Genomic DNA, 72,089 nt, shown 5'->3' on the forward strand with positions numbered 1-72,089 from the left:
CGATGTTGGTGCAGGCAGAGGGACCTGGTTAAGGGGACCCGGCACCTTCATCACTTCGGACAGAGGCGGAATCTGGCTTTTCATGTATCCTCCTAGTATCGGAAGCATTGCTACTGTCAGGGGGAGCTCTGAACAGTAGGTCAAGAGAACCTTGCTTGCAGTGGACTTCATGGATCCTCTGCATGAAATGCTGCAATACTGCCTGAGCTGCCACTGTCACACCGTCACTTAAGTGTTTGCAGTGTAATTGACCTCCCCGCCCCTCCCCCTCCACCCACCAGCCACTGTTTAGCCAGCTCTGTTCTCGAACCCGTGTTTTTTTTTTTTTTGCAATTAAATGGAAAGATTTGCTGTATTTTTAGCAGCGGTGAACACCTCTCACCTTCTGTTTCTCTCATCTACATACACATGCTTTTAACACCTCCCTTCCCTCTCTCTGTTTCCCTCTCTCTGTTTCCCTCTCTCTCTCTCACACACACACATACACATAAGCACAGTCCCTTGCCACCCTCACCTGTCAACTTTTGGTGTAATTTATACAGGCCGGCATAAGCAGGTATTGTGTGGGCGTCAGCCCGGCTGCGTAAGGCCTCCATAATGACATACATCAAGGCCTGTGTTTTAGGGGCTCCCTCAGCAGGGAGCTGTTTGGCTGCGTCTCTCTCTCTCTCTCTCTCTCTCTCTCTCTCTCTTGCTCTCTCTCTCCCCCATCTCTTTCTCTCTTCCAGCCGAGGAGGACAACCTGAAACTGTGTTTTAGCCCAAATCCATCTCAATATGGACAGAAGAAAAGGTAGTGGAAGGTCACATGACCCCACAGATCTTGAGGTGTTTCATATTAAACATGACTGAGTAATGTTTGTAGGGAAGTACTGCCAATAGAATAGGACTCCCTGGAGTGATCAACATGAACCTATTGGTAATGAGCCTGTAAGGTAAAATGCTGATTATCCTGAACATCTTGACCTCGCTAATACTCTTGCAAAATGCAATCAAATCCTCACAGCTCCTCCAAAATCTAGTAGAAAGCCTTCTTCCCTGGACAGTAGAGACAGTTACTCCAACAAAAGCAGGATCAACTCTTTTAATGCCCTTGATTTCAGAAGAAACCGTGAATGTGTAGGTGTCCCAATACTTTTGCACAGGCTTTCTTTTTTAGGGGTTTTCTGAAACCAGCATGTCCTTTAGCATCCTAACTAGCTGATAGCTTCTGTGTGCCCACGCTGTTTGACCACACTCATTGGACTGACCAACACACAGTACAATAGGGGAGTGTGATGAGCTCAGAACATCTGAGAAGTCTGAGAAAGAATGTCTGCTGAACTGCAGATTCCAGGATCACCAGTTCAAACAGTTATATGGAAATCTTGCCATGCTCTGAAAATAGACCCAAGCTGTCACCCTCTGCTGAGAGGAAATTGGTTCAGATGGTCAGGAACAACCCAAGAACCCTCAAGGCACAGGCCTGCCATGAACTAGAAGCTGCTGGAACACCAGTGTCCCCGTCTACAGGCAAGCAAGTTTTACAAAGAAAGAAGCTCACCGAAGCAACACCGTCAGGCTCAACTAAAGTTTGCAGCTCAACACATGGACGAAGAAAAAGACGCCTGGAGGAGAGGTTTATGGTGAGATGAGACAGTAAGGCAGTTAAAAGCTGTGGCATTTGACTCCAAGAACACTGTACCAGCTGTTAAGCATGGTGGTGGTAGTATCGTGCTCTGGGGCTGTCTTGCTGCCAGCGGAACTTGTACATTGTAGAAGTGGATGGGATAATGCAGAGGAAGGAGGACTACCTCCGAATTCGTCAGCGTAACCTCAAGCTGCCAGCTAAACCAACAGGATTCTGCCAGATGCTTGTTAATGGCTTCCAAAAGTATCTGGTCCAGGTGCAACTTGCTAAGCGACATTCAGCCACATTGTATAATTATGACCCTGTATGTAGGAATTGTGAATAATTGAAAACCCAATGTTGCCATGACAGTCCTGTCCTGTCGAGAAGTGTGTGGAAACTTCCGAGTGTGTATGGTTCTTTGCAGATGAGTGTACAAGAGTGGGTGCGGGAGCTGTATATCTGCAAAATGTGTGTGTGCGCATCCGTATGGTTGTGTGTATGTGTGTGACGGACTGCAGCAGCTGTGCAAAGCATGAGAAAGCAGTTAGGGGCCGCTGTTAATGCGCCTGTATCAGGGGATGGGATTTGACTTTGACTTTAGACGGCAGCCCCACAAAAGGCTCTCTCAGCTCACCACTGCAGCACAGCCTTCCCAGCCCACGCTCGCGCTCCACTCCAGCACACTCACTCTGCATAATCAGCACACGTTTCAGCCCGAGCGCCTGCTGCCTCGCTTTTAGACACGCTGCTCACCCACACTGAGCAGGGGCTCCAGGTTCGCTTGGACGACGGACGTGCTTATGATACATCTGCGTCGCTGCATGTTACACTGTGTTCTGAGCCCTACGCTTTGTGGGGACCTTTAAAAAGGGACAGTCCTGCATAGAAATTCACCCCCCCCCTCCAACCCACAGTTGTCCCCTCAACCATATCCATCGTTTGTGTTGAACACATATGAAATTTAGCCCCATCTGTGCAGTGAAGACCTACATACACACAGTGGACAGTGAGCACATGTGCCCGGAGCGGTGGGCAGTCATCGCTGTGGTGCCGGGGAAGCAGAGATGGTTAGTAGCCTCACTCAGGGGCTCAACAGTGGCAGCTTGTCGAACCCACAACCCTGTCATCAATAGCTTGGTGCTCTAACCACTAAGCCACAAGGTTCTATTACCTTAGTAATAGTATGTGTGTGTTTGCTGACTCTGCAGTAATCTCTAGGGTGAGATTTCCCAGTGTAAAGACTAGGGAAGTGGTGGCTGAGTGGCTGAGTGGTGGCTCAGCGGTTAGAGCGCCGGGATATTGATAACAGGGTTGTGGGTTCAATTCCCGGGCTCGGCAAGCTGCCACTGTTGGGCCCTTGAGCAAGGCCCTTTACCCTCTCTGCTCCCCGGGCGCTGGAGTTGGCTGCCCACCGCTCTGGGTGTGTGTGTGTACTCACTGCCCCTATCACATGTGTGTGTGTGAGTGTGTGTTCACTACCAGATGGGTTAAATGCGGAGGACACATTTCGCTGTACAGTGACAAATACGTGCACCTTTACCTTTTCTGATGATGCCTAGGAGGTAAGGGGGACCCTTGACTGTTTCGGGGGGTAGCTAATGCTAACCTGCTTGCATTTATTAGCTTACAGAGTGGCACCTGGGCTAGCAGTCAAGGCTGTTGGAGCCTTGCAGGGATTTCCCATGATTGTGAGACCTATTTGAGCAATGCATGCTGGGTAGTGTAGTGCGAGTATAGTGGCTTCTGATGCTGTTTGAACCCACTGTTATCTCTACAAATGGGGGAATGTACATCACATCACACCGCTGCTTCCATTGCTTGTTTGCTACATTAGTCTTAGAGCTCCAAAGCAGAACTCATGGTCATATTTCACTGTAATGTTTTACAGCCATTTTCCCAGGTTGGAAAAGTGATTGGACTAACTAACAGAAGTAGTATTTTTCATGTGTGGATGCAAATCCTCTGCAGTTGAAGTCTGTAGACCATGGACAGTCTCCACATGCTGAGCTTCCTCCTTTCAGATTCTTTGCCAGGCGTTTACCGCAGATGCCTACCGTTGCTGCTCGTTTGTGGGTCTTTCTGCTTCAGTTTGATCTTCAGTAAGTGAAAAACCTGCTCAGTTGGCATGAGGTGAGGCGATTTTAAGGGTGATCCGTTTTACTGTCTTCGGTTGCTTCCGTTGTATGTTTTGGGTAGTTATCCATGTGTACTACAGAATGCTGTCCTGTCATTTTTACTGAATTTGGCTGAATCTGAGTCAATGACTGTAGAAAACCATGGGTAGTGCATCGTCTCTCACAGGCAAAGCCATCGCAGGTCTAGCGCCTTTGCTTTACTCTAAATTCATGAAGGTGTCTCTAGATTGTAGGCTTTGACAGTGACACGCCTGCCTCCTCGAGAGTTCTTGACTCGACTAGATGTCCTACTTTTTACAGTTTACAAAATGGTTGATTTGGCCACTCCTGAAGTTTTCAGCTCCCTCTAATGGGGTTGTTTTGGTATTTGTCCAGCCAAATATTGGCCTCCTAGCACTCGCAGCAACACCTCTTTGGACCACATATTTAAAGATTTCCCATGAGCAGTTAGCAAATGCAAATTCAGCATTTTGTTATCATCTAGTTTTTGAGCCTGTAAAATATTTAAGGTCTCAATGTTCAGTGCTCAGTTATTTTGAAATCTGGTTGACTCTGGCTCTATGAACTTGGGGTCCAGGCTTTTCACACACTTTGGTCATCTTGTGCCAGTAGTCCTCTGAAACGCCAGCGAAAGGGCTGATCAGATATCCCATGATTCGGGCCAGGCTATAAAGCACAGCTCCAATAACTCAGCTTAGGATTTGTGGACTGGAACGGTGAGCAGCTCTTTGAGTTTTACTGTGAGAGTCTGCCATTGTGTGATTGTGTGTTATTCCTAGTTATTCATGGCCACCAGGGGTGCTGTAACTGTTCATTAAATGTTATACACGGTCATATCAGAGTATTCTAACCAGCCCTGGTTTGGAGTAAACTCTGCCTGAGGTGTCACAGATGCCACGTGACCGGGTTTGCCCAAGGTTGTTCAAAAGGTCATGGCAATAGGGTACCGGGAGAAGGGTGGTAGCATCTCTGAAATCGCTAACTTAGTGGGATGTGCCAGAACAGCCATAGGGAAGGTGTACTGAGAACGGACATTGAGGTTCTCTGAACGGCATAACATTGGTTCCCCACAGACAACTGATACCAGATCGAAAGACGACTGGTACAGAGCAATCAACGCTCCACTGTGGAGCAGCTAACCTCTATATTAACCACCTTCCAACACCACCTTCCAACACAGTCCATTGCTCGTGTCATTCAAGCCAAGAGAGGTTATTTCCACTATTAGGTTGGTGGTCATAATATTTTGATATGACTGTGTAGAGTAGATGTAGATGAGTATTACTCTGTGTCCACTCTCTGACCATGTAGGACTGTAGATCTGCACAATCTGTCCATTACCTTCCTCCACAGACATCGCCAGTCAGTTTCTGGCCACAGGATCGCTGCTGTGTGTGTGGTGGTCCACCACAGCCAAAAATAGCTTTGTGGTCAGAAAATGACCACTGATGATGGACCTGGAGGATTGCGAACACAAACAGATGTGCACCAACAGCTGGACCACTGTCTCGACCAGCATGGTGGACCACCAAGGCAGGGGTTTCTGATAAAGTGGCCAGCGAGTATCAGAATGTTTTCTCAACATTTATCCTAGCTAAGGAAAGCACTGTGTGTATGGGTGAGTGTACATGTGCAAGAGCCCCTCACACCCCCTCGTCAGAGAGTGTTTGGGAGTGGTGTTTGCCTGAAAGCAGAAGTGTGTGTCCTGCAGCGATGGGCGACACATGCCAGCCGTCAGCGTCTGCTTTGAATTAAAACAATCCAACACAGAGGGAGGAATTCCACCCGTCAGAGAGCTGTCAGTGCATCACAGGGGCCTGCCCACTCCCCCCACCCCCACCTCCACCCCCTTTCTGTGGTCAGTCCAGCCCTTTCCCTTTTTTTCCCCCCGTCGCTCCATCCCTCCAGTCCCTCCCTCGTTCTCTTCCCTTGCTTTCTGTTTATCATTCACCAGACTCCCATTACCTGTTGTCCCTTATTGGCCCAACCCAGGGGACATAGCCTCAGACTTTGTAGGCCTACACTGCTATTGTTTGAGCCTACACCCTTCAAAAAAAGGAGGGTTCTTCAAGGGTTCTTTAGGAAAGGCCTCTCAGAGATTCACTTGAATGCATAAATGGTTCCTTGGCTGGTTTAATGGCCCTTTAGCAACAGGAGAAACCTCTTGTAGAAGGTTCATTGGTTCATTTTTCAGAACCAGTGGCAAACCGTGGCCTAGAGAGGCTGAGGAGAAGCTAGAAGAGGCTACAAAAGGCTTCTGGTTATATGAGGTTCTTGGGCCGCCGTCTTGATGCGCTGCTTTTTCCACCAGCTTATCCTCAGATCAACGATGAGCTTCAGATTGGTGTACTGTGAAGGCCATGGCAAAACCTTTTAGCTAGTGCGTCCTGAGGTGTGGAGGCCAGTTGTGAAATTTTCAGGTTCTTGTCATCCTTATTTCTCCAAACATCCCTTCACTCATTGTGGCCAGGAAGTTCTAATTCATCTGGTTTACTGGTTCACAGGACTTGGCTGTTCCTAAACAGCCTCTGAAGCTTGGTCTCCTGCTCTACAGGACATGTCTGTTGAACCTGCATGAGCTTTCACATTAACACTGAGCATGTGTCCCACACTCACTCACGTTCTCATAACTCATGGCTCGCTGTCCCATTAGCCATAGCCCTTCATTATCTCACTCCTTCTGTCCAGTCTAGTTCTGTTATTTGTTGTTCTGTTATCTGATGTTGACCGGAGGAGTTGGGTTCCCCTTTTGAGCCTCGGTTCCTCTCAAGCTTCCTCTCAGTGTGAGGGAGCTTGTCTTTGCCATGGTCGCCTTTGGCTTTGGATCTGAGGAAGGATCTGAGCCACTTTCACTAGAGCCAAACAGTGAAATGGCTAGACGACCTGGTCAGAAAATCTCCAAAACATCAGGCAGGTCAGTACCTACTGACCTATGTAGTATGCAGTGGTCAGTACCTACTGGTGAACCGGTGGCAGGGCCATGAGCACCTAAGCCTCATTGATGCCATCAATGGAGCCCCCACTTCACAACTTACAGGGCTTAGAGGATCTGCTGCTAACGTATTGGTGGCAGATATCTCAGGCCTTGTGGAGTACATGCTTTAATTGGTCCGATCTGTTGAAGCGAGAAAGGGTGACCTACTCAATACTTGGCAGGTGGTGCTAATATTATGGCTGACCTGTGTATATATCGTGCTGTCTGTTCTAATGAAGTGAAAATAGAAACAGCAATCAATCAATCAATCAGTCAAGTAACATTCTATTATAAAGTAGTTAAATTTAATTATTTATTTATTGATTGATTTAATTTCACCACATTGCAACAGAAATTACGACCACATGTTGCATACTTGCAGACCACTGACCTGCGACCATGTGCCATGCCATGCTTTGTGACCCGGAGAGCCAATCCAGGAGAGTCCCCTCCTCCTGCCCAGGCCGTCATCTTCAGCAGTCAGTGAGAGGTGAAAACTGATCCTAGGTCCACACACTAACTCTCAGCTCTCAGTGATGGATAGGGCTCCGTGGGCAGCGTGCTGTTGGGTCATCAAAGAGGACCCATGAGGTCTCTCAGTCTCAAACTCTGCAGCTGTCCAAACCAGCCTGAGGAAAAAGACTACCGTTGTTGGTCAGCAGAGAGAGAGAGAGGGAGTGCGGTGTACACGTCAAGTTGCTTATTTTGACTTCATGAACGTAGTTTGTGTGCCGTAGCGCGGGTTGTGCTGAGCTTTATGGATGCGGCATAAATCAAAGTGTAAAGGTGGGGTTTTCGTCACTTCCGAAGGAATCATAAAGTAATTTTAACGGAGGAAGGGTCATGTTTTTGCACATGTTGCTACACGGTAGAACAGTGCACCACCACTCCAGGACATTTAGTTGTGAATTATTATTATTATTTTTTTTTTACATTCATAAACACATATGGACATTTGATCTTCATTTGAATAATTTTGAGAAACACAGAACAGGGGGTTCCACACACCATTCAGATTTGGCTATTTCAGTATTAAAGAGCTTATCCTGCTTTTGTGGGGGTAACTGTCTCTACTGTCCAGGGAAGAAGGCTTTCTACTAGATTTTGAAGTAGCATTGCTGTGAGGATTTGATTGCATTCAGTGCCAAGAGCAGCATTAGTGAGGTCAGGATGTTAGATGATGATCACCATCCCACTTCATTCTCCCCAACTCCCCAACTCATCCCAAAAGTACTGGATGGAGCACCACCATCATTCCTAGAGAACACAGTACCTCCACTGCTCCACAGCTCAATGCTGGGGGGCTGTATACCCCTCTAGCCCACGCCTGGCTTTAGGCAGCATGGTGCCAATAAGTCCATGTTTATCTGCTGCAGAGAGTCCTATTCTATTGGCAGTACTTTTCTACAGGGACTTTTAACATTATTTTTTCCTTCGTTTAATCATCACCGGGGGGTGCAGGCTCTCTCTCATCACCAGCTCGGGGGTCGAATTGGATCGCCGTAGGTTCGGTTCGGGGGATCCAGTTGACAAATTCTACTGCTTTACTTCTGGTCCCACGGCTGCAGTGTAATCCCAATGAAGGAAGTCTGAGGCTAGGATAAGGCTTGGTCTGGGATTAGGGGGGAGGCCTATAAAATTAGTGACAAAAAGTCTGGCTCGGGTTGCAAATTTGACAACATGGCGGACAGTTCTGGCTTCATTTCTATAAAATGGTAGGGAATGAAGCCATGGCGTCCATGTTTTCCACATCATTGGGTTGGAACAATAGCTAGCACTTCTACTGGGTCAGTCTTTTATTGGCTGAGCAAGACCAGTGTGGTCTTCCCATCTAATATGCTGCTTATAGGCTACTCTACTCGTACAAGAAAAAACTGCAGCACTGCAGTACAGCTTTTCTTCTGTACCTGTCAGCACACACACACTCCTTTTTTTCTCATTAGCATCTCTGTGTGTGTGTGTGTGTGTGTAGTAACAGCAGTACATTAATAGCTGCCATCATATAAATTCATATTTGACCTCCTCATTCCTCAAGAACAAATGTTTGTGAGTCAGAGGACCCGGCGTGATTTATGAGTTCAGTTATTTGCATTGAGCCGCTGTAATCATGTCACCAGTCGAGCCGAGACGAATAAAGCCCGTTTGTTTGGTCGCGTAAAGTTCACTCTGCAGGCTTGCTTTTGAAAGTGCCATGCTTCATCCTCGTGCCAATACACGGCCTATATTTCTTCCTTTTACTCTCGTCCCACCCTTCGCTCTCTCTCTCGCTTGCTCTACGCTCTCTCGCTCTGCTTTCCACCTCTGACATATGTTTATGTAGTGAGTATTTATTGTGCGTTTTCTTTTGTAAAGTGCCGGTATATATCACTGGCTCCGGGTTCGAGCAGAGGGGAGGGAAAGGGGGGAAGCAATCAACGCGATTGTGATTTGTGTTGTTTCTGTACTCCGGTGGGCTCGCCTGTACGAAAACACACGCACACACTCCGGACAGGATTCCAAAGGGGGTGCGAAAACCAGCGGAAACTCCACAGCTTTGTTGGACGCCGCCGTGTCCGAGTGCAAATACGCTAATCCTTAAGTGCTTTCCCCGACAGCTTCATTTCTCACCTCTGCGGTTCCGCTCAAGAGCCCGTTCAGCCTCGCACGGGACACGTCCAGTCCAAAAACATTGACCAGAGCTTGAGGAAACTAGGGACAGCTTCAAAAGGCGGCTTCAAACTGGAGCGGATTAGGATATTACGCTCAGCGGCCACTTTATCCAAAACGTCTCCCTGGTGAACAGGCCGTGAACAGTCCAGCTGAAGCTAATTTGGTCTGGAAGTGCGCACGCATGATCATGCGTACCTGTGGGAGGTGATCAGATTGAATTATTAATATATTAGTTCATATTTGCAGCGAAAATGAACGCAATACTGTAACATACCATGGAGAAAAGAGGCTCCCAGGTGGCGCAACTGTCTAAGCGTTGGCCATATCGTTGTGAACAGGAACCCAAAACTTTGCCGACTTGAGCTACACCTAAAGGTCACCATCGTTCATTGAAACAATGCTGTTCACTCTAGTTAATATAGCTCAATTAAATAAATTCACCTCACCTCAAATTATTAAAAAATTATTAAATTATGCTAATTAATTCAGTAATCAAACAAGTTTTTACAGTGTTTTCAACTGCTGTCGTCCAGTCCCCTCTTATATACAGTCTTATGCTTCCAACACATCGACCTCACGACCGTTGACGGTTCACCTACTGCCTAATTTGTAGATCCCACCTCTTTCAACCGGATAATCCACGGCATTTACTTCATCTTAATGTTATGGCTGATCGGTAGTCTAAAAAACACTGTATGGTTGGAGAATAAAGGTCCGGGGTGTTTCTAATATAGTGGACTGTGAGCATAAAGCACTGCACAATTGCATCTCAGCAAGCCTGCCGTGCTTTCCGTCGAGAGGCGCCTCTGCTCAATCTGGGTCACTGTTTATTTACAGTCGCATAGTAGAAAACGTACTCTTGCGGAACGAAGTGCCCCATGCTGTGATGAAACGGCCGATAGAGGCGGAGAGCGATTACGACAGCCTGTTGCGAAGATCTCGTAAAAGCCGAAATTCCATTCTTCTAACCCACTGCATTCCTTTGCCATTCCCCTTATTGCTTGAGAAAACAGCTGACAATTACTGGAGCTAATTGGCCCAGGTTACGTCATACGGTGCCGCTATGTGGAATCTTCCACTGCAGTGTATCATTAGAGGCGCTTTTGCTTCTTTAAGTAAAGGTAGAAGTGTTTAAAAAAACAGATGTTCACCCAAACCCAGCGGGATCCCCCGAATTGGACCCGGCCTTTGCCCTGTTTGCCTGTTCGCCTGTTTGCCTGTTCATCGTCAAGCAGGATGAGCAAAGTGGGTGAAAGTAATTCGGCCTCCCTCGCCTGCCCTGGAAGACATTTGAGAGTGAACAGTCTCCCTGTTGCCTTACAGTATGGAAAACCCCACTGAACAGAGGCTTTTTTCTGTCTTGCACGTTACACATGAGATCTGCGCTGGCCTGAGGTCAGTCTGTTTGACCCAAGCCTTGACTGTAGCCCATTACACGTCCCACGCGGACCTGATTCTGGGCTTGTTCCTACCTATGTCAGCTTCAACGGCTCAGCTGCAGAGTTTGTCACTGTTCTGCACTTTGTCTTTTGCAACATCTGATTCCAGTATGTGCTGCATGTGTCAAGCTGTGCAGATAAGAGTGGGCCAAATGGACGTCTAGTTAGAGCTCTGTAGGCCAAGCCTGGTTCGGTTCAATTTGATATGTGGCTAGTGACAGCATAAAATATAGGCACAATTCAAGCAAGCAGCCCCTAGCCAGATTTCTTATCTCACATCTGCCAAAGAAACACCTTTGTTGACGCCTGTGGACTGAGTCAAAGGTGGGACTTTTTGGAAGGAAGCTGATGCTGTAATTCCACAGCAGTCAAGCATGGTGGTGGTAGTGTGATGGTGTAGGGATGTATTGCTGCTTGAAGAGGTCTTGGCAGAACCATGAATCCTACAGGAGAATGTCTGGCTATGAGTTTGTGATCTGCAGCTCCAGCGCAATTGGGTTATGCATAAAGACGATGATCTACAGCAAAAGAGCAGGTCCACCGCTGAGTGACTGTTCCCAATACAAGACGTATGTCAAAGGAACATTGTGCCAGCGGTCTAATCATGGCGCCATTCATTCATTCATTCATTCATCCTCTTATCCACTTATTCCTGACCAGGGCAACAGTGCGTACGGAGCATACCTGGAATCATTAGGTGCAAGGCAGGAACATCCAGCCCATCGCAGGGTACCACTTACATCCATTCACTCACACACACACACCTAGGGGCAAATTAGCATGGCAAACTCACCTACCATGTGTGTTTTTGGGGCTGGGAGGAAGCTGGAAACCAGAGTGCCCATTGGAAACCCAGCATTGTCTCTTAGAGACTGGAATGAGGAACGAGCCCCAAGCCCCTGCGGCACCACTGTCCCAGTATGAACATGCTGGCTTAATGTAGGCCTACAGATATAAGCAATGTAGGTTCAGGTTCAACCATTAGCAAATATCTGCAGCAGACCCTGGAGACCCAGCCTGTTACCACAGCAGCACCATGTTGAGCTGGTGTCCGGTCCTAACGATATTGTGCAGACCACTGCTCCAGCCTGATAGCTTTACCTGTGAGCGGTGTACCTCAGGCTTCATGATACATATTGCACGTGTAAGACATGGCTGTGTTTTGAATTACCTTTCCACAGACTTGGTTACGCTGGAGAGCGGCCTCTGGAAGGCCTCTGCTGTTTACACTGGATCCGGCACGGTAATAGACAGCAGATATGTTATGGAAAATGAAAAACGGCAACAAACAGCATTCGCCTGGGAGCAAATACAGTGCTGGTTTCATATTACTGGGCTCGAGAAGGGGCTTGGGAGCGTACGTACGTACGCATACACACACCCACACATCCACAGTCCGCACGGGCCGGTTCATGCCAGCACTTCCCACAGGAAAAGGAGAGGAGGTGGGACAGCATGCGTCAATCAAACGTACCCCAGGGATGATCTGATTAGGACAGGAACAGCAAGGGATGGGCACTCGCACACATGCACACACCGCCCCACAGAGCTGTCATATGCACAGCCGTGTTCACAATGCTCTCCTGCTGGCTGGCAGCCCAATCCCCTGGCGCCTAAATCCAGTGTCCCGTCGGGGGCCTGTCCACATTGGAGACTGGCTATGTGGGTATGGTTTTGTACGTGCATGCTTGCATGTGAATGCATGCTTGAGTACGTGCGAGACGGACAGAAGGGGCGTGTACTGGTCACTGCATGCGTATAGAGCTGACATGGAGAGACGGTGCTAAGCTAACTTGCAGCTTGGTTTACTATTATGGAGATAATATGATAGACAGTTGCTAACTATGGACGTTTAATTAAACACTTAAGGGGCTTATTAGCACCGGTCGCACCCATTTTTGCGTAATGTTACGATCTAGGTTCGTCCGCTTACCGTTTTACCCTTATTTTCCTTGGGTGCAAACGCTCAAGCAGTGAAGAACGTAGCTTTCTGGGGTCAGGGAGGATTTTTAGCCAAGTCAAAGCTTTGTCATGGGACAAAATGAACCAATCACGCTGTTTACTAGAAGCGAACCCCGGACCATCTATTTCAGGAGGATCTGAGAGATCGGTGTTATGGACCACTTCCAGGCTCGAATACAGCTTTCACACTTGACCAAACGGACCAAACTCCCAGAGCAAGCGCTCCAAAGCTGTAGTGTTAAAACACCCTATGACTGAGGGTACCACCCTAGTGACAGACCCTTGTTCTGAGCCTGTGAAGTTAGCCGTTAGCCTTCTTAAAATGCCGTCCTTAATGAGCAAATATGGCAAAGCTGAGCAAGCTAAGGTTTTTAGTTGTATTCAAGTAAATACAATGCAGTGCCATGCAAAAAATTAGGGACCCCTGGGCAAAATATCAGTTACTGGGAATAGCCCATTTCTAACTTGCAAAAGGTTTACATTTTTGTAAGCTTCTTGGATTGTCTTGCTGCTAGGTTGGATTACTGCAAGGGTCATGGCAAACCTCTCAGCTTGTGCCTTTGGAGGTAGAACATTTGGATTCCCATTGGTATCCCACTGTAGAAGCTCATCCTCTTTTGATCTTCAGCGTTTTTACGGATGGTGTGATGTTTGCTTCCAGGATTTGCTGGTATTTCAATGAGTCCATTCTGCCCTCTTCCAGGGAAATGTTCCCCGTGCCACTGGCTGCAACACAATCCAATCTTAACAGTTGGATAGTTGTTCTTTCCTCCCAAACGAATGTCATTTAGTCTGCACAACCCTCCACCACCCTTTGAACTCCATTGTAGATATGCCTTGCACGACCAGCAAATCATTATAAAGGGAATTAAGGTGTTTGTGTGTGTGTGAACATTTAGCATTCCGTTGGTAGAGGATGTAGGAACAGTTTGCAGGTGGGTGAATGGGGGAACACCCAGTCAGGTTTTGCTCAGGACCCCGGGAAGGCTAATATCAGCACTGATTACATGAGTAAGAAACCTTTTCGGAGTGCACACAGCTCCTCTGTATTGTAAAAAGACCCAGTGGTAGACCTCATACAACCCCATAATCCTTACAGCTAGACAGTCTCGGACTTTTAGGAAATGCCAATTACTCCCATTTAGACCATATCTCATCTCAACCCGAGCAGAGAAACTCAGATAGCAGTTATCAGTAACTACAGTTTAACAAGAGCAAAGTAGTCCCTCATAGATGGCAGCGATAATGGACTATTTTCACAGTCTGACTATTTCCCACAAGCACACACACACACACACACTGACACAATCACACTCCACCATCATTTCCTTAATGGGGCATGATGCCAGTGTGTAGTTAATGCCCCATATCGGGGGCTCGCTATGTCACATGCGTAAGTGGCTCGCACTCTACATCACTTTAAATTGCCGTTCACATGGAAAATTTCACTGGTGACTGAGCGGCTCTAAATGGATCCAGATTGAGACCGCAGGAAGTTCTAAAGATAAAACGGAAAAAAAGAGGGAGGACAAAAACATGTCTTACCAACCATTGCACATAATGTCCAGCATCCAGACCAGCATAAACCAGCAGTCGTTGTGTTTTGACCACTAGTATGTTGGTCAACCAGCACCAGACCAGCATAAAATCAGCATTTGCTGCATTTTGAACACTGGCATTCTGGTCAACCAGCTTTAGACCAGCATAAAACCAGCAGTTATTGTGTTTTGACCACTGGTATGCTGGTCAGTTATCTCCAGATCAGCATAAACCAGCAGTTATTGTGTTTTGACCACTGGAATACTGGTCAACCAGTACCAGACCAGCATAAAACCAGCATTTGTTGTATTTTGAACACTGGTATGCTGGTCAACCAGTACCAGACCAGCATAAACCAGCAGTTATTATGTTTTGACCACTGGTGTTTTGGTCAGTCATCTCCAGACCAGCATAAACCAGCAGTTATTATGTTTTGACCACTGGTGTTTTGGTCAGTCATCTCCAGACCAGCATAAATCAGCATTTGCTGCATTTTGAACACTGGTATATTGGTCATCCAGATTTTGACCAGCATAAAACCAGCAGTTATTATGTTTTGACCACTGGTATATTGGTCAACCAACTTAAGACCATCATAAACCAGCAGTTATTATGTTTTGACCACTGGTTTATTGGTCAGTTAATCTCCAGACCACCATAAACCAGCATTTGCTGCATTTTGAACACTGGTATGCTGGTCATCCACCTTTAGACCAGCATAAAACCAGCAGTTATTGTGTTTTGACCACTGGTATGCTGGTCAGTCATCTCCAGACCAGCATAAACGAGCATTTGTTGTTTTGACCACTGATCATTTGCCGTTGATGTTCTCTCGCGCCGCTTGCCGTTAGAACGGTGCTGTTAGGAAGGTGTCAGGGACGGTGTCACCAAAGACGCAGAGCGGATGGCGTATCAGCGGGCAATCAATTCACACCCGTCATGTACCACACTACCCGCAGCCCCGTGACCTGTGGGTGGACTGTCAGTCACGTTGCCTTGACGATGGTTGCCAGGAGGCAGGCGACGGCGGCCAGCTCCGGCCCAGGGGACAGTTTCACACTTCGTCTGCTGAGCGAACACACTCCTTCACACCACTCTTCTCACCAACCAAACAGAGGCAGAGAGAGGATGAATGCCTTTTGTGGAGCTTTGCTGATCCCCGCGATTCCTGCAGCTGCAATCAAGATTATTAGCCTATTAAGGTACAGTAAAGCACAACTGACCAGGCGTCATCAATTACCAGCCGGCCTTGTTTTGCCGCGGGCGATCGTTAATGAGTCAAACGGCTCGGCGTTAAAGGGGGGGAGACAAGGCCACACATGGATTCCATCCCAGTCCTCGTAATCACGACAATCAGTCTGCAACAACACGCGCATGCTCCTCCTTTAAGCACTTCGGCCTACGGTGACCGCTGCTCGGCATGACAGAGAGCCTTTGTCGGGGCTCAAATCCGAACTAAATGATCCGAAAGGGATGATAAATACAGGGAGGGGGCCGTGGGACGCAGCGGATGAGGAATGAGGGAGCGCTCCGACACGCAAACGTGGTGTTAATATATGAGGAAGGCCCCTCCGAGTGTTTTTTCTCCGTGTCTTTATACACACACCCGGCCGCTGCGGGTTCACCTCGCTTGTTAGGAGGGCACTTCTCATTAAAAAGTGCTTAACCTTCCGTGTACTCTCTCTCTCTCTTTCTCTCTCTCTCTCTCTTTTTCTCATTCTCCCCCTCTCTATCTTTCTGTCTCCCACCCACTAAAACGCCATACCTAGCCTGAGGTCACCTGCTCTGGTAAGCCCACAGCCCAGACACAAATAGGGGGTCTGGGAGGGGGATGTGTTCTATTTCCTGGCAGCCCGATACCGAAGTGTGGTGGAGCTAGGTCTGCTTGTTTTGAATGAGAGCAGCACCAGCGTGATGTCTTGTATGGCAAATTAGTCGGCTGCCTAAATAAATAAACAGAAATAATTCAAGTGGACACAGCTTTAGCTTTTTCAAGCTAACCGCTACTCACCAGTAGCCAATTGTAGCCTGCTCTGCTGACCGCAGTGAGCTTGTTGAAGTTGATGACCCCGGATTTTTATTTATCTGATTTTTATCTGTTCTTGTAGCGACAACGCCAATACAGTCCAAGCCATGGGCGGTCATTTCTACTAGCAGGTAGGTGGTCTTAGTATTCTAACATGACTATAGGCCAGGTGGTCTTGAACAAACTTAAGACTTATGGACAAGGTACACCTATACACAGTGACCCCCCCCTATATTCTGTATGAAGCATATAGAAGCCACAGGTTTTGCCTTTTCAAGCTAACCGCTAGTCACCAGTCAGCCTGCTCTGCTGACCACCATAAGCCTGTTGAAGTTGAGCCGCCACTTTGTGCACACGTTTGTTGCAGTACACTCTTGAAAATAAAAATTCAACCCCAAAGTACACTATTTGACAAAAGTATTGGGACACCTGCTCTTTCATCATTTTGTCCGAAATACCATGCTGGGGGGCTTTACACCCCTCTAGCCCACAGCTGGCATTGGACAGGATCAACTCTTTTTCTTCTCTCTCTTTTTTTTTTTTTTTTTTTTTTTAATAACCTTGATTTCGGACAAAATGATGAAAGAGTAGGTGTCGCAATACTTTTGTCAATATAGTGTACTTTGGGATTGAATTTTGCTACACTCTGAAAACAATTTTTACAAATTAAAATGTGCTACAAAGGGTACTTTGAGCAGTGCCATAGAAGAGCCATGTTTGGTTCTAAAAAGAACAGGCAGTGGCTTGTCCTTCCTAATCCTCATAGTCTTCCTCAGGCAGAAACTGGTGTACAAATCTGGAAGGTCTGGAAGCTGGGCCCTGGTGATTCTCATTGCACAATGCTAGGTTTGGAGAAAAAAAAGGAATACCTGCACACAAACTGTGAAGCATGGTGGAGGCAGCACTGTGGTTTGGGGCTGCTTTGCTACTTTGCTACCTCAGGGCCTGTATGCGTGTAAGCCATCATTGAGGAAACAATACATTTCACAGGAGACTGTCAGGGCAGCATTTCATGACCTCAGACTTTTGCTCTGCTTTCTGTTTCCAAATGTTTGTGGACACCCCTTCTAATTAATGCATTCAGCCACTTTCGGCTGCACCCATTGCTGACGCACACAGCTTGTCTAGTCGCTGTAGATAAGCCCTGCTCATAGAAAAGGCCCCTCTGGAGCAGATAAACATGAACCTGTTGGGACCAGGGCCCAGCTTCTAAACCTTCTGGACTGTCTGAGGAAGACTACGCAGACTATAAAGGACTCCACCTAAGCAAGCCACTGCCTGTTCTCACAGCTGCTGAGCGGCAGGAGGTACAGAAGCATGAAGTCCAGAAGCAGTCGGTTCTGAGACAGCTTCTTCCCCCGGGCCATCAGACTGCTGAACAGCCAGTAGCAGTGTATCATTCCATGGCCCATCACACACACACACACACACACACACACACATTTTACCTCAGTCAGCACCACTGTGGGCAAACCATACCCATACACCTTCAACCACAAATAGTATGTGTAGTGTATGTTCATGCATATTCACAGTCTTACCAGACTATTATGACCACCTACCTAATAACCGCCTTTGGCTTGGATGACACTGCCATGGAATTGTGGCATGGGCTGACTGTATTAGGTGAGGGGTGGTGTTCATTATAGAGGTTAGCTGCTCCACACTGGCCCATCGATTGCTCTGTACCACTTGCCGGAGTCATCGTTCCCCTCTGGCATCCCCCTCTGCCGTCAATGTGCAAGTAATCCATTAAGTGGCTCTAGAAAATACCACAAAGTAAGCAGTGTCCGAACTGTTTCCGAGATCAGAATATTATGACCAACCCTGTTTTGGAATGGACACCTTCCAGGACGTCCCAGATGCCACGTGACCGGGTTTGCTGCTTGTATAAATAAGCGAGCACACCAGTCAGTTGTAGCAGAGTGCAAAACGATCGACACAGGCAAAGGACGCAATTTGACTGATGTCCAAAAGGGGGATAATAATAATACAGTACTGAAGATATATATATATATGCTCTTAATATTCTAATGTGGCCATATGCCAGAGACAAGGTACACCTGTACACAGCGCCCCCTATATTCTGTATGAAGCGTCAAGTCCTCGGCTGCTTCTTCACAGAGAAAACTATCCTTCACTACAGACCCACCCATCTCTTCTCTTATTCTGTTTTCCTTTCAAAAAGTCTCTTCCTCTGTCTGCCGAACAGAAGAAGCTTGGCTGAGACTGTCTGTGATATTCACAAAGCCCTTCAGACGGGCGCTTCTGATCTAGAATTCACCCTCATCACTACAGTCTGTCTGCCTGCTTTCACATTCCTGTACTGCAACAGGCCCAGCCGTCTCTGTCTGTCTGTTCCTGCATACAGTACATTTTTATTTAACCTACACCTTAATCTACACCTGAACCTACACCTTAATCTACTCCTTAATCTACACCTAAACCTACACCTGAATCTACTCCTTAATCTACACCTGAATCTACTCCTTAATCTACACTTTAATCTATACCTAAACCTAACCTTAATCTACTCCTTAATCTACACCTTAATCTACTCCTTAATCTACACCTAAACCTACACCTGAATCTACTCCTTAATCTACACCTGAATCTACTCCTTAATCTACACTTTAATCTATACCTAAACCCAACCTTAATCTACTCCTTATTCTACTCCTTAATCTACATCTAAACCTACACCTTAATCTACTCCTTAATCTACACCTGAACCTACACCTGAATCTACTCCTTAATCTACACCTGAACCTACACCTTAATCTACACTTTAATCTATACCTAAACCTACACCTGAATCTACTCCTTAATCTACACCTAAACCTACACCTGAATCTACTCCTTAATCTACACCTAAACCCAACCTTAATCTACACCTTAATATACACCTAAACCTACACCTGAATCTACTCCTTAATCTACACCTAAACCCAACCTTAATCTACACCTTAATATACACCTAAACCTACACCTGAATCTACTCCTTAATCTACACCTGAACCTACACCTTAATCTACACTTTAATCTATACCTAAACCCAACCTTAATATACTCCTTAATCTACACCTAATCCCAACCTTAATATACTCCTTAATCTACACCTAAACCCAACCTTTACTTATTCCTTAATCTACACCTAAGCCCAACCTTTACCTACACCTTAATCTACACCTCAAGCCAACCTTAATCTACACCTAAACCCAACCTTAATCTACACCTAAACCTAATCTTAACCTACATCTTTAATCTACACCTTAATCTATACCTAAACCCAACCGTAACCTACACCTTTATCTACACCTATATCCAACCTTCATCTACACTTTAATCTAACACCTAAACCCAACCTTATTCCACGCCTTAATCTACACCTAAACCCAACCTTAATTTACACCTAAACTTAACCTACATCTTTAATCCACACCTTAATCTACACCTAAACCCAACCTTAACCTACTTCTTAATCTACACCTCAACCCAAACTTTACCTACACCTTAATCTACACCTAAACCTAACCTTAACCTTAAATTCCTTCCTACTAGTTGGCTAATTAGGGAACTTGCCAGATAAATAGTGTTGTGTTAAGAATAATGCTAAACAGCCCACCCTCCACCTTCACATTTCATTCCACCTTCAAGATGCATCATCAGAAGGTAGTATTCAAGTATGAAATGGGACAGTCTCACCCTGGAAACTACTGCAGAACTACTGTCAGACACGAGGAGCATGCTCACGACAGACGTAGTCATTATTACATTGTTCGGTTTGTCTGGAGTGCCCCTTTAACTGTGCCCTGCCCCATTCAGTACGCCATGGCAGTTCCTTATTGCACCTTACTGAACCCTTATCTGTCCAGCACGGTTGACACTCGCTACCTCCTGTACTGAAGAGGAGCTTTGTCTCTCAGGTTCGACTTTTTAGCAGCTTTTATCCTAATGCTTTTCAAGTTCTGACACTCCTCCTCGTCGACACTTCCTTTTCCAAACACACAGAATATGTCCGAGGGGTTGGGGGCGGGGGGAAAAGTCAGGTCAGCACCTTTGCCCCCAAGGCTCAAACTTTCTCCCATTTTCCTGCCACTTGATCCTTCACAAGTCAGCCTTTCTGCTTTTGCGAATTTACCCTGTGGAAGTTCTGCGGCCAAGCAGGGAAGCCAGTAAAGCTTAAGTATTTAATTACGACAAGCCCTAGCAAACGCTCGACTGGAAATTGTGGCTTCTCGGACGGATTGGGTTGGATTGGGTTGGATTGGGGAGAGGGCAGACGGGACCGGTCATAAAACGCAAAGCAGATGGCCACCGCGCCCTCCCTTCTTCAGGCCGATGAAGACATTGCAGATTTTTTTCCCTGTGTCCCCTCGCCTGCCGAACGTTCGCGGAGCTCATATTTGTCGGGCGGTAGTTCTGGACCGGTCTCCACATCTCCTACAGTTGTGGTGCTGAAACCAATTTGCTGACAGTTTCTCTCGCCCCCTCGTCCAAGCAATAGCCTTGTCATGTGGCGAGGGTTCGCAGACATAGCGCTGCCTTTTTTTACACAAAGAGTCCCTTATAACGAATCCCCTTCCCAGGCCGATCCTCTTCCAAAAACAGATGCGCTTGAATTTTGAGCTTTTTCCACTGCAATTCAAAGTCACTGTCATGGACTTTGGCCCACTTTAGTCTTAATGAATCATAGTTATGGATCAGATTTGCTAGGATAGTCCCTGTCAGCAGTGGTTCTCGAACTGGTCCTCGGGAACCCCTTGGTGGTATATATAATTGCACAGTTTTGCTCTATCCTTAAGTGTTGCAAGTTGGGTTGGAGCAAAAATCTGGACCATCTGCCAGTCCCTGAGGAACTATTTGAGAACCACTGAACGAGTTTCATAGGTAGGGTCAGCCGACTCCTCACACCCTGAGCTCATCATTCAGAATGAACAGATATCAGTGTGTAGGTCCTAGTGTTTGATTGCTGTGACACAGCCTTGGGGTTAGTCCTGCTGGACGTGACCTCCAGAACCACTAGGAACAAAGCTCACTCTGGCGTTCAAATATCTTGCCGGAACTACTTTACCACTACTAAGTTGGCAGTATGTGTAAAATGCTAGCTCGCTAAGTGGTAATTGTTCAGAAGACCTTTGAGCCAGAGATTTTCTGTTCTTTAGTTGTGCCTGACTGACTACCACTTAGCAAGCTAGCATTTTGTTCTACCAAAAACTATGATTGGTAGAACACAACTTGTTTCAAAGGACCTCTGGAATCAATGCGTAGGTCCTAGAATGACCTCCAGATCACTGTGACCTCTGCTTGGGGCCTTCCAGTACTTTTCTGAAACTTCTGTTGTAACTACCTTACCACTGCTAAGCAGGCAGTGCTTCTAAAATGCTAGCTCGCTGAGTGGCAGTCAGTCAGGGACAACATAAGACCAAAAATCTGCCCTCTCTGATTGGTTCAAGGGACCTCATGGAAGTCCCACCCAATTCAAATCCAACAGTGGAAACAAAAAAGGGCAAAAGTCCAAAGACCATCACGAACACTGCTCTTTATCTGAGTCAATGGTACCTTTAGTAAAAGCTTTTAGGTCCTTCCACCCTCAAGATACATACAGTGTTAAATGCCACACTCACCCTAGAGACTACTGTGGCACCACTGCAGGCGGTTTGCCATCAGCAGCCGGAGCCTGAGGGAGCACAACTGGCCATTCTCTCTCATCTAGGAGGGTAGATGGCGCTCTCTCTTCCCTCATCACTCCTCTTGTGATGATGCTGGCTGGCACCGGCGTTTGTTGGCTGATGCATCCGAGCTGGGAATCAGGTGCTTCCCTCCGAGCTCCTTGGCTGAATAGTGACGCCGCATTGGAGGTGTGGCTGACTTCACATGTATGGGAGGAGGCATGTGCTTGTCCTCACCCTTCTAGTGTTGGGCAGGAGCATTGCAGGTGAGTGGGTGGATTAACTGGCTCTGGGCAGAAAATTGGGTAAAACCTTAAGTTGACGGCATCTTCAACAGCAGCCTGGTTAGGATTAAGGTTGTTGTTAGGTTTAGAATTTGGGGAGGGGGTGTTGGAGAGTGGTTCTTTTATGGCAACCCTGTGTAGCACCTTTATTTTTAAGAGCTAGGTCAAATTAAGCACATATTCAGGTAAAGACGAGCTGAGCATCTGCAAAGCATCATGTAGTAGACCCTCAAAATGCAAGGTTGCCTAATTATCTGCTGTTCTGCAGCACTGTGTCATGCCTGGACTCGAGCGTGGTTTCATGTTGCTTTACAGTGATGACTAAAACATATTGCCGGTGGATGTTGTTAAAAATATCCCCCGGCATGGATGCGAGTGGGCGCGCTTTGAAAGCGAGTATTTTCACAGCGGCCTTTGCGCCGGCTTTTACGAGCCAGTTAAGGTGTTTTAGAGGCCTTGGCCGCCTCCTTCGCCGCTCGCGCTTTCTTCCGCGATTAGACGCAGGCCGAGCGGGTCCCAGTCAATAAAGCCTGGGGAATGCGCGCTGACCTCATCGCTCAGTCTGTAAAAGCGAATAAGCAAACAAGGGTCGCCGTAAAAGCGTGACTCCTCTCTGTAAAGAGGGAGGGAGGGAGGGAAGGAAGGAGGCCACACCACGGCTGGGCTGGAAGGAAACCATCCAGCGAGACGCATGTCAGCGCTAACGGCCCTCCTGGGCAGTTGCTCTCTCTCCTCCTGGTCTCCCGTTTGCCCTCATCCCTCGCTCCTCTGGTTTGGGAGCTCAGGCTCATGAAGGCCAGAGGAGGTCCTCAGAGAGAGTGAAGGTATAAGATGGAAAGGTGAGAGCAAGCAAGAAAGGATGCAGACTCTCGACAAGGAAAGTGAACAAACTTTAAGCTGGCTTGAAAAAGCTAATGATGCTTGAGATGTTAAAAAGTTAAAGTTATTAAATATTTGGACGCTAACTTTACAGAAAATGTTAAGCCGGACCGGTTCAAAAAGCATTCAACTACTCTACTGGTTCTACATGTGTGCCAAATTTGGAGGTAGCTCAAAATATAGTGACACAGCCAAAGTGGATTCCCCTTCCAGGCAGTTGCTGTGGTTTTGCTCAGTGGTTGCTAGGTGGTTGCTATGGTGTTCCTAGGTGGCAGCTATAGTGTCTAATGAATGCACTTAACTGTTTTAAGGCCAGGCGTGGGCTAGAGGTTTATAAAGCCCCCCAGGATTGATTGCTTTGTGGGATGAGTTGAAGAGTTGGGGATGATGAGGTGGGATGGTGATAAAAGGATAAAGGATAAAAGGATAAAGGTGCACGTATTCGTCACTGTACAGTGTGGACTGTACAGCGAAATGTGTCCTCCGCATTTAACCCATCTGGTAGTGAACACACACTCACACACACACACACACACGTGTTAGGGGCAGTGAGTACACACACACACCCAGAGCGGTGGGCAGCCAACTCCAGCGCCCGGGGAGCAGAGAGGGTAAAGGGCCTTGCTCAGGGGCCCAACAGTGGCAGCTTGCCGAGCCCGGGAATCGAACCCACAACCCTGTTATCGATATCCCGGTGCTCTAACCGCTGAGCCACCACTGCCCCTATCCCTCATCTAACCATCTAACCATCTAACCATCTAACCATCCCTCACTAACACTCTTGTGGCTGAATGCAATCAAATCCTCAAAGCAATGCTCCTCCAAAATGTAGTAGAAAAAAAAGCCTTGTTCCCTGGACAGTAGGAACACTTACTCCAACAAAAGCAGGATATGTAGAAACAGTGAATGAGCAGGTGTCCCAATACTTTTGTCCGTTTATTGTAGTTGTTCACACTTTCCAAATACCCGTTCCAGCAGGGCGTCCTGGTAAGGCAGGTCCTCTGTTGGCAGGTCAGGTACTCTGAGAGAGAGTGTGAGAGTCCAATGGAGGGAAAGAGCGTGAGTGCGCGAGAGAGAGAGAGAGGGAGGATGTTGTAGACCTCTGGGTGTGCTGAGAGAAACCTGACCACCGACCACAGCCACCACAAATCAAAGGCTGTTCTGCCACACTCTGATCCGCAGGCCGTTCTGGCTCTTCCACTCCGAAAGCATTCCCATGAACAAAGCGGCATCAAAGAATCACACACAGCGCGCTGGGCCAAACCAGTCGTTTGTCAAAAGATCAAGTCTGATTTGTTCACAGAACAACATGCCAAGTCTGATTTAACACCAGTGCGAGATTACGCACTGTAGATTAACGGCCCTTACGTCAGAGTAAACAGCGTCCTGTTAGCATGCTAGTCATGTCTACAGCTCCCTACCACACTCACCATCCACCTGGCTGTCAGTGTTCTAACTGCCGTGTATTTACATTCGCTGGCCACTTTAATAGAAACACCAGCCTTGTGCTTCCACTCACTGGCCACTTTATTAGAAACACTGACCTTGTGCTTCCACTCACTGGCCACTTTATTAGAAACACTGACCTTGTGCTTCCACTCACTGGCCACTTTATTAGAAACACCAGCCTTGTGCTTCTACTCACTGGCCACTTTATTAGAAACACTGACCTTGTGCTTCCACTCACGGGCCACTTTATTAGAAACACCGACCTTGTGCTTCCACTCACTGGCCACTTTATTAGAAACACTGACCTTGTGCTTCTACTCGCTGGCCACTTTAATAGAAACACCAGCCTTGTGCTTCCACTCACTGGCCACTTAATTAGAAACACTGACCTTGTGCTTCCACTCACTGGCCACTTTATTAGAAACACTGACCTTGTGCTTCCACTCACTGGCCACTTTATTAGAAACACCAGCCTTGTGCTTCCTCTCACTGGCCACTTTATTAGAAACACAGACCTTGTGCTTCCACTCACTGGCCACTTTATTAGAAACACCAGCTTTGTGCTTCCTCTCACTGGCCATTTTATTAGAAACACTGATCTTGTGCTTCCTCTCACTGGCCACTTTATTAGAAACACAGATCTTGTGCTTCCACTCACTGGCCACTTTATTAGAAACACCTACCTTGTGCTTCCTCTCACTGGCCACTTTATTAGAAACACAGACCTTGTGCTTCCACTCACTGGCCACTTTATTAGAAACACCAGCCTTGTGCTTCCACTCACTGGCCACTTTATTAGAAACACCAGCCTTGTGCTTCCACTCACTGGCCACTTTATTAGAAACACTGACCTTGTGCTTCCACTCACTGGCCACTTTATTAGAAACACCAACCTTGTACTTCTACTCGCTGGCCACTTTAATAGAAACACCAGCCTTGTGCTTCCACTCACTGGCCACTTTATTAGAAACACCAGCCTTGTGCTTTCACTCACTGGCCACTTTATTAGAAACACCAGCCTTGTGCTTTCACTCACTGGCCACTTTATTAGAAACACCAACCTTGTACTTCTACTCGCTGGCCACTTTATTAGAAACACCAGCCTTGTGCTTCCACTCGCTGGCCACTTTATTAGAAACACTGACCTTGTGCTTTCACTCACTGGCCACTTTAATAGAAACACAGATCTTGTGCTTCTACTCACTGGCCACTTTATTAGAAACACAGATCTTGTGCTTCCACTCACTGGCCACTTTATTAGAAACACCAGCTTTGTGCTTCCTCTCACTGGCCACTTTATTAGAAACACCGACCTTGTGCTTCCACTCACTGGCCACTTTATTAGAAACACCTACCTTGTGCTTCCTCTCACTGGCCACTTTATTAGAAACACCGACCTTGTGCTTCTACTCGCTGGCCACTTTATTAGAAACACCAGCCTTGTACTTCCACTCACTGGCCACTTTATTAGAAACACTGACCTTGTGCTTTCACTCACTGGCCACTTTATTAGAAACACAGACCTTGTGCTTCCACTCACTGGCCACTTTATTAGAAACACAGATCTTGTACTTCCACTCGCTGGCCACTTTATTAGAAACACTGACCTTGTGCTTCCACTCGCTGGCCACTTTATTAGAAACACCAGCCTTGTGCTTCCACTCGCTGGCCACTTTATTAGAAACACCAGCCTTGTGCTTCTACTCGCTGGCCACTTTAATAGAAACACCAGCCTTGTGCTTCCACTCACTGGCCACTTCATTAGAAACACAGATCTTGTGCTTCTACTCACTGGCCACTTTATTAGAAACACAGATCTTGTGCTTCTACTCACTGGCCACTTTATTAGAAACACAGACCCAGTGAAGACCAGGAGGGGTTAAACAAGGGCCCCGACTGTGTTGTACCCTGAGATTAAGGTAGGCTGTAAGAATGAGGCCCATTAGGGAAGCCCAACTGGGTCCCAGTAACAACAAATGTACGAACCTGCTTCGAGTCCATGCCCTACCTGAAACCCACCTAGCCTATGCTGCCCCCCATGTTGGTGTAAAAGTGACTGGGCGTACACTGGTGTTGTGCTGTATGTGAATTGTATTGCTGGCCTAACTGCTCTGACTTAGTGGAATTGTTTACTTGGTGCTGGTCATTAGAGCCTGTTGTTATGGGATGACCTCATCATCATTACATCATCACTCGTACTCCAAAGCACTTGATCCATGTAAGCCTGCATATGCTAAAACAATACAGTCCACACACCCGTCCCTTAAGCTGCTTCACTCATTGACTTTGACATCACACCCCATTCATTTGCCAACAGACAAGAAAGCCCTTGTCCTCCAAAAAAAAAGGAAAATCATTGCGGTATCTATTACAGATATTTTCCCCAAGGCATCGCTGGCACGCGGCGAGTTTCACGGACAATCTTATCGAGCCCCTGTCACCTGCTGGAAGGAGGCCGCCGCTCCTCCAATGTCAGCGTGAAAAAGGCGGCAGTCGGCCCTGCTTTACCCGCTCATTTATTCCCCAGTCAAAACATTGACAAATGGGACGGATGAGTGAGATGAAATCCCCGGAGAGCTTTCCCAAAGTTCAAAGCCAACTTCGCATTCCCGGACAGGCCGTCACGCAGGGCCGCTCCGCTCGCCGAAGAGCCGGACCTCAAAGTGACTTTGGTCGCTTGCGCCGGAGGTGGTTCGAGCCAAGCCAGCAGTGATAAGGCTGCAATTAGAGCAGCTGGGAGTGTGCGAGGCTGCATAAGGGCGTGTGTCAGCAGAGGGTTTTGTGGCGAGTACTGATGATATGGCTAGGTCAAGTCATGGTGGGGGCTCACCTTCAGGCCCTTTTTTTTTGCACACACACTTAGCTGAGGGTTGCACCAGTCTTGGCCATAAAATTTGGTTGGCGTGGAATCATACGAGACGTTTTACGCAATCGATGAGTGTGTACATGGTTGGGGGGGGGGGGGGGGGTTGTTGCCCTCATGCTGACTAAACAGTTCTGATTAATGGAGGCTTAGACTCCACCAGGACTCTGAAGGTGCCCTGTGATATCTGGCACTGAATTCAACTCAGTGAGCTTTGGACACCCATGACCCTGTCGCTGGTTCACCGGCTGTCCTTCTTTCTTGGAGCACCTTTTTGGTAGGTGCTGACCACTGCATACCGGGAACACCCCACATCCCCTCCGTCATAAGCATGCTTGCAGTTTTATATTGTTTATATTCAGAAGGTGAACAATGCAGCTCACACAGCTGGCACAGGTGTCTATTACCTGATGCGGTGGAGCTGGGGACCAGGCATACTTCGGCGGCAGTTGGAAAACAGGCGGTGGCTGACCTTGCATGTGTCAGAGGAGACGTGGGTTAAGTCCTTTCCCTTAATTTTGAAAGAGAGGAGCTGGGGGATTTTGGTTTTGGCCTTTAAGATCATTTTTAGATTCATTGCTTATGATTGTTGTTTTAATGGTTCTACTATTACCCCTAGTAGACCTCTCCAGTTTCCACCGACTAGTTAGGACCACCCCCCTCCAATCACACAAAGTGCTGAGAAGGCTAGCAGTGGGCTTCCTCCAAGAATGCTAACTGTGAGTTATGGGTAAGGGAGGGTTGTCCCATTCACCAGGAGAAAGTGAGGCCCAGTTGTGTTCTGTGGTATCACTGGGGATCAAACCTGCCTATCCAGCACCAGACATCATATGGACGTTTTGGTTTGGGCTGTATTTGGGTGGCCTGTCATGGACTTTATTCAGTCCTAAAACAAAAGACATTGAAAATTGTCCAAATATGTTCAAAGTGGACGTCTTAATTGAATCTATTATAGCCATGAAAACAAAGTCTTGTCAGCAAATTTTTGCTGGGTGGGTAAGAACTCCTCCCTAATAGGACCAACGCTTAGACGGTTGCGACACTCAGGAGCCCCCCACTGGTGGATTTCCCTCCTCGTTCTGTGCGATCTGTGGTTCCTTGTAGCACCACTGTACTGGAATCAGTGCTGGAACGTTTCTGTGTCTGATGTTCTTTAAAAGTTCCCTTTTAACGAACGCCAACATTCATTCAGTGAGCAACCTTCTCAAAGTATGAGCACTAAATATCATGAGTTCGTGTGGAAACTAGCCGTTAGCCCATGACTGCCACCGACTGTTTGAAAAATATGTAACGGTTCAAGAAAGGTCCAACATATCGCTAAGGTAACAGGCCATTGAAGCCTACATGAAAATATGGTTTTCACGTGAAATGAGCCTTTAATATCTCAACTCTACGAAGTTCCAGATGAAAGGGAAGTGCTCGCTCTCTTATCTGCGCATCTGACCTACAGCACTGTGTTTTTTCTTGTGGCCTGTGTTTCCACAATGGCCTCCTGACAGGGCGCGATTAAAGGGGTTACGTGCTGCCCGGTGCTTCCTGTTGCGTCTGGGCAAGCTGCTCAGCGGCCCGGGAGACAACTCTCAAAATCACAGGCTGTGGTTTACAAGCCAACACACGACTATAGTCTAAACATGATAATCATCTGTTTGTTCGTATGACGGCTGCTGCGCTGGGTTTCCCTTAAGAGAGAAAGGAGGGGGGCGGATATGGTGAAAGGGAATTGAAGGAGAAACATCTGTGGTGTGTGTGCACCTTGATGAGTTGTGTGTCGAAATTTGATTGTCTGGCTCTTTGGTCTGTCTGTCTGTCTGCCTTTCTCTTTCTAGAGTGATGAGGCAAAGGCTGGGCCGGGCTGCTTTTAGCGTTGCCCTCAGACACGGCGGCATTTCATCAGCTGTGCAACGGGAGGCAAGGCAGAGCTTTGCTGGGAATGGAAGGAAAGGGAGGGGAGGGGGGCAGATTTGCGGTGCGATCCAGCCGGAGCATACTAATGGGATGGTGATCAGACTGAGCCTATAGCCGCTAATCACAGCATGGGACCCATGGGCTCAGGCTCCTTCTCGACTTCTCTCTCTCTAGCTGTCGCTCAGGCTGATTTGACGTCAGGCGCCGAGTTAGCTCAGAGGTCTGAGGGTTCAATGTGTAGACTTGATGTTCATCACAGGAGACGTTTTTTAGAAATCTGTGCTAATCTATGCTAATTCTGGCAACGCCCCCAAGCAGTTATTTAATAACAAGAACAGGATCCAATCTACACTACTGCTCAAAGGTCTGGACTCCTCTAGTCTTACCTATTGTCTGAGAATCTGGTGCTCAATGTGGCCAAGAACCGTCTACTCCGTGTGACCTGAGCAACAGGTAGCCATAGGTCAAACGAGGCCTTTGAATCGAATTGTTTTATTAAATATACATATATATCATTTTTATTACATCATTTTGACATAAATCATTCAGACTGCCACTGCTGTGAGGAGCGGAGTGTCTGCATAGGTTTCTATTAGGTTCTATATAGGTCCTCACAGCTCCCAACAACACATCGTAGGTGAATTACCAATGCTAAATTGTCCCCCTGCTGTGCGAGTGTATGTGCGGTACCCTGCAATAGACTGGAGCCCTGTCCAGGGAGTATTCCTGCCTTGCGCCCCCCCTCCAAGCAGTTATTCAATAACAAGACCAGAATCCTAGTTACACTACTGCTCAAAGGTCTGGACGCATCAAGCCTCACCTACTGTCAGAGAATCTGGTGCTCAGTGTGGCAAAAAGACGCCTACTTTGACAAGGATGTTGAGGACGCTTGACTTACATGGAAAATGACCAATTGCAGAGTGCAGAGTGAAATTGTGAGTGTGTGAGTGTGTATGTGGTACCCTGCAATGGACTGGAGCCCTGTCCATGGGGGATTTCGGGTAGGCTAAAAAAAAAAACGCACCTTGGTCCTGACCAGGATGAAGCAGATGAGAAGGTGGATGGAATCAAAAAAGGGGAAGGCAGATTTCTGTTGGATCTGGTGGTAGATGACTAAAATTTAGGTGGAAAACAAATCTTGATAGGACAGGAATGCACAAACACAGATGTATAGATAGTAAAATTCCAATAGCCAGTTTCACACACATGAGGGCATGGGTCTGAAACTGAGACTAATACACTCCCAGTCCAACTCCCAGACCTAGTGTTTACAGAAACAGGTTAGCCCAAATTTCTAACAAATGTCTAGAGACCTGCTAACATAATCCTTAGCTCATTAGCAACAGTACCATTTTGACGCTACTATACAAACTACTTCTTCTCTACTAAGGAATGTCAAAGAATACATGTTTTTTCCAAGAAAAAAAAATGAAGAAAAAAAGAAAGGTACTTATCAGCCCTCTGGCCTCATCAGACCCCTGGGCTCAGGCTAGTTCCTTTCTCAGCCTAGCCATCAGCTCTGGCTGCTTTAAAATCAGACGTATGGCTAGCTAAAATATGGCCTTGTAGAGTGTTCAGTATGGTGTCTCGATGTTCCTTACAGAGGAAATACTCAGTAGAACGTGCTGCTGCACTGTAATAAGATGTGTAAAAGTGTGTTTGCTCAAACAATTTAGCTCGAAATGCTACAAAAAGCTGTTAACTAGCTAAGTTCAGTATTTGTGACACTAGCCTTTCAAATCACAGCATACATTTAAGTCAAACCAGCCTAAAAGTACGAAAGGCACCGAGATACTGAACCCAATTTCTTGAATTCCTCAGTGAATATCAAAGCTAGTGGTCTAAAATTGCAGACGGCAGAATCACTCCAAGCTGTTTCGCTTCACCCAGATGCCATCCAGTCGCAGAGAGAGTGAGTTTCTGAGTGGCCAGCCTAATTGCTTATCTCGATGTCCGTTCACGGCCGTGCGTTCCGGGACGTTCCGCGGAGACTGCAGCCTCCCAGCCAGGTCGTTTAAGGAGTCCTGTCATTCAGCGGCCGGCGGAAGCAGGCCAGCTGGGGTCAAGAGCGGCAAACCGCAGTTTGGGTTTGTCAGGCAGCACTTACTGAAAAAGTCATTAGGACCATATGTGACACCGCTTCCTGGACAACAAATAGCTCCGTCCAGCTCGGCGTAAGAGCCAGATCCTCGAAGGACGTTTGAAGTAGCTGTAATTGCAGCGAATGCCGCGCGGCCTCTGGCGGCTCGATGATTGAAATATAGACCTCGTGTTGGACGCGCACCAGGTCTTAAACCCTCTCGGTGGAGGGAAAAAAGGCTTTAGAATATTCCACATGTTTGAGACAATGACCCCCAAGTTCGCTCTGAACGGGAAAGATGAGATTTGGGGTCTGATCATGTTTGCAGTTGGGTTCCCTCAGTCCAGAGCAGAGCTGAAAATGATACATTGTTATATTACAGCTCTGTCCCGCTTAGCATTCGCACGGATACGTTAGACATGGAGTCAGGAGTCCCTGGGGTACAAACTGGGTCTGACTGGGCAGATTTGATGTATTTTATGATGTATATTTGGCGGCCATAACTGGGATGATATCCACTGGACACTCCGGCTTGATGTCTTATTGATGCCTTGTGATATTATAGAGCAGTGCTTTTCAGGCCTGATCTTGGAGTGCCTCTTCCCTGCACATTTTAGAGTTTCCCCAGCTCCCAACACACCTGATGCAACTAACGAACTCATTAACAAGCTTTTCCTGAGCAGGACAAAAACACCGCAATATGCAAGGCAGTGGTACCTCAGGAGCAGGGTTGAAAACCACTTTTCTAAAGCAATAAGTAATGAGGCTCTGTGAATTAGCATGGTTTTTCCCTTGACACAACTAACCGCTCACTCCAGCTCCTCCATACTTGAGAAAACTAGCGTGAAGCTCCTTTTCTACGGGATGGGATGGAATATTTACCAATTTGACATTTTGCTCTGCATTAACACAACCTAGGACGGGCCGTTTTATAGAAGGCCCCCGAAATCTTTGCTGATTCGGGTGGCTTTTAGTCCATATTGCATCCATAGTTTGGTTTGTTTGGTACTAGACCAAGACCGACCTTCTCAGACAGGCCAAGTCTGCCTATTCGGCCTAAACCACAGTTTTTAATCAAGCCAAACCTGCCAAGTCAGAACACACCCATAGAAAGCTATATAAGACTGGGCTAAGTCATTTTTCCCCCTCTTGTTCCTTTTCTTTTGCTCTCTTTTCATTCACCCAAGCCCAAGGCTCCACCCTGCGTTTGTAGAACCACAGGACGACCCACTGACGAGCACACACCCCTGCCAACAGGCAACCCCGCAGACATTTTCCAAATCCTTATATTTTGTCTGCGCTGTGACTCCATCTCCTCACCCACTGGCTACCCCCGGCTAAAGGCGGTTTTAAGGGTGGGGGGTGAAGGGGGGGTTCTGAGACCAAACACCAACAAACATCTCCACACATCACAGGAACATTCAAAGAGCCATCTTCAAGGAAGTGACCCAATGTTTACGAACCTCTGATGGCAGCCCGGCGACGTTCGGGTTGCTCCCAGCAACGCAGCACCAGGCCGCCTCCTCCCGAAAATAGACGGCTTGCCTCTGACAGTTGAGGCAGAAAGAAGCCTTGAATATGTATTTAGCACTCTTGCGTGAAGTGACCTGGAACCAGATGGTCAGTGAGCTCGGGGAACAACAAATAAACACTCTGGCCGGCCGACCCACGTCGGCTGGAATGCGCCAAACAATGACTGGAGGAGGCGCTGGGCAAACAGAGATGTCACGGCCGACAGCCGAGCAGAGTAAACTCTCACGGGTGAGCGAGAGGAGCGTTCCATCTCACCCTCTTCGACCCGGCCCTCGCTCTGTCCACATCTTCTCACATCTGCGCCTCAGTTTGCTCCTCTTGCCGCTCCGTCCCCGTTTTCTGTATTCGTGGAGGTACTTCTGCTGCTGACGTACTTAAGCGGAGGCTTGCAGCTTAGAGGTCCATACCAAGTGCGTCATGTGGTCTGCTGGCACTGCTCGAACAGGGGAATCTTGCAGCAGTTGTAGCTTTGAAGGCCATGAATGTTTATTTTTCTGGTGGTTTGGTGTGGAAACATCTGTCGCTATGACTATAACAGAAATAAAGCCCTTTTGTTTCCAAAACCACCAGTGAAACTACCACCACCATGTGTTTTCTGAGGTTTATATGCTATGTTGATGATGGTAAATAGCGTCCCTTCAGACATCTGCTTCCCTTCACCACCATGAATGATTCTGACGGGTGACTTTCTCCGGAAAGCAGCGTTTCACACCAGATTACTCTAAATGTCTTTGGCTCTCAGCTCTGGTGGTGGCATTGTGTGATGGGGGAGCTTGTGGGAGGGAATTGTTGATAAACTGGAGACAAAAGTGGGGACCCTGTACCAATCTACCAGCTACGTTAACACTGAAGGCCTTTAGCAGACGCTCTTCTCCAGAGCGACTTACAAAAGTGCTTCACTGTTACGCACTGGAATCCAGAAGATCCCTCCAAACTTAGATGCTACTTAATACAGAAGTCAGTATGGAGGCCTACAATACTCGACACTACAAGTATTCTTGGAAGAGGCGGGTCGTCAATCATGCGATTCGGATGCCCAGGGGAAGCTAGTTGCACTACTTCAGTGGCAGGACAGAGAAAAGCCTGGACGCTTGTCTTTCGTGGATCTTGGATAGCGAGGATAGTGAGTCAAGCCAAGCCGTACTTGAAGGTCGAAGGGCTCTTTGTACAGACCTGCAGCTAAACCCAGCAAGTTGAAGCTTTGCAGGTGTGCTCGGGCAGGAAAGCACAAAACTGTGCAGGAATCCAGCCCTCCAGGACCAGAATTGGCCACCATTGCTCTAAAACAGACGTGGGGAACCCCAGTCCAGGAAGGCCCGATTCCTGCACAGTTCCTGCACGGTTTGGTTGGTCTGTTAGAGCAGGGAAATCAGAAAACTGTGCTGAGATCTGGCACCTGTTACCCACCCCTGTTCCATTACACCAAACCTCTCTGAAGGACTTTGTTTACGTCTTAACCGTTTAATCATACTCACATTTTTAAAAATCTGTGGAATTCCTCCTTAGCCAAGAAATGCTCATTTTATGGGTGAACTATTGTAAACTTTCGTACCTGGAGAAGAACAGTCATTTCATGTCATGGAGAATGTGTGAGCAGTTGCAGTGGAGATGACTGTCTTCATTTTAAAAAGGCTGAGGAGGAGAAGCGCCATTTTTATATCAGGCATTTCCATCATTTGTGGAATTTTTCCTGAACAAAAAAGGGGAAAACGTTTTGAAGAGATTGAAGAGCTTTCTCATTCTTGTGTTCCAGACTAACCAATATGAGATTATGATGCTAGTTTGCTTAGCTAGGTTGCTTATAGTTTGTTTACCTGAGAAAACGGCACACTGTACTCCTGTATACCATTTCTCACAACCCATTTCTGACAGGAGTGTAAATTATTTTGAAAACCAATGGAAATGTGATATGATGTACAGCCTGGTACGCAACAGTGTGACAACTTCGTGCTAGCTAGACATCTCCGCTCACTGAGCGCAGCTCGTCCCACCACTTGTTTATAATTCACCATTTTTTTACCCACTTAAAAGCGAACTGTTTGTTATTACACATGTTTCTTGTCCAGAAACCAGTGGAAACCCATGACTAGGTCTTCAATTTGGGCCATAAATGTCAACAAATGAGCAAACTTCAGCTAGCATACCTTTCGGAACTTGTGACACACTGGCCACCTCAGGAGGGAGGAGGACGCTGCAGGCAGGGTTGGAGATGGCACCAGGTACTACTTTACTTTCCCTGAAAAACAAACACAGCTCAAATCTCAAAGCGTAACCCACACCTTTCCAGTCCCTCTGGTTTCTCCTCTCAAGTTTTCCTGGCTCACTTCAGTCCTCAGACGTTCCCATCCTCCTGTAGGTTCGTCTGCTGCCGTGTCTCTCCTCCATCTCTGCTCTGTTTTTAAGGAGCCTGTGCTGCAGCTGGCTGATCTTAATCACCCGAAGGAGCGAGAAAGAAAGTCCGAGTTTGCTTTTGCCCGCTGTCTGCTGCACAAGCAGCCGGTCAGGAAGTGACACGAATGGCCCCACCTGCTCTCCACTGAAAGAACAAAAAAAAACGTAGGAGGACTGGGCCCATTTTATATACTGCCAGTGTTCAGAACTCAGGGGACAGTTCCTCAGGGACGTGACGGTGGCTTTCCGGTTCTCTCATCCCCATCCTGATTCCACTCCCCAAGGAGCCTCGGCCAGAGTACTCAGCAACACTGATGAGGGTTACACTGTGAGCTAAAGTTCCCCCTGCATTCGTCTGCATTAGCCGCAAAGCTGTGAGCTAAGGTCAGCCCGGGTTAGCCCAAACCCTGTTAGTTAAGGTCAGCCCGGGTTAGCCCAAACCCTGTTAGTTAAGGTTAGCCTGAGTTAGCCCGAGTGTAAACCCTGTTAGTTAAGGTTAGCCTGAGTTAGCCCGAGTGTAAACCCTGTTAGTTAAGGTCAGCCCGGGTTAGCCCAAACCCTGTTAGTTAAGGTCAGCCCGGGTTAGCCCAAACCCTGTTAGTTAAGGTTAGCCTGAGTTAGCCCGAGTGTAAACCCTGTTAGTTAAGGTTAGCCTGGGTTAGCCAGAGTTAAACCCTGTTAGTTAAGGTTACCCTGGGTTAGCCCAAGTCTAAACCCTGTTAGTTAAGGTTACCCTGGGTTAGCCCGCATTTAAACCCTTTTAGTTGAGGTTAGGCTGGGTTAGCCCAAACCCTGTTAGTTAAGGTTACCCTGGGTTAGCCCAAGTTTAAACCCTGCTAGTGAAGGTTAGCCTGGGTTAGCCCGCATTTAAACCCTTTTAGTTGAGGTTAGCCTGGGTTAGCCCGAGTTTAAACCCTGTTAGTTAGATTTTACCTGCATTAGCCTGAGCTAAACCCTGTTAGTTAGAGTTAGCCTGGGTTAGCCCAAACCCTGTTAGCTAAGGTTACCCTGGGTTAGCCCGAGTTTAAACCCTGTTATTTAAGGTTAGCCTGAGTTTAAACCCTGTTAGTTAAGGTTAGCCTGGGTTAGCCCGAGTTTAAACCCTGTTAGTTGAGGTTAGCCTGGGTTAGCCTGAGCTAAAGGGTGAGCTAAAGGGTCTGGCAGTTTTTCATGATGAATGGACCAATAGAAATGCTCCTAAATGACTTCCATTGAAGATTTTTTTTTCTTTCTCCTGTAAAGTTATAGTGGACATACATGTTTTTTGCACTTTATTGATATCTCCTATGTTTTATGTATCAGTTGAGAATTCTCCACTGCACAGTGTGGAAAAAACACGCAGCTTTGCTGGACAAACCAACGAAACCAGTTTGGTATGGATACGTGCGAGTCCAGACTGGTCAAACAAAGCGAGGTAGCGGACCCCGTCCATGTGCTTCACTGACTCTCATAAATAAAAGGAAGCAGGGGGCGGGATGACACAAGCTGTCGTTGCACCCGCACCCCTCCCTCTTTTCCTCGTTTCACTCGGCCCTGGGTGCCCCCCCTGACCCAGCAACAGGGAGGCCCTCTCCCCCCTTGTCCGGAGGCCCGGAAAACATCCATCCATCTGCAGCCCCCCATCTTACCTGAGCGTGTGTCCTGCATCTCAACACCTTCCCCTGCTCCGAGTCCCCCGCCTGCTTTTAATGTGGAAAGCAGAAAACAGAAGCGCCATTTGTTTTTCATTTGAATGCTACCCAAATGTGCCGCGCCGAGGTCGCCGTGTTCCTCGCAGAGAGGGGTGGGGGGGTCTAGCCGGCCTTATTCACTCGTCTGTATGAGGGGTGTTCGGAATTCCCGAAAGCCGGACAGAGCGATGGACGTGGCTATTGACGGATTCCTCCCTTGACTGGTCGTTTCGGTAGTCAGCGGTTAGGGCTTGACATTATGATGAGAGCTACTGTGTGTGTGTGTGTGTGTGTGTGTGTGTGTGTGTGTGTGTGTGTTTGTGTGACGACACAGGGTCCAATCAATCACTCCGCAGCAGGATTTAGCTGCTACTGGTGTCATAGCACCAGTAAGGTTAATGTCAGTGGCATGCGAGACCAGACTCTCTGCAAGGTGATCAATGCGAGCTCCGAGCACCCTGCCATGTGCCCCCCCCCTCTCTCTCTCTGTATATCTCTCTCTACACCCATTCCATTCCAGCGTTTTCCCTTTCTAATCCCTCTTTTCACTCATGTGTGTCATGTGACCCGCTACTGTCGTTCACCCATCACACTCCTTATCTCTGTTTAAGCCTCTGCAAACATTCAGATGCACAATCCTCCTAATACCTTCAAGTGCGCTGGCATCACATCTTAGCAAGCAGCCTCCAGCATTTACCTAAATAACATTTCCCCCACCACCACCCCTCCCTTTCCCAGCGCGCTACGCCACAGCTGAGGTCCTAACATAGCACTACGACGAGGAGATCTGTTAAGAAGAGGAGATAGAAGTAGATCTTAGATAATGCTCCTTTCTTCTACCCTGTTAAAACTAGAAGATCCTTGAGGAACCTTTGAAGGTTCATCGGTTTAGCTTCTTCTTCTAAACACTGTGTCTTGAAGGTTCCTCCACAGTTCCAAATTGAAGAACCTCCAGAAGGTCCTCAAGGATCTTATACCTTTAACAGTGTCGCTACACAGTAGGAATTTGAGCACTAAGCTAATGCTAGTCCACGTGAGTGGAAGACTATTCATTAGACTGGTGATATTTACGTCAATTTATTGGATTTTAGCTGACGATCTTATCTGGAGACTCTTACAGGCCTATAATCCCTGTATTTTGACTTTTTTCACTTTTTGACAAAGAAAGAGATCTTGAATTATGCTAATTACCTCAACACTGTTAAAAGTATAAGATCCTTGAGGAACTTTTGGAGGTTCTTCAGCTTGAAACTGTGGCAAAAGCTCTTAAGGTGCTTTGAGGAACCTTCAAGAAAAGTTTTTAGAAGAAAAAGAGGTTCCTCCACAGTTCCAAATTGAAGAACCTCCAAAAGGTCCTCAAGGATCTTATACCTTTAACAGTGTAGCAACACAGTAGGAATTTGAGCACTAAGCTAATGCTAGTCCACGTGAGTAAGACTATTCATTAGACTGGTGATATTTACGTCAACTTCTTGGATTTCAGCTGACGATCTTATCTGGAGCCTCTTACAGGTCTATGTCCCTACTGTCATCCTTGTAACATTGCATCTGCATTTTGACTGTTTTCACTTTTTGACAAAGAAAGAGATCTTGGATTATGCTAATTTCCTTAACACTGTTAAACATATAAGATCCTTGAGGAACATTTGGAGGTTCTTCAGCTTGAAACTGTGGCAAAAGCTCTTTGTGGAACCTTCAAGAAAAGTTTTTAGAAGAAAACGAGGTTCCTCCACAGTGTCGAACTGAAGAATCTTCAAAAGGATCTAATACTTTTAACAGTGTAGCAACACAGAAGGAATGTTAGTGCTAAGCTAATGCTAGTTCACATGAGTATTTTATTGGAGGTTGTAGAATAATGGACACATGGACATTTGTAGCTTCTAAAGGACAGTTTATTGTCCAGCCACACCGATGCTGGATAAGGCCTCCTTTTCCTCTCAGAACATCTCGGCTCTTAATGACATGAATTTCACAAGATGTTGAAAGCTTTTGGCACCAAATTCCAACTCGTCCAACCATCAGCGTGAGCCTCAGCAGAAATCCAGCTTCATCAGACCAGGCTACGTTTCCCCAGCCGCCAACTGTCTAGTTTTAGTGAGCCTGTGCTGAGCCACTGCAGCCTCAGCTTTCTGGTCTTGGCTGACAGAAGTGACCCGACTGACCCGACGTGGTCTTCTGCTGCTGTTGTAGCTGAACAGCTCCGTCTTATTATCGGAGTTACTGTAGCCTTTCTGTCAGCTCCAGCCAGTCTGGCCATTCTCTCTGGCCATTGAGTCCTCTCTCATCAACAAGGCGTCTCTATCTGCAGAACCTTTTTAAGTGAACTCTGGAGTTGTAGAAATATTCAAACCAGCCCAGCTGGCACCAGCGATCATGGAACAAGACTGTTATCTAGAACAACTTACTAGTCTGGATCTCTGCTTTCACGCAAAGACCTTGTATCTACATTTTGGCTGTTTTTTTTCACTTTTTGACTTAAAAAGATCTTGTTAGTAGAAGTAGAAAATTTTTGAGGTTCTTCAGTTTGAGCCTCTTCCAGAAGGTTCCTACAACAGTTTCTCATGGATCTTCTTCCTTTTACATTGTGTCAACCGGACCAATGAAAATGCTCCACAAATGGCTGGAATTGGTCTTTTTACATTGACGATATATTAAATATGAGTATGGTAGACAGCGTGCTGCCATCTACCATACTCCCCGCTCAGCACCGACAATGTGACTTCTAGGTCTCAGCTTAGTTAGCGGCTAGCGTGTATACGTCAGTCCTTCCCTTACAGCTTATGAATGAGCGCACAAATGCACAAATCCTACGCTTTCAATAAACGTCACGCCGACGTCTCAGTCGTTTGGGTCCGTGTGACGGAGCTGATGCGAGAGGGACGGCTGTATTCGGGAGGCGATGCGGTGGTTTCTGCTTATAACGAAGCGTTCCTGCCGCTGCAGCGAGTAAGGACGCAGCGCAGTGCTCGTCTGGGTTGTAAGCATGTCTGTTCCAGACGCATGGGGCGAGGCGATTGTGCTGCAGCGCTCACAGCAGCCAGACGCGGGTTATATAAGAAGACTGGTGCAGAGAGAGCGAGAGAGACAGAGAGAGAGAGGGAGACCCAATATTAACACTCTGCTCAGCAACCACATGGCTGCTGATAACCCCACACCACTACATCAAAGACATGGGGGTGGGGGTGGTGAGGAGGGGAGAGAAAGTTGGAAGGGCGGTTGGTGGTGGGGGGGAGCGGGTGGTGGTGGTGGTGGGGGGAGGGGGGGGTGAAGTGAGGAGAGAAGGAAGGTTGAAGAGTAAAAGCAAAGTGCCGGGATGAGGCAGGGAGGGGGAGTAAAGAGAGAGAGAGAGAGAGATGGTGAGGACGAGAGGTAGAGAAGGCTCCAGAAAAAGTTCAGAAATTGAGACGTCACGGCAGAAAGAGAGAGAGAGAGAGAGAGAGAGAGACACTCCTCCTGTTCACCCAGGGGCGAACAATGGAATTTTTTTCTACACTGTATCCTCCATCGCTGTGTCAGATTATTCTCCCTCTCTCTCTCTCTCTGTCTCTCTCTCTCTCTCTCTCTCTCTCTCTCTCTTCCCTCCTCTCCTCTCCTTGGAGGCCCGACTGGCTTGGGAGCGTATGTCTTCATTAAGACAGCTGTCAGGTCTGGCATGTGGAAGGGTAAGAAAAAACAGAGCGAGAGAAAGAGCGTGCGAGAGAGAGAGAGAGAGAGAGAGAGAGAGAGAGAGAAAACTTCAAAGGCTTCGAGTGAGAGTGGGAGAGACAGAGAGAAGAGAGAGAGAGAGAGAGAGAGAGGTCCCCGGAGGAGCAGGCAGTCGGAGCAGGAGTTGGGTGAGCACAATTCCGACTCCTGCTGAAATCCAGGCTCCGCTGCGGCCCTGACAGAGACGTCTCCAAACAGAAGAGCGTAAAGCGTGTCTCCCAGGACAGTGTGGCAGAGGCGATCAAACAAATCGGACACGTTCAGCTGATCATTAGGCCTGGGCTTGGAAAGACGCAGCGGATAATTAGGCGTCAGGAGAAGCAGGCACACTCTGCAGCCAGTGTCTTCTGTCTGTAGTCTACAGTGGGCATTTTCCCTGCCGAACGGGCTGATCTCTTTATATTACAGCAGCGAAGACGACTCTGGGAGAGAGGGTTGGCTCTAGCCAGGGATGTCTTCATCAAAGCGATTCCTTCTGAATCTCTGAATCATTTCTTGGGGGGTGGATTTTTGGAGTTCCGCCTGGCATTCTGCCTAGGTTTCCAGGCTTAAGCAGTGCAGTATAGTACGAAAGGCAGAATACCTGCTAAATGTACGATCTGGGCCAATAAACGTCTCAAAAAACGGCTTTTTTGAGGCTGCTGGAGCCTAAAGAAAGTAATAATTGTGGATAACTCTTTAAGTAGGTGAACGAATATGGGCCTAGGTTATTAATTCTATCTCTGGTCTCATAAGCTGGCGACACGGCCCAGGGGTCACAAGGTCGAATCCTGAGCTTGTGCTACTTTGCCATCGGCAGCCGGATTCCTAGAGAGCACAATTGGCTGTAGGTAGCACCATTGCTCTCCGGGCGGATAGAGGACTCATCCCTTATCATGATGTTGGCTTGCACAGGCCTCTGTTAGCTGGGGATATGGAGCTTAACCGGGGTTTTCCTTAGAGCGAGTCGGCTGTCCAGCGATGTTCGAAAAGAGATGCTAGCTGGCTTTACATGTATCGAAAAAGTCATTACCCTCCTCATGTCTGGAGCATCGTTATTTCCCCAATTCAAAGGGAAAAAATTGCTAAAGCCAAAATGCGAATGATGGAAAAAGATTTTTTAAATATACGATGATGTACCAAAGTCCTAAGTCACATGAATCTCATCTTATCAGTTGATTCAGAATCCAAAGCTAGTCTGAAAAATGTCTCAAGAACTGCCTGGTGCTCCCGTATGTATGCCAGGCATAGTCAGGATGGCATGGAGATTTCAGCCCTTATTAAGTGGGCCTCGCCCTGCCCGGCGTCTCTGAACTGCAAACAACAGGCCAGCCATGAAAAGACTGGACATGGCTATAAAGATAATTCTGCCAAAAGCAAAGGCAGGGTTCAGGGTTTTAATGCCCCTCTTAATCATGGTAGTCATCTGAACACCATCTAAAGTTCATCATTATCTTCGCATAACTGTAGTGGATGGAAACTTCCTTTTTTTTTTTGGCAGAAATTTTGTTGGGAAATGTTTGAATGGAAACCCGGCTACTGATCGATGTGAATTATGCGGACTGGGTCTGTGGCATCGATGGGAAGCGAACTGGGTGTATTCCACCTGCTCGATTGGTCTTGGTCTGCTTGATTGGTGCAGGTTAGTTTTAATCCAACCAAAGCTGATGGGTATAAACACACCCTCAAACAGCATCTATACAAAACAGAGAACCAACTAAATGCTCTTACAGCCCACTGACTAACTAACATGGTCATCTTAGAAGTTTATTATTTTCCAAGAAATGTAAACACTGAAGTCTTAAAACTAACTGCTATCATTTTGGATATTTTTTTAAGCTCCTGTACCTCATTTACAAAGCAGAAAGCTAGCTAGGGAGCTAGCTAAAGAGTGTTTTGAATAGTTTCAAGTTCATCTATTCGAAGCTTGACTCGCTTGTGAGACCTCATTAGAAGGATCCTTCATAATATCTTCAAACAGACTGTCCAGTCGCTCTAAATGAGCTCCCTAAGTGAGCAGGGAGTGCAGACGAAGACCGAAAAACGGCTGGAGCCCTCTGGCCTCTTGGCAAAATCAGCAAACACTCCAGAGAAAGCTGACATCAATCGGTTACGTCTCGAGGCACGGACAGGTAATCCATCTTCTCCAGGGCCTTCAAAGGGTCTGCTCAGGAAGTCAGGCGGGACAGAGACTGGGTACAGGATCTGTGGCGGGGGGGCAGAGCCTTGCTTGGGGGCCCAGTGTGGTGGAACTGGATGAGGGGGAGAGTAGGTGTCTATTAGTGTCAGATGATGCTGGTTAACACTGAGGGCACTGTTGGAGGTTCGAGTGAGGAATGGGTGACAGGGGGCACTCATCAACGTTAAATGAGGGGAGTCGCGTATTTAGCATCTTGCAGGGACCATATGTCCTCAGGATGAGGGGAAACATGGCAATGTTGAAGTTGTGGGACATTGACCTAGTGTCCTCTAAGAAATAGGAGGCCTTTGTTTGGAAGCAATCGGCTATTTTGTTTGGCCAGAAGGATGCTGGTTTACTCCAAAACTGTGTTTTCGTGTGGGTTAACCCAATCCTAGCATTAAAAAATGGTAAAAATCAATCAAATTTGCACAGTTTTCCCATCATTCCAATCGTTGTCCAGCAATGGCTGATGTTTGATGTTGTGAAGCTAACAAGTATCGTAAAGTTATCAATAACCTCATCAACAAAAAGTACATGTCTGAGCTCTTTCCCTCAAAATATCCCACATGTCCCCACAACGTCATACAATTTCATATTTTCCAACATTATGGGGACATTCAGTCCCCACAAAGACATAAAAACAAACACTCTTTTTTTCTTTCTGGCTCCTCCCCCAGTCCGCTATTGACCGGGCGACCTGCAGAGCGGTCCGTTTGGCTTGGCCACAGCAGCTTCCCCTCTGACCAGGGCAGAGAAAGCCAGGAAATCCACATGTGCTGCGTCCATCCCGATCCCTGCTAACCCCGGTTAGAAGATCAGATGCTCAACTACTGCTTTTTTTTGGTTGTGTGAGCACCAGAGCTCCGCCTCAGTAATACGCTCCTAAAACACACACACACTCGGGTCCCTGGGGCGAGCGGGTTTGGGATGTTGTAGAGTGTGAAATATGCTGGCAGGCTGCAGTGGAGCTGGCTGAGAAAGGAGGAGGAGGAGGAGGAGGAGGACCAGAGGGCCTGCGGTAAGGAGCAGTGCGGACGAAATCCGAGAGCCACTGGCTTCAAAGCTCCTCTCCTTCCCTTGTTTCCTTCTTTTACTCCTCTTACTCTTTTCCCATGGTCACTGATGACCTACCTCATTTATTTCCTCAGCTCAGGCTCTTTGCAGTTGCTTTCACAACTCCCTGTATACTGCAGTTAGGTCCCTTGCCCTCTATCGTTAGTAATCTACCACGTCCCTATCGTCAGCTAGCTTCAGCTTTGCTGTACAGTTAACTAGCAAACACCCTTTCATCATTTCATCATTTAACAAGCTGTGCACCAAAAAGCTACCTAGCTACAATGCCTCCTACAGTTGGGTACCTGCGTTGCCTCCTATATTTACCTAGCTGCCTTGACTTCTGTCCCCTATAGAGCGACCATGCTTCCCATAGTTATCTAGCTACAAAAAAGTCATCTACAGTAAGTTAGCTAGTTACTACTGTTGCCCTACTACTGGGCACCCAAAAGCACTATAAGGCCACCTACAGATGGCATAGCAGTTAACTACCCTGACTTCTGTTGTAAGATCTGTGCCATGTCCCCCATAGTTAATTAGCCACCTATCAACTGTCCATCATGTCCTCTTTAGGTAACTAACAACCACAGCACCTTAACTTAGTTAGCCATCTTCTAGTACTGGGTGCATCCACTACTGTACACCCAAAAGCTAGCTAGCTACAATGCCTCCTACAGTTGGTCCTTATACTTAACTAGCTACCATGACCTCTGTTATTAGCTCTGTTCCATGCCATCTGCGATTAGCTACAACATCCCTTATTAGTCATCTACAGTTAGTAGCTAGTTACTACTGTGCCTTCTACCTATGGGCACCCAAAAGCTAGCTAGTGATAATGCCACCTACAGCGATGGCCACGCCATTCTCCCTATTACAGGTCAGTGGAGCATCAACAGGATTTTGAAGCTGTTATTTTATGGTAAAACCGCTACATAATGCTGCTTTAATGAGCCACCATGTCTCCTGTAGTTAGCTAGCATTGGCCACGTCCCTTCACTTAGTTGGCTGTCTAGCTGTCTATGCTTCTATGAACCCAACCTAACTAGCTACCTACTACAGATACAGTCAGTGGAGCATCACAATGATTTTAAAGCTGCTATTTTATGGTACAACGGCTACATAGCGCTGCTTTTTACGAACTACGGTTAGTCCTCTACAGTTAGCTGGCCAACTACCACAGCCCTTATAGTTAGCTATAGCTACCATAGAGGCATTTATGGCAACTCGTATATAGATATAAAAATTTTGTAAAATTTTTAAATACAAATAGTAAAAAAAAAAAATAATAGAAGTTTTTATAAACCTTCATAGACCATCAGATCATTTGATTATTCAGTGAATGACTAGAATAATCAGACTAGAATTTTATGGACACTTTCTCAACAAATTTTGTTCCTTAAAATAGACAGTAAAATTGTGTAATGCAGAAATTTGGTGCTAAGAAAGTATAGTGGTTTTTATTATAGAGGAATTTACCAATATGTACTACGCAAATATAGCCATTTTATTTACTGTACAAAACCGCCAGTAAAAGAAATACGTAGGAAATATATAATTATATATTTTTATATATAATTTTTATATATAACGTTATATATATATATAATTTTTTACTTTTTTTTTTTTCACGAAATGTACACCCCGCCCCAAAGTCAGTGAACATCCTGCTGCTGCCCACCACTCTGCATTTCATCAGATTTTTTTTTTTAATCCCAGCAACACCTGCAGAGAAAAATGGAGGTGAAAAAAAGCTTTAATGCACTGTAGATCGAAGCTGGGAGATCTCCCAAGCGCAATCGCCTTTGTGCGTATTCAAAGGCATCATTAAAGAGAGGTTACGGCCATGCCTAAATACTAATCTTCCTCATTACCCCGGGGTCTCTCGGGGACGAGGGAAATGAACGAGCCCAAACAGGATTTAATATAATCTTCTTTGGCCAATAAGTCCTCTAATAGACAATTGAAGTCTATTTTCTCACTTTCATTTTTCTCTGGCTCTCTCCACGACCTTCTTTCTCTCTCCCGCACAACAGCCTGGGATGCACTTACTCATACACACACACACACACACACTCACACGCTCGTTCTTTCATCTTGACCCCGTCTCGACACCCACATCGGCGTCAATATCAAATAGATTTATGGGCAGAAAACCGCTGGCTGAAAAGCTACACACACCCAATCAAGTAGATCATTCTCTTGGCTGCACATGAGTTTCTGGCCTGGCTATAGATCTCAGACACTGGTCTGCGCAACTCTCAAGAGACAAAGGCCATGACTGATGAAGCCCCGCGTCCGCGAGGGATACCGGCCAATAATGTCCCATCAATGGCCATCGATCTGTGCTGACTCTGATCTGACTGAAATGCAAGAGAGGAGAAGTTACTGTAGCAAGAAGCTGTTGACATTTAACCTTTGCGCGAGCAGCCACACGCATGTTGGTGTCCCTGTCTTCTTGGGGTACTTCCATTAACCTCTGTGTAAGTGAAGCTAAAGGCTGCCATGCTACACCCAAAGCAGCCCTGGTTAATTCATCAGAAACTCCCTCTGCCTGAAGCAGTTAGCGTTGAGCAGCGTTAAACAGGGTGGATACGCGTCTCAAACCGCCCCAATATCGAATATAATCCGAAAAATATAAGCTCCCACCTTAGATCACCATTTAAACTCTGAATTTAAACCTTAAATCAATAATTAAACAAAAATGAATGATCAAACAATATTTAAACATCGCTAACAGTGTTATAATCTTGCGCCTCTAGGGTGGAAATGCAAACTACGTGGAAGTGTCCGATGTTTGGGACGGACGTTGTTGGGGGACTACATGTTAGCAGGCTTCAGTTTTGTGAGATTTTTCCGAACATATTTCCGTGGGTGTCATGAAATCGCCGTCAACATCAAATAGCACAAAGCTAAAAAAAACATTAGCATTTTGAGCCTTCAGCCTCGTCAACCAGTATCTGCCAGAACCAATTCAATAAATGTATTTGTGTTTTATAACTAATATATATATATATATAATGTTAGCTGGGTTAGCAATCATGCTATCTGGCAGGGCAGCATTAAAATAATTAAAAAATAATAATAATAAATGAACACATTTATAGTCATTGTCCTTTTGTCCACACATCCTTCTATAGATCTTATTTTTAAATATAATAACTGTTTTTTATGCTTTTAAGCATAACCTGCTCTGCTGAAAAATCCAGCTCAAGACCAGCTGGTCTTTGATGGTCAAGGTGGACGGAAACGATACCCTATGCTGGGGAGCTAGCTGGTTAATCAGCTCTTGACCAGTCTCTTGACTAGTCTATGTTGCATTTGATTTCGGTCAAGCTTGCTCATACTGGTCGTCAAGCTCTGTGATGGCGGCCAGGGCGGTCGACCAGCATGGTCCAACTCGGTCAAGTTGATCGTGCTAGTGGACTAGCTTAAACAAAATCATTTCCTATGCTGGTCAGGAGATAAGCTGGTCATCCAGCTTGACCAGCTTGAGCTGACCCGCCCTTTTTTGTTCAGCAGATGCTAGGCTAAGGCTGCTAAGAAACACTGGACTTGAACTGTCACCAAACTCATCTCAGTGTATGCACGCTAAAGTGATTATTATATTGATAGTGATGATGATGAAGTTGTTTGAAGATGTTTCCAACACAACTTTATTTAAGTTAAACATAAATGTGTGTTTTTTTAGCTAAAATGCTAATGAGTCCTAGCGTCCTTTACACTACAGGCTAATACTATTCAGATTCATGCAGAGCTGGGTTGAGATGAGATTGGTGACCATCTCCAAGTCAGGTAATGAAGGTTATGCACTGGCGCTACAAGGCTAATGTAGCTGGCAAGTACTGGAAGCTTATTAGCAGTTAGCGTTGAGCAGCGTTAAACAGGGTGGATACGAGTCTCAAACGTCTCCCATCTTAGATCGCCATTTAAACTCTAAATTTAAACCTTAAATCAATAATTAAACATGAGATGAGATTGGTGACCATCTCCAAGTCCTGCATCTGTTAGCATCATTAGCCTAGCATCATCCGTCCTAAGGTAATGAAGCTAACTTCAAATGGTCTCGGCTGACTGACTGCATCTGGGGTGCGTGATAAATCACGTTTATATGATTTTATGATATTTTTTGTCCCGCCAAACTATTCCTTCAACCTCAGCAACTGCAGTTTAACCTTGTGTCTCTTATGTTTTATTAACCAAGACCACATTTCTCCAATCGCATTTGTGAGCGGGGTCTACGCCAAATGCCTTCGCGCACTCTCGCATATTTTCCCCTCGTCCTGCGGAAATCTTGGTCCCCAGAACACACACAGGCTGTGAGGTAATACATCATGCTGCATTACCTTCATCACATATTCAGATTCTACACGTTCTACAGAAACACGTCCAGATCAAACACGGCCTACAGCTGAGGCTTAAATGGCGTCGCGTCGTCCACGTCCACGTCCTGCGCGCGTCTCTTGCCTCCCTGTCCTCCTGCTCAGGCTGAAAGCGTGATATTGTGTGTGGCAGCTGGATTAGCGCTGAGCTAACCTTCATCAGCTTGCCTTGATTAGGCAGTTAAGGTGACTCCGGCTATAATCATAACATTGGGCCAAGCCTGGTCTGAGCTCGGGTTAGCGTGAGCTCCAGTGTCACCGGCTCTGGCTTCCTGTTGCTCCTTTCCACCTAATCAAATTTTCCATGGCGAGTGATTAAAAAAGGGGGAAAAGGGAAGAGGGAGAAGACTTTTGGCTTTGTTGTCGTCGTTTCCAAGGAGTAGCGGTTCACTTGTAAAGTACAAATGGACACCTCATGCTGAGAGAGTGTGTGTGTGTGTGTGTGTGTGTGTGTGTGTGTGTGTGTGTGTGTGATGAGCGTGCACGGTGTGTCTGAGCCAAAACACATGGCAGAATGCTCTGGTGCTCTGGTCTATTTCCGAATCAGGTTCAGAGTTCAAGTGGAATACACTCCATTTCCTAATAGTCCCTCTTTCTCGTCTGGGAACATTCTGGTCAAGCGTGACGACAACAACAGTTCTTTTGATGGCTTTGGTAGTGTGCATGTGCAGTTTTTTGCATATATATATATATATCTGTGTGTGTACGTATGGTACAACCACATACAGTACCAGTGTACAGTATGATGGTGTGGATTAGTTGCACTGTTTTCCGCAGCTTAGTCGCAGAACAGCTAACAGTTTTTTTTTCAAAAAGGGCTGTTTAGACCCACCCTAGCAACACACCACACCCCTATTAGCATCCCTCCTTCCATATCATCAATCCACGCTCACGTTTCAGGTTTATTTGTCATTTGCACAACATGCCAGGACATTGAAATGCTTGTGGTGAGGCTCAGGTTGATGGACAAAACTATATACATACTGAACATATTAAAATAAAGTTATATAAAAATTATATTAAATATATACAAAGACAGGAGGGATCTGTAGAGACCGGTATAGTCTGAGAGAGAGTGGAGCTAAATATAAATATGTATGTTTATGTCTATTGCAGTGGTGTTGGTGAAAGGTTCACAGCTTGTTCAGGAACCTGATGGCTTGTGGATAGAAGCTGTTCATTAGCCGGTTTGTTCTGGCCTGGATGCTGCGGTACCTCCTGCCTGATGGCAGTAAGGTGAACAGGCCGTGTGCTGGGTGGCTACAGTCCAACCGAATCTTCTGTATCATCTGTATCATCATTCCTCGCTCCGTATTAGCATTCCTCGCTCCGTATTAACATTCCGCTAGTTAACTTTGGTTGCATTGGTGAGTGCAGCTCCGTGGCAGCATTCAAAATATTTGCGATTAGCGCACCATCCATGCCTAGAGGGTCAAAATAATGGCAGTGCTGCAGCTATGTCTATAGCAGTGACTTTTCTTTTTGCCTATGGAGGGGTTAGCATAGCTGGCTAATGTTATATATTAGTCAGCTAGCCGTGCTGCTCCAAAATTTGTCAGTGGAATCGGACTTGGCGGTTCAATGCAAAGATTCGACTATTCGTTCATAGTTTTTCGCCATATTGGAACATGTTTTTGAGTCCTTTAAAAATCAGATGGCTAGCAGCATGACCGGGATTCGATCCAGCTATCCTCACAGTGACGGTGCCCTTTTCCGCTTGACCATTCGGGACCCTACGAAGGATTCTCCTTCAGAAACGCCTCCATACTTTAGACTTTCTCTGAAACATCGTTACTGCTAGCCTAGCTTACCTTCTCAGTTGACTGATGGGTGAATTTTTGCAGGGGTGGGGGATATCTGACCTGGTCAAGTGGGTTAAGTTGCTCGGCATGACCTTACAGCTTGGCCATGCTGATAGACCAGCTATGCAGGTCAAGAGCCTAGCTGCTTAACCAGCTTATCCAGCTTAGCTTACCAGCATTTGAGGTGTATTCCCCTAGTTGACCAGCTTTTCAACCACCTTGACCATCAAAGACCAGCTTAGACCATCTGAAAAAAAAAATCTGGCCTTGATTTTCTCTTTGCTGTTAACTGTGAGCGAACTGTGATGCTAGTGCCAGTTTGTCAGGCCCATGCAGAAGGGTTTACACAGTGACCAATAATGGTCATAAAGGTCTGGAGGATGGCTAATGGTAACTGACTGTGGCTTTGGGACAATGCTTGTTGTGAACAGTGCTATGTAAATAACACTGAATGTGCATAAAACTACAGAATGAAGCCTTGGCCATCTTCAGCCGAGCAAGTGAGCGCTGGGAGTCAGCTGACGAGTGTAGTGAGTGTGTGCCGGCTGTTTAATATAAATCAGTCTGGATGGGGACAATGCATAAACACAAGGCCGCCTTCGTCGTGTTGCTGATTGCAGGGGCGGCTCTTTTTCCTTCCTTTTGCCACCTCGTCCATCAGCCCAAGGGGAAGGGGGGGTTTAAAAGTCCACACTTTTAATTGGAGACACTCTATAAATCCCACTGTTGTCATAACAGACAATGCAGAACACTGAGGATTTGCCAGGGAGCATCTCCTCACACCTCCCTGGGGGGGTGTTCACTGTCCAGTTGAGAATTTTTACAAGGCCGGAACCTGCGCTGACCATCCATTACCGGTTAAATGTTTGGACTCTCCCAGTTGAATGTATGTGATTTATAATTGCAAAGGTGTCCAGGGTCCTAGGGCCCATCCTAAATGGATCAATGGAGCAATGGAAGAAGATCGCCTGGTCTTGCACCAGTTTCCTGGGGAAGTGATAGCACCAGGATGCACTGTGGGAAGAACCCAAGCCAGCTCCACACCTTCATGGCAATACACTGTCCCAGAGGGATAACCCGTCCTGCCGCAAACACTCCTTACGCAGTTATTACGAAGATTCTGACACCGACTCTTATTTGGAATTTGTTGAGTTTCTGAGGACAATCATGAGTCTGATGTAGACGTTTCCGTTGAGCCTCTTCTCAGGAACCAATGAAAGAATGTTCTCAGGAAGATCTTGCTGGGTGTGGACCGTTCTTTAGAAGAGTTATTAGAAGAGCCTGAGACAGAATTCTCCAGATTTTCCCGATTCTCCTGATCACAATCCAATCAAGCATCCATAGACCCTATTAATAAAAACAAGTCCCACTGTTTTCAGCCTCATTTAGTCCACTGGCTCATCCAGGTTTTCCTTGCTATCCCTTTTTAATTGGACTTAGCAATTAAACCATCTTTTGGTCAGACGTTTTGGCACCCAACAGTTTTAGTTTTAGTTTGTGGACATCGCTCTATTAGCCAGACACATTGGACCAACCATAAAAGTTTTGGTACCCTACGTTTTGGCCAAATGTTTGTGGACACCACTCTATTATCCAGGCGGACTGGATGAGCTTTTGGACCAACCATCTTTTGGGCAAAGGTTTTAGCACACACCTATACCTTAGCAACACACTGGGATACCATAACAACCAGTGAGAACCACTTTAGCTGCACCACCTTCAGGAATTGCGATATATGCAGCTATACCCTGCAAGTGTACGCCAGCGGTGGGTGGTAGTTCTGGACGGAGCTACGCTTAAGACGAAAACAGAAACAGTCCCCGCTGCGGGAAAGGGATCGGCCGCTCGTTCCGTTCACCCAGTTAGAAAAGTTCACGCCTCTTACTTTCCACACAAATGTACAATCAGTGAGAAGCGCGAGGGTATTGAAGACAGCCTGGCTCTTCGGAGAAGATCCGGGCCGACGGCGTCTGTCCAAACATTTTGTCCATGGCGGCAATTACAAGCAGCAGATGAAAAAACGCCTCCCTTATTCCTTGCGGTGTGAATGTTCTATCACATAGCGAACAAAGGCAGGAGAACAAGGGGTCTAATCAGCTTCGCACACTCTCTCTCTCACACACACACACATACACACACACACACACACACGTGCAACAGAAAGGCTTCAATCAGGGATACATCCATCAGTAAGGAGGGGGCGGCGAGGCCGTCATTCATCCACCGAGCTGCTGGGACAGAGACACACACCTGGGATGAGCTTCAGCTATAGCTGGATAAAGTGTGTGTGTGTGTGTGTGTGTGTGTAAACTAGCTCAGCACAGGTTTGCAGATCCACTGTCCACAAAGAAAGGAATTTTAAACAGTCAAATCACGGACTGAGTTGACGCCTCCATATAGAGGCCAGGGCGTCTGATTACACCCAGTCACTTCTTCAGTCAACGTTTCCTTAAAGGGTTCAGCTAAAGGCCTCCTAATGCAAATGTGTGGTAAAAGTGATGGCTGGGCCAAATATCAGCCACAAATAAGAACCTCTGCGTGGTTTAGAACCTCTGCGTGGTTTAGAACCCCTGCATGGTTTAGAACCTCTGCATGGTTTAGAACCTCTGCGTGGTTTAGAACCCCTGCGTTGTTTAGAACCTCTGCGTGGTTTAGAACCGTTTTGTAGTTTAGAACCTCTTCGTGGTTTAGAACCGCTGTGTGATTTAGAACCGCTGTGTGATTTAGAACCGCTGCGTGGTTTAGAACCTCTGCATGGTTTAGAACCGTTTTGTAGTTTAGAACCCCTGCGTGGTTTAGAACCGCTGCATGGTTTAGAACCGTTTTGTAGTTTAGAACCTCTTCGTGGTTTAGAACCGCTGTGTGATTTAGAACCGCTGCATGGTTTAGAACCGTTTTGTAGTTTAGAACCTCTTCGTGGTTTAGAACCGCTGTGTGGTTTAGAACTGCTGCGTGGTTTAGAACCGTTTTGTAGTTTAGAACCTCTTTGTGGTTTAGAACCGCTGTGTGATTTAGAACCGCTGCGTGGTTTAGAACCGTTTTGTAGTTTAGAACCTCTTCGTGGTTTAGAACCGCTGTGTGATTTAGAACCGCTGCGTGGTTTAGAACCGCTGCGTGGTTTAGAACCTCTGCATGGTTTAGAACCATTTTGTAGTTTAGAACCCCTGCGTGGTTTAGAACCGCTGCATGGTTTAGAACCGTTTTGTAGTTTAGAACCTCTTCGTGGTTTAGAACCGCTGTGTGATTTAGAACCGCTGCGTGGTTTACAACCGTTTTGTAGTTTAGAACCTCTTCGTGGTTTAGAACCGCTGCGTGGTTTAGAACCGCTGCGTGGTTTAGAACCTCTGCATGGTTTAGAACCATTTTGTAGTTTAGAACCTCTTTGTGGTTTAGAACCGCTGTGTGGTTTAGAACTGCTGCGTGGTTCAGAACCTCTGCATGGTTTAGAACCTCTGCATGGTTCAGAACCTCTGCATGGTTTAGAACCTCTGCATGGGAGTACAGCGTTAACTTAAAAATGCGCATCTCCTGAAGGAAACGCAGTATGGTTGTGCTTTTCCTGCTAGGTGCTTGCTACATGGTTGCTATGGTATTCCAGGTGGTTTCTATGATGATGTTAGCTGGTTGCTATGGTGTCCCAGCTTGTTACTATGGTGTTGCTAAGTTGTTGCTAGGTGGTTGCTATGATATTGCTAAGTTGTTGCTAGGTGGTTGCTATGATATTGCTAAGTTTTTGCTAGATGGTTGCTATGGTGCTGCTAGGTGGTCACTGTGATATTGCTAAGTGCTCGCTTGAGGGTAACTTGATTGCAATGGTATTCCAGGCAGGTTTTAATGATGTTGCTTAGTGGATACCAGAGTGTTGCTAGGTGGTTGCTATGATATCCCATAATGGTTGCAATGATGTGCCAGGTGGTTGTCAAGTGTGTTGCTGTGTGTAACTACAACTACATGGAAGCTTGTTGCTACATGGTTGCTGCGGTATTCCAGGTGGTTTTCATTGGTGTTCCTAGCTGGTGGCTTGGGTATTGCTGAGTGCTGCGCTGTTGCAAAGTTATTGCTATAGTATCCCAAGTGGTTGCTATGGTGTTACCAAGTGGTTGCTAACATGGACACCCTCATGAACAGCGTTTTCCATCAGTGGCCACAGTCTGAGAGAGCACAGTTGGCAGGGCTCTCTACATGTGGGTAGGTGGTGTTCTCTCCCCTCATCACTCTTAAGCGATGCTGGCCGGCTCTGGCGTCTGTTAGCTGGTGCGCTGGCGCTGGGGACCCGGCCCTTTTCTCGGGGCAATGCTACATCAGCAGCAGTTCGAAAAGAGGCGTGGGCTGACTTTGCATGTATCGGAGGACACATGGGTTAAGTCCTTACCCTCCTAGTGTCGGAAGCGTCGCTAGTGCTAGGAGGAGCTACGAACGGGTGGGCTAACTGGCAGTAAACACCTTTATATTGCAGGGCATTGCTGTTCTGAGCTATTCCGAGCAATGTTGCACTCCAGAAAAGTCTTATTTCCGTTTATTCCTCCTGTGCCCTCCGTTATCTCCTACGGCGTACAGTTATAATAAGCAATTAAACGATCATGCGGAAATCTCACTGCTATTATCCTCATTCGCCTTCTCCTTAGCTATCTATCCAGCTATTCATTACTCCAAACTCAGAACACAGTCTCTGCCAGTTCTGCAGTACCAGCAATTAAATGACCAGTGTATGGCCTTTAATTAGTGGACACATGAACTGCATGTATAAATCATCTCTGTAAATATTTTAGAGTAATTATGCAATAAGCAATGCTGCACGGCCAGGACCAACCAAGACACTAGGAGAGCATTTGGACCCTGGTGATTTATTAGATTTTATTTTTGAAATAAATAAACTGTATGATTTATGAAGAAAGACTAGCTATGGTTGTGAAAACACCACATATTACACCTGTGATGAGGCATTTTAGTCCAATTTCTTTTTAAAATTCAGCAAACAGACTTAAAAAAAGTCCCGGACCATGCCCACCAACTGCTTCTGTTTACAGGAGGATAGAGTGGCATATGATTTTGCTGGTGTGATTTCGGGATTCTGATTTGCTTGGGTAAACAACAGATGGAGACGTTATCACTCTCTGCCCCGCACCACTCAGGGGTGGGCACCTGAAACCCAAAATCTTCACCGCTTCCAAAAAAAAAAAAGGTTACTGTGGTTCAGTCCAGCTTAGACTCTGGTGAGCAAGTATTCACATTCATTACTCAGGTAGAAGTGGAGATACTGGGGTTTAGAAAGACGTGAAGCGTCAACTTAAGCTTTTTACTCCAGTAAAAGTGTAAAAGTACTGGTTTCAAAACTTCTTCAAGTAGAAAAGTAAAAGTAATGGAAGAAAAACAAAGGCTGAAAGCTTAGGCCACACCACAAGGGTCTATAGTGCACTACCCCCCCCCTCCCCAAAAACCCATTTCTCTAAAAGCCATAATGAGGATGATGTTCTATTAAAATGTTGATGTTGAAAAATGTTGGGCTGCACTAGGCTCCTGTTTCAGCTGAAAAAAGCCTTTTATAACGCTAGATGTCTAGGGCGATTGATTGAAGACTGCCATCGATTTTCACATTGTTTCAGAGGATACTGAACTCTGTTTTCTTATACCAGCTTGACTGCTTAGCTAGCTTGATAGCCTATTCTCAAAACTAGCACAGTCCTAGTAGTAGAGAAGGCTAATGCTGTGTTTACATGTTGAACAAAACTTCAGCGCAGGACTAGTGAGAAATGGCAGCCGTGTTAACATAGCCATAGTGTTAGCAGTTAGCTTGGTTTCATCCTGGCAGGGCAAATTACATTTTCAAACACTGGTATTTAAGGGCTTTTTTAACTCTGTAAAGACTGAGCCATCAAATAATTGCCAGAAAATTCTCATTTTAAAAGCAGTGTTTATTTGACCTTCTGACCTTTTGTATCATATTTGATATATCTGGAGTTTACTTCTCTCAGCAGTCAGTGTTTTCAAAACCGATTAACCCCTTATATTTGTATGAGTGGCCTTTAAAATTTTACTGAGGTCATCTCACATGTACAAATCTATATGTATTTTTCTGGTGCCTGCACCAGAGCTTCACAAATGGTCATATTCTACAACTCACTGTATGTTTATCATATCGACGAATCCGCTGTAGCACCGGAGCTTCTAATACAAATTAAACAAAGATGGCCAGGCCCCATTGTTGTTAAGGAGAGTAAGATGATAGTGAGGGTGACAACTGGGCAACTAGCTTAGCCTTAAGTCTCTTAGAAGAGCGTACAAATAGGGGATGCCGAAGATGCACTAAGTACCTAGAGATACTGCAAGAACTTATAACCTAGAGGTAGGCTAATGCTAACTCAGGGTAAATTAATATGTAAATGAGAGGCTGAAACAATGCTAAACCAGAGACTGTGAGCTTATTAAGGGGGTTAAGCAGTTTGAAACAACTGGGGGTGCACTAGCTTCCAAGTGTGAGGGTATAGACTACACCCCTGTACCTATAACCCAGCTTTGTACACAGTTATGGACTGTAGCCAGTCTGTAGACAGAGCACTGGGCCACTGTTGACCAGTGATGAAAAGCACTATAAAAATGGTCATCATAACAAATAACCGTACGTGAGAAACCACACGAGCAAGACTGTTTGAGTTAATCACCTTCTCTTGATCTTTACATGAGCCATTCATCAAAGAAAACCACGGCCAGTTTCTCAGTACCAGCAATGAAATTATCACTAATTAAATGACCTTTAATTGATGAACATAAATTATTTGATGAAAGGCAAGAGTAGCACATGTGAGTCACTTCAATTAATAATTTGCACAAATTAACTAAGAGCAGCTTTGTGCTCAGAAACTAGCAGTTAATGAAGGGCTAGATGATGACTAATAGTAATCGTGCAACAGCAGGGGTTTCCAATAAAGTGGCCGGTAAGGGGTTTTCTTGTTCACACCCTTGCGTTATACAGGTGCTACAGAGGGTTCTTTGCAGATGGTACCATTTTTGGTTACATATAGCACTATGTACCAGTCAAAAGTTTGGACACACCTGGTCCACCTGGCTGTGCACTGACCGTCATCTTAAAAACATTGAATGTTACTGATGCTGGGGACACGCCAGTATCCAACGTGGAAGGGGTTTCAAGTAGGCCTACACTGTAGGAGGCTAGAAATACCCCTCAAACCATTCATCTACAGTTAATATTAATGTACTTTAATGCATACACACTTACTCATTTGGCAAAACCAAAAAATAGTCTTCTATGACCACATAATTTCCTTTCAGTTCAACATAGAACTGAAAAAAATATAGTTACCCTAGCATTTGCATAGATTTAAGAGTCTTTAAGAGGCTCCTAGAGGCTCAGCGGTTGGTGCTGCCACCATGGCCCGGGGGTCACAAGTTTGAATCCAGAGCCATGCCGCTTTGCCATCAGCGACCAGAGTCTGAGAGAGCGCAATTGGCCATGTACTCTCTCTCTGTCTCCGGGTGGGTAGATGGCGCTCTCTCCACTCATCACTCTTAAGCGGTTCTTTATGGAAGAACCCCAAAATGCCTTAATAAGCAAGACGTCCAGTGAATGAGAGGGTTGAGTGAAGAGTGAGAAAGTCCTTTCGATGTCATGGTAACACAACCATCAGATTTGAACCCAGCTGACAGCGTGTGGGACTGTCTTGGGAAGCGTGTGGAGAAGACAAATCCAGCCACTGTGGAAGATGTGTGGACAGCAACGAGGAACGCGTGGGAAGCCTGTGTCTATGCAGTTAGATCATTTTAAGAAAATGCTTAGCAAAATATGACCGAGTGGTGATTGCGAGGCGGTCGTCAAGAGGCCAGAGGAGACCCTCCACAACACTGATCCTTGGTGTGTCGGTGATGACTGCGTTGCGTAAAGTGGTGCTCATCAGTGCTCCGTAACACCATGCGATCACACTCACCCACGCGACCCTGAGGACACGCTAAACCGGAGCAGATGGGCTGATTTCCCACGTTCTCCGGGTGCCGAAAGCAACACTTGATGGCCTGCATCACTCTGAGCAGAGACGTCTTCTTCCCCCCACAATTTCTATTAATATTATTGTCCCTTCAGAGGCACAGTTTTGCCATTGTTGTCATTTGTTAGAATCAAAACCATCAGAAAACTGTCAGAAGTGCAGACTCGAACCTGTCGACAGTAATCGAGCCATGGAAACAGTAGAAATAGGCCCTGCTGTTGGGAGATTACATGTGCTAGCCTTCATCCCTCAAAAAAAATTGTTCGCACATATCCCAGCTTGGAAAACCAAGGTCAGAGCTAACGGTCAGCAATGCTACATCGCCCCTGAAGCAGGGAGGGTTACGGGCCTTACTCAAAGGCCTGACAGTAGCAGCATAACAAACCCAGGTATCAAACCCACACCCTAAGCACTGCCAGCACTGCCCCGTATCCGCAAGTATCCCCCGATATACGCAAAGCCAGCCACCACCTCTTTTTCAAAGTGCTGCTGGCCGGAAAGCTCTCCACCTCCACCGCACCAGCTAACAGACGCCTGTGCCAGCCAGCATCACTTAAGAGTGATAAATCGAGAGAGCGCCACCTTTCCACCCAGGGAGAGCATGGGTAATCTTGCTCTCTTGGAGCAGGGAGGGTTGAGGGCCTTACTCAAAGGCCTGACAGTGGCAGCATAACAAACCCAGGTATCAAACCCACACCCTAAGCACTGCCAGCATAGCCCTAAGTATCTGGAAACCTGTAGACGGGACCCTGGACTTCTGAGCAGCTCCCACAGAAAGATTTAAGGACATGCTAGCTAGCAATTTAGCTTTTAAAATTGTTTACAGAATATTGTTAAGATTCATGTGATTTCATTTTGAACTTTTAATAATAAATTAATTTTTTTTTTACCGTCCTAAAGGCCCAGTCCTAAAGGCCTGTGGAGTTTGCTACCATGAGTAGTTGTCCGTCACACTTCCAGAGCAAATAATAACAGTCCCTGTCCTGTCGAAAATGTTGTAGTTATGAGATAAGCGCACAAAAATGGCACCGCCATGTTGTAAAATGAGCTCCGACTTTCTGAGTTGGGGGGTTGGAAGCACGTCAATAAAAATGTTATGGCAGCTGCTGATAGTCGCTCTGTAAACTGATGGTCTTCCAGTTATTCAGCAGAAACACAGACTAATATCTTTTTAATGGCTTACTTTGAGCCACACACACAACACACCAGATTACCACCACATGCTGAGTGAGTGAATGGTTCCAACTAGATAAATAAATCATAAAAAAAAAAAAGAATTAGGTAATGAGAGCATTCTGAGCTGAATTTATTGCAAAATTCTTTGTTAATAAACAAATATAAATCATTTTATTAATCTGGTTCATTTCCTTTCACAGACTCACCACCAGTAGCGATACTCGTTTGGCGGCCCTGACCTTTTGAAGAGGGCAGCCCTTGTTGTGGAAGCACTGCAGATGCCAAGTCTATAAACTCTTTGCAGACCGTTTTCACGTTCCTACTCCAGCGGCTGTGGAGAGAGACTCTGCAATACGCAGTAAGGTGAGAGACTGTACTGATATCTTTACTTTGTGCTTCTACTGTTTATGATGGGTGAGTTGGCCTGTTTGCTAACTGCTAGGTAAGCCAGCTAGCTTTCTTGGCTAATCACAGCTGCACCACCATCCACAAACGCCAGTTATCTACACTTTTTGCTACTCCGTTTGCAGCACTATACCGTCGCAAGTCCTATGACTGTGGTCACTTGAGTTTTTACTGATTGTTTGGGGTGTAACATTTACCATTACATTGAAGGCCTTTAGCAGAGGCTCTTCTCCAGAGCGACTTAAAAAAATATTTCACTGTTACTCAGAAAAGACCCTTAGCTAGTTTGTAGAGGCTAGAATCTAAAAAATCCCTCTAAGATTAGATACTACTGAAAACAGAAGTCAGTATGGATACTTAGTACTCAACATACTCTTTACTTAAGTACTCTCGGAAGAGGAGGGTCTTCAGTCTGGGTTTGAAGACAGCGAGCGTTGGACTGCTGTTGGGACACCCAGGGCAAGTTCGTTCCACCACTTCGGTGCAGGACAGAAAAAAGTCTGGACGCTTGTCTTTCATGGATCTTAAAGGATGGCGGGTCGAGCCCAGCCATATTTGGAGCTTGAAGGGTAACATAACTGTTCACTGTTCGGTTCACAGCGCAGTTTGGACCAGGAAACCAGACAGGGGTGCAAGTTCCAGTCTGCTCCACCACTACCTATAGCACTCCCCTTAAGGTAGCTGCTACAGCCGGTAGCGTGTAAACACACACATACCCTACAACAGTCCAACAATGCTAACACACCCACGATCAATCCACTGTGGTTGTTTGAGCAAATAAGATGGATGAAGGCCGGAATATTGGAAACGCTTGTTTTGAACTGGGATGTTGGATTGCCCAAGTTCCATGTAGGAAGTTTCAACTGAACATCTTTACGAGGGGAATTTCCCCACTCAGAAAGTCGGGAGAGCCTCACCATCCCAGAGTTTAAAATCCAAGATCTAGAAATGTGGACGTTTTTCCATGGTGTTTGGACGGGCCAAATGCCATGGAATCACTGACAGTGCTAACCTGGGATAATGCTAACCTGGGACATAAAAAGTGGGACATATTTTAGTTAGATTCGCCATAAGATTCGACACCAGCAGAGAACTGTCAGACCAGTTGTGTTAAACACTGAAGTCTTTAGCGAACTGTGGTTTTTTTTTTGGGAATGTTTCGGAATAGTGTACAATTATCGGAATGTTTAACCGGGAATACGGTCAAATCTGGGGTGACGTGATGCTCAGCTCCAATGTCCAGTTTCCGACGTCCGCGGTAAATAGACTACAACATAAGAATTACTTTAGAAAACGAACAAAAATGACCCATGCATGTGGGGGCGAGGGAGACGAGAATACGCTACCATAACGATACTCCTAGATCCATTACAATTCCCACAATACCATGGAAATCCAAACTTTGCTTGTGAATGGTTTACAGCTGAAGGGTTGAATCCACATACAAGTTGCCCCGATGGGCTGGTGAATTAGCTTGCTTGCTTGCTTGCTTGCTAACTGCAGTAAAATTCGGATTCCTCCAGTTCAGCCTGGATCATGGCCATTTCCAGCTGCAAATATTTTGTGGGGCTGCGGCTGAACCTTCTTGGAAAGTCATGTTTGTGGAGACGCTGTCTTTGTGAAAACCTCTAAGAAAAAAAACGCTTCTGTCAAATCTTGTTACGACGGCCGGCCCTCTATTGACCGATATCTATTGCTCTAATGACTTGAATCATCCTACTGTGTGTGTGTGTGTGTGGGCACGCAAGATGGCCTGTCAGCGCTGCGGCCGAAGAGGATGCGGACTCGTTCATTTCCGACTCTGACAGACCAATCTAGATAATGAGAGGATCTTTATTGGCTTCAATTAAACAGTTACTCAGCTCAAGCGAGTCCCAATAAATCCATTCAGCAGAATCGGACAGCGGTCCTCAACAGCCAAGCTAACACACAACCAAAACCCTGAACAATGATGCCCAGTTATGGTCCTGTAGGTGATTATTTAATACTGTATTTCCTGTAATACTGTATATGCTGTTCACTTTATTAGATATTAATACCTCAATTCTACTCGCTGGACTTTTAACCAGCCCCGCCTACCTTATAGGTGCCCTGTATTCCAATTACAGACTGTAGCTCATCTGTTGCAGTACAGTTCGTCAGCCACCCTCTGTTCAATTCATCAATGGTCAGTTCCTGACCACAGGTCTCTGGATATGACCGGATGTTATTTAGGCGGTGGAGCGTACTCGGCACGGCGGTGATGCTGACTGACACCGGTCTTTATTAGGGATGTGCACAGAAACTCAAGCACCTGATTAAGGATTGAGGTGCCAGTATTTGGCATTGATTGTGTTTCATTGTGGAAAAAACAGCCTGGCCAGCTCAAGCTGGTTGACCAGTTTAGCTCTTGACCAGCATAAGGCATGTTTTTATTTGAGTTTGATGGCTTAGCTGGACTACAAGCAGACCACAGAGGGAAGAGATGGTAAAATCCACTAGCGTTAACTTTTAGCTTGGTCATGTGGTGAGTTTGAGCTCCCCTTGTTCAGTCAGTGGGCCTGGTTTCCGTAGCAACCGCTATTCCCGTAACAAGTGCAGATTCTGGAGGTGACGAGCTGCTCTCCAGTCTAAACATCACCATATTCTTCCAAAGCCGTCGTCACATTTGACTTTTATGGGCATAGTAGTAGATAGCTAACTAAGTGAAGGGACGTGGACAAGGCTAGCTAACTATAGGGGACATGGTAGCTCATTAAAGCAGCATTACGCAGCTGTTTTACCTTAAAATAGCAGCTTCAAAATCATGTTGATGCTCCGCTGACCTGTTATAGGGAGAAGTTTGTAGAAGCGTGTCAGGAAAACGCTTGTGAGAGCGCAACGCACGTTCAGTGATGGTTCTGTATCTATTAGCTTGTCCAGAAATGCACGTGTAAAGTGAGTCTGGAGGTGATGAGCTGCTCTCCATCTGCTCTCTCTTAACATCACCATATTCTTCCAAAGCCATCGTCACATTTGACTTTTATGTGCACTGATGGGGTCTAAATTCAACAGGTCAAGACTGTGATGTAACAGTTTTGGGGTTTTGGAATTGGCCTGTTGTCCAGCTCTGCTTTGGTTCTTCTGGATTGTCTTTTGGATTTGTCGCTTCCATGTGCTGAACTCTCATTGTTCACCTATGCCACGGTAAACACACGTTTTTTCATTTTAGGGCCCCTTGAAAGGAAGAGTTTGGTGAGGTTGAGTAGGGGGCACGGAGTGTCCCTGAGATGCTGAATGTCATGGGGACTGTTAAACCATAAGCAGGCTTAATAAACCTGTGTTGTCCTTCCCTCTCTCCCTCTCTCTCCCTCTCTCTGTGGAAGGACAACAGATGGGCAGACGATTTGCTGGCTCAGTTTTATAGGGTGAGAAGACCCAGGAGAAAAATGTTTTCATCTCTGAGAGCCTCTGTGTGCAGCGTTGCATGGTGAGTCCCACTCGCTCTCTCTTTTTTTTTCACTCTCTCCCTCCCTCTCTCTCTCTTTCTCTCTCTCTCTCGCTTGTCTGAACAGATGGAGCATATTTCATGTTCTCTTTCAGCCCCCCCTCAACCTTGAGGAAGCGTTACAGTAAGGCTGCTATGCCATGCTCATGGACAGAGCGCATCTGTCAAACACACCTTGTTCGAATTTGGGACCACTGCTGTGTTTTGTAATCCTTGTCAGGCAACGACTCGGTTGCGAGCGGTCCAATAAACATTGGCCACCAAATAGCATCCCAGCACGCATATACACACACACATACGCACCAGTTGAAGCCAGGAACACCTGGATGTTAACTTCCTGTCCCAGCAGTCACCTATCCTTCATGTGTATCTCCATAAGCAATCACCCAGACCTTTGAGCTCTCTGCCCAGGACAATTCCCCGACATATACACACTTCTACTCGGGTGGGGAAAGTACTTGAGCAATTGTGCTTGGGCTTGTTGTACTGAAGACAGACCTGTATCCTGTATGTCCAATTCTGCCATTTATACACCAAAACCGCTGCAGTTCATATGTAGAATTTTACCCTAAAACAGCAGCTTCAAAATAATTGAGACACTCCACTGACTGTACCTGTAGTAGGTCGTTAGTTAACTAACGGTTGAGTTCATAATAGCTAGCTAACTATAGGGGACATGGTAGCTTGTTAAAGTACTATTATGTAACAGTTTTACCTTAAAATAGCAGCTTCAGCATCATATTGATGCTCCGCTGACCTGTAATGAGGAGAATAACGTCGCTATCGTTGCTACTCCAGGCTCGGCATATTACTAACTGCACTCTACAAGTTTGGAGAACTAATGGAAGGGGCATGGCCAGTGCTCGCTAACTGTAGGGGACATGATAGCTCATTGAAGCAGCATTATGTAGCATTTTTACCTTAAAATTCTACATAATGCTGCTTTAAAGAGCTGTAATGCAGCATTTTAAGGTAAAAATGCTACATAATGCTGCTTTAAAGGTAAAAATGATCTTTAAAGCAGCATTATGGAGCATTTTTACCTTAAAATAGCAGCTTTAAAATAAGTTTAATGCTCCACCAGCAGTATCTCTAGTAGGTAGTTAGCTAGCTAACTGTTGAGTTCACAGGGGCTAGCTGATTGTGGGGGCATAGTAGTAGATAGCTAACTAAGTGAAGGGACGTGGACCATGCTAGCTAACTATAGGGGGCATGGTAGCTCATTAAAGCAGCATTACGCAGCTGTTTTACCTTAAAATAGCAGCTTCAAAATCATGTTGATGCTCCACTGACCTGTTATAGGGAGAATAGCGCCACTATCATTGCTACTCCCGGCTCGGCATGCTAACTTAACTGCACTATACAAGTTTGTGGAAGCATGGCAGGAAAACTGTTGTGCTTGTGAGAGCGCAACGCTGTTCATATTTGTAAGATTCCTGTAATTTTACTCTGCCGCCTCGGCCCACATACTTCTGACTGTATCTATTAGCTTGTCCAGAAATGCATGTGTAAAGTGAGTCCTTTAGTGGTAGCTTGCAGCCCAAATTACACTTCCCGACTGTAGGGGGAGCAAATGACCTCTCTTAATCGGCTGCCCTGTTTTGTGCTTCATTCAAAAAGTAGTCCTGCTGAAACACTCCTTAGAACTTCAGTGTTAAGGGGCGGGGCTAAGGTGTGTTGGACTGGATAGTGGGGCTGTAACTAATGATTAGTTTGTAGTCGACTAATCTGTCGATTATTTTTGCATATTTTTTACAGAATGCCATCAGTTGAAGGCAGAGAATGGAAGCGATACTGCCCCCAGCACTTCCTGTAGTGCATTGCAGTTCAAAATGAACAACACGACATGTTATAATCGCCGGTGTCTGTTAACCGTTGCAGCTCTACTAGACTAAACTATAGGCGTTACAAAGGGTTCTTTGAGCAATTTTGACCCCTTAAAGACCCCAAGAACTTTTACATCGACTTCTTTAAATCTTTCAACATTTCTTCACGTCTTTTGTTTTTATGGCTCATCTACTGCATCATGTAAAGAATGCATAGTAGCAAAAAGTAGTTTTTGATGGTGACATCATCAAAATGATCAGTTCTGGCCAAGCTATTTTTCAAGCTTGGCTCCTGTATGTGGACTCCATGGACTGAGGGAGTAAACAGGACGTTTTTCCATGAAGCAGGGAAAGTGCAGCTTTCCGTGAGACAGGCCTTTCAGAACGGAATAATTTATTGAGCAGTAGCTTCTAATTTGAAAGACCATTTGATTAAAGCCTATTCGCCCATAAAGCATGTGTCTCAGGACTGATACACACATCCGCTAAGTAATGAGGAGTTCAGGGTTCGGGGAGGAGTTCCATGCTTCTCGACCTTTGTGGTTTATTTGTTGCTATGTCCTTTTGGTCTTGGCTATGTGGGTAAAACCAAACCACACCTAAAAACAAGACAAACATAAATGTCCTATTGGGACCAAAGCTGAAACATCTCCGGTAGCCAGACATTTTAATAATGAGGCACATGATGCTAGTTGCCAACCGTGAGCAGTGGCGTCTCTTGCAGAAAGAGGCTTGGTATATTTTTGAGTTAGATACAGTGAATCCAAAAGGCTTGAATGGAGATGTTCTCTGTGATTGGTTGTGATTGGTCCGTATGAAATATACGTAATGAAATATTACGTAGAAAACAATAATTTGTCCATAAAAAGTGTATTTTTACTGATTTTCCCCCAAATATTATTCTTTTTGTAGATTTTTCAATGTTATGTTGGAGGAGGAGGAATTATACCCGCAGCTAGGTAATTACCTCGATAAGGGGGTGGGTATACACCACTTTGGTCCTTATAGCAATGTTGGCTGGCGTCCTATGGGCACCCTGAGAGAGGCCTAGTGCGGAAACCTTCATGTTTTATCTGCAAGACATTTAAATAAATTAGGTAGCGTTTATTCACCATTTTCCCACCTTTCCTATATGGAAAAGTGTGGAACAACAAAGAATCTCTCCATGACCAAAGCACACAGTCAAACATGGTGAAGGTACTGTCATGGCTAGGCCTGAAACAACCTTTGGGAATTTAACGGTTTAATAGAAATACTAAAGTTTAAAACAACATGATAACCATAAGAGTAATTAGCGAAAGTTCTACCAGGAGAGAACCGGGAGAACCGGGAGACTCTGCTATGTCACTCAGTACTCCGACCAGTCACCAGCTTCCACCTGTCTTTAATAGAGTGAAATCTGTATGTATTTTTCTGGTGAATGCAGCGCACAGATAACCTACCAGGGAGCAGATAACATGTATCTGATTGTTTCTTGTGTAGAAAATTGTTATTTAGGTTTATTATGAGGTAAAAAAAAAATATTTAAAAAGAAAAAATAATAAACATTATTTTAAAAATATAAATAATACAAAGTATTAAAAGCTTTCACTGACGTTGCAGAGGTCTGAAAAACTCAAAAATGCATAAAATGATACACTTGGGTTAGTTCAGTTCTGCCATAGATCCATGTTGAGTTCAAAGGTCAAAGAATAATTGAGTAAGGCCTGTGCCGAAAAAAAAACATTTATTTTGTGTGTCTGTGTGTGTGTGTGTGTGTGTGTGTGTGTGTGTGTGTGTGTGTGAGAGAGTTTCTTTCAGACCAAGCCCCAACACTAGCTCATCCAAGTCCACAGATTGTATTATAAGTCATAAGTACATGTATGTGTATGTGTGTGTCTGTGTGTTTGTCTGTGTGTGTGTGTGTGTGCGCATATAGATATATTTCTCATAGTGTTGAAAGCAACTGAAAACAGCTTGTTCCTGAGGGAAAAACGCATTCGTCCAATTTGCAGAAAGTGTTAGAGCCTGTCCAAGTCTAATGTATGAACGGGAGAGCACTTCCAAACTCACCCCCCCACCCCCACCCACCCCCCCAAACCTCTCAGCTCTTACCAAATTTCATGCTCAGCCTTACCCCAATGCATCACCCTGAGAGGACTCGGAGGACAGGGGAGGCAGGCCCGCTCAGAATAAGTTACACCAACTGTGGGATCCATGTGGTTCCAGTTTGAGATATGCAGGAGATTCAGTGTTTGTTTGGAGGAGGATTTTTGGGTCTGCGCATATACACATACACACACACGCACACACATACATGTTTCACACACACACGCATATATATAGTCTCTGCTATTTCTGTTTTACTCCTTGCACTACTACCTCTTGGTGTCTGGGGGAGTCTGGGCCGGTTCCCTTGGGCGTCCCTCACCTGCCCCTGTGGCAAGAATGGCATCATATAGTTCACAGTTGTTTTTAGATCAGCCTAATTAATACCTATTAATACGTTTCTAAAGAGCTTAAGAGGGCATTTGAAGGTGCTGCTGAAAGCTGTATTGTTCAGTACGTTACAGATGTGAGAAGATGCTCAGATGGGATTGTACAACCCTGTTTACCACCCTGTTATTTTACTTCAGGATAAACACAATTGGTTGGTTTGCAGCGCCAGTGACGGCCCACAGAAGACACATATTCCAGCTTAGTTATGTAATACGTACTGGATAATTCTGCTGTAACGAGGACGTACCGAGAGGACGTACCGTGAGCACGGGTTTGACCCTGCAGTGGAAAAGCGGCCTATGTGGCATCATTCAACACAAGGTAGCCATCACAATTTCACCAAGGTTCGTACAGTGTGTCTAGTCCCTGTAGAGAGTAAAGCACTGCCAGTAGAATAGGACTCCTTTCCAAATGCCAGGCGTGGGCTAGAGGAGTATAAAGCCCCTCCAGCAGCATTGAACTGTGTTCTCTGGAATGAAAGATGGTGCTCCATCCAGTACCTTTGGGACGAGTTAAGGATTCAGGGAGGAGGTGGGGTGGTGGTCATGCAACATCCTGGCCTCACTAACGCTCACTAAATCTCTACAGCCCACCTTTAGTAGAAAGCCTTCTTCCCTGGACAGTAGAGACAGCTACTTTAACAATATATGGACAGTTGTCCCAATACTTTAGTCCATATAGTGTATGTAGTGAGGAGGGGAGGCCCAAAGTCAAGTTTCGGATGCTTAGGGTTAGGCTCGGCCATCGCGGGAATGCTTCATGCGACAGCTTTAACGCATCGCTAACCATGCTAGCATTTCTAGACTGAGGAATCTGGGCCTGTATCGGTGATCACTGCTGGGTTTGCATTCCTGGCACGGGTCCAGTGATTGTTCTTTGGCGAAAACCGCAGTTGCCTTATTACTGAGTATGTGTAAAAAAAAACAACAGGAAATTAAAATGCAGGAGAGGTCGTCATTAGCACTGCGGTCATTGCTAGGCAATTGCAGTACAAGTAAACAACTCTTAAGTGTGTCATTATCTTGGTGGTATGGTGGTCTGGTTAAGATTCTCATTCTGCAACCCCCCCCAAACCTCTTCTTGCACATATATACATACACACACACACACACACACACACACACTCTGTCCCTGCTCGGTCTGTTTCGCATTAGGACAGTAACCTTACTCTCTGTTTGTGCCTCGCGGTGCGGTACAGGAAGCACCGGGGTCGCCCTTCAGACATCGCGGTGGCAGACAGGCGTCCTCTGTAATGGCTCCCATCGCCTGCCGTACATGCGCTCCATTTCATGGCCTTATTAGATTTCACGGCCCGCCGTGCCCTGCTAATTAATGTCAGAACCTTTCCCTGTCATGTCCCGTGCGGGGTCTCTTGGGTCGAGCTTTAGCTCTAAGCAGCCCGCAAGCCTCCCCGAAGATTTGGAGACTAAACAAGAGACGCAGAGGGCACAGGGAAGGCTGGTGAGGAGGGGCTATGGTGGCATGGCCCAGGCATGACCTATGGGCCTATGTGAGGGGAAAGTTGTGGTTCGACTCTGTTGAGAGTCACTGTAATCGCATTAGCCCCCCAACCCAGGCTGCAACAGCACCTCATTTGTCCACCCAGCGCCCGGTCCCGCTGACTGACATGTCTGCGCCCTTCTCATCTCTCACCTCAGCGGCTTTGTAGCCTGACCTCAGATATCATCTCAGGCATGCAGATAAACATGGCAACATGTGCTTCATATGAATGCTAACACAGGACGAGAGATTTCATTCGAGGTGCCGAGTAGCACGCGACTCCATTCCTGCGAGTTATGTGCTGCTAAGTAGCGAGTCGGGTCTGTAGTTCAGAGGTGAACACCACTCAACATGGCTTCAAGAAGGGGGTAAGAGTAAATGGGGTAATCCAGCTCTGTGGCAGATTTGTGGTAGACTATATGCCCAAATGATTTTGGACACCCCTTCTAATAAAATGTAGTTGTGACACATTGGTGACTAAGGCACGGGACTAGATCACGAGTTGTGTACAATTTTTTTCACATTCAGTTTTGGCTCAGCACAAAAGGTGGCATGAACATGCGTCTCCTAGGTAGCGTGAGGCATGTGGAGCTCTGCTGGTGACATCCCACATAAATAAAATTAAGTTGTGGCCACGACTTAGTAAGGCGTGGGAACAAGATCCAAAGTCATGGCCATGCGGAGCCCCACATAAATAAAATTAAGTTGTGGCCACGACTTAGTAAGGCGTGGGAACAAGATCCAAAGTCATGGCCATGCGGAGCCCCACATAAATAAAATTAAGTTGTGGCCACGACTTAGTAAGGCGTGGGAACAAGATCCAAAGTCATGGCCATGCAGAGCCCTACATAAATAAAATTAAGTTGTGGCCACAACTTAGTAAGATGTGGGAACAAGATCCTAAGTTGTGGCCATGCGAAGCCCCACATAAATAAAATTAAATTGTGGCCACGACTTAGTAAGGCGTGGGAACTAGATCCTAAGTTGTGGCCATGCGGAGCCCCACATCAATAAAATTAAGTTGTGGCCACGACTTAGTAAGGCGTGGGAACAAGATCCAAAGTCGTGACCACATCTTTGTATGATGAGATCTTGTTCCCACACCTTACTTAAGTCTTGGCAATAACTTAGAATCTCGTTCCCATGCTTTACTAAGTTGTGGCCACAATTTCAGATCACTTTCACACAGCTTAGGATCTTGTTCCCACGCCTTACTAAGTTGTGGCCACAACTTAATTTTGTTTATGTGGGATGTCTCCAGCGGAGCTCCACATGCCTCACGTTACCTAGGAGCATGTTTGTGCCACCATTTGTGCTGACCCAATTGCCTTAAAAACTGTTGGATTGAGTCGTGTAACCCTGACTTAAGCATGGGCCCATCTCGATCGCGTTAGTTAACATGGCATGCCTAGTAACAGTGCCCAGACCATAATTTTCCTGCTAGCCGCTACTCTGCTACTCTCTACTACTACACAACTACTGCTACTACATGTGGTTGGTGTAGCGTAGCGGGTAACACCAGCGCCTTCCCTGTGTCAGGCTAGGGTTCTCTATTCTTTGGCCGGACAAGCACACCGCGCTACACCAATAAGAGTCACTGGCCGTCAGCCAAACGCCATATATGTAAATGTATTTAGCTCCAGTGGACTACTTCCAATTCTAGCAGTCCAGGCGTCAACTCGCGACCGTGTGATGATCCCTGTGTGTGTGTGTTGGGAATGAAGTGCATGTAGGGGATCTTATGAGTCACACGGACGCAAGGCACTAGCACTCAATTAGGGCAGCTCAGCAGTGGGACACAGGGACACAGCTTTCAGCAGATGGAGAAAGTTCTGGCTCCCCTGCACGCCTGGACCAGCCACCCTCCTTTGGCTGCCAGCACAGCCAGGAGCCTGGCAGAGCCGAGCCACTATTTCAAGGGCCTGCGATTCCGAGAGCCGGCCGAACCTGGTCACATGGCACGGATTAAGCCATTTTGTTGCAGAATGAGGAGGAGAACCGTCTGGGGGCTGGTGCCCAGATACACCTCACCAACTGTTCCAGCTCCTAATGAGACCTGGGGAAGATTCAGTGGGTCGTACTGTGAATGTGCTGTTAGCGCTACTACGAGTTCCCCCTCAGGTTCCAGTATGTGGTTTGTAAGGGGTGTATGTGAAAGTTTGGGCACCCGTGGCTAAATGACACATGCTTGTGAGTTTGTCGTAGTAGTAGTAGTAGACCAGGCCTCTATAGATTTTTTTCAGCAAATAATAACTCTTAGTTTCTCAGTTTCTCTCCGGGCCGGCCTAGAAGAGGCAAATTTAGCTTACTGTCTGACTGACTGACTAACGAATCTTGTTAAAATGTGGTTGCCTGGAAAAAAATTCTCTAAAATGGACATTTCCTGGTACTGACGGCCCGAGGATGACATTTAGACACAAAGCTAACCGGTATCTGTGCTGCTGGGAGGAGCTGTGATCTTAGGTAAGCTGATGTTGGATCTCCTTTGGCCTCTGGCATTAATGTGTGTGTCAAAGTCTGTAGCGGTAGCATGACGACTCAACAACGCTAAGGCGGCATTAGCAGCGCACAGGCCTTCCTTTCATCACCTTTTGAGGCATTAGCATCGCTACCGTGCTGGCTGATGGCCTTGCCCAGCTGATGGCCTTGCCCAGCATTGCTACTGCGATGTTAACACTGCTACCACAGCTTTAGCCTCGCTATCGTGGCGGCACCCACCACGTTAGTCACAGGCCGTGTTGATGAGGTCCTGGGCCCTTCGCATCTAAACACTAGTAAATACGGGGGTACCTGTATATGTACCCGTGCTAATTGTGGCCAACTGGCTTGTCTAGATGAAGCACACTTCAGACAGCGGACTTTGTGACATGGTGGCAGGCAAGGTTTCCTTTTGCTTACTCTTTCATGAAGATTGTTTGTGCTAGCAATGCTGCACAGTAGAACAGTGCATCCCCACACTTGACTGAACCGTCCTGCTTCCTCGCTGGCTATCATATCAGGGTCCAGAACTCCTCTTGACCTCCACAGTTCCCCTGAACTGCCATTACTTAATACCATTGTGCACTGTAGAAAGCAGAGCT

The sequence above is a fragment of the Salminus brasiliensis genome, chromosome 9, assembly GCF_030463535.1.
Source record: "Salminus brasiliensis chromosome 9, fSalBra1.hap2, whole genome shotgun sequence".
NCBI lineage: Eukaryota > Metazoa > Chordata > Actinopteri > Characiformes > Bryconidae > Salminus > Salminus brasiliensis.